General features: G+C 45.9%; 1 protein-coding gene across 1 annotated transcript; it reads left to right on the top strand.

The window, feature by feature from the left end:
- The first annotated feature begins 26,735 nt into the window (after positions 1 to 26,735).
- On the top strand, positions 26,736 to 56,655 carry LOC125551629. Its single transcript, XM_048714899.1, is given in 3 exon segments — positions 26,736 to 27,214; positions 55,964 to 56,382; positions 56,385 to 56,655. Coding segments are annotated over 3 exon segments (948 nt in total). The 5' UTR covers positions 26,736 to 26,759; the 3' UTR covers positions 56,459 to 56,655.
- Positions 56,656 to 72,089: the final 15,434 nt, after the last annotated feature.

Below are 72,089 nucleotides of genomic sequence, written 5' to 3'. Positions count from 1 at the left end.
CCACCAGCTCCAGCTACATCAACAAAAGCTTTCGTCCTTGGAGTCATCTCCACACCACCTCCCAAAGATCAAGCCTAAGAGACATTTAGCACTATGCATTTTTGTACTTTTTGGTAACTTGTTGCCAAAGGGGGAGAAAAATTGTATAGATCATAGGCTTCGAGAGAGAGTGTTGCTTTTTATCTCTCTTGTTTTGGTTTGGTTGAACTTCTTTATTGTGTGCTTGTGAGAGATACTTTATGTTCTTGTGAGATACTTGTTTGATCATGTGTTTGATCATATGCTACCCTTAATGCTTGCTGGATGATATTATCTCTTATATCCTTATATGATCATTCACTTGCTTGGTGATGAGTGCATGCTTTTAATTTCTATCATTTTGAGCGCTCCATCAAGATGTATTTGACATGGAAGAGTAACCCATGATCCTAATCGATTGTGCATTTGCATTCAAAAGCAAATTTTAAATAATGTACAAATTTGGGGGGAGCTCTTGCTTATGACATACTTCTCAAAGGGACGATGTTTCTCAATCTTATTATCATTTCTCGAAGCTTTGATCTATATGTTGTCATCAATTACCAAAAAGGGGGAGATTGAAAGTGCAACTATCCCTGGGTGGTTTTGGTAATCCCTAACAACATGTAGCTCATTGAGCTAATGCTATTTCAAGATAAATATTCAGGAAAGCTCAATGATTGGCATGGCATGGATTAGAAAGTGGACCCCTCACAATGCTAAGGACAAAAGGATTGGCTCGACCTCAAAGCACAAGACTCTACATTTCTCATTTTAGTGATTCAAGATCACATTGAGTCCATAGGAAAAGTCAATACTATCAAGAGGGGGTGGGGTGTTGCTTAATGAGTTTCTTGCTCAAAATGCTTAGTGATATGCTCCAAAGCCTTCAACTACTTTCTCATATCCACATATGTCCCAAACCAAAAGTTAAACTCGGCCCCACCGAAATTCTCTATCCGGCACCACCGAGTTCTCTTGACATAGCCACTGCCAGAAACCCTAGTCTTTTCGGTCTCACCGATAAGGATCTCGGGCTCACCGAGATGGGATTGTAATCTCTCTGTTTGCCTTCGTAACGTTTCGGTCAAACCGAGATGAGCGATCGGTCCCACCAAGATTGCAATGCAAACTCTCTATTTCCCTTTCGTAACGTTTCGGTCCTACCGAAAGAGTGAATCGGTCCCACCGAGATTGCCTGACCAACTCTTTGTTTGTCTACTACCAAAATCGGTCCTGCCGAGTTTATGTAATAGGTCTCACCGAGATTACGTTATGCCCTAATCCTAATGACATCGGTCCCACCGAGTTGACGTGTCGGTCCCATTGAAAATCCTAACGTTCACATTTTATACTAAATCGGTCCGACCGAGTTTCATGATTCGGTCCCACCGAGTTTGGTAAATTGTGTGTAACGGTTAGATTTTCTGTGGAGGCTATATATACCCCTCCACCCACTCTTCATTCATGGAGAGAGCCATCAGAACATGCCTACACTTCCAACTTACATTTTCTGAGAGAGAACCACCTACACTTGTGTTGAGGTCAAGGTATTCCATTCCTACCACATAAATCTTGATCTCTAGCCTTCCCCAAGTTGCTTTCCACTCAAATCTTCTTTCCACCAAATCCAATCCTATGAGAGAAGAGTTGAGTGTTGGAGAGACTATCATTTGAAGCACAAGAGCAAGGAGTTCATCATCAACACACCATTTGTTACCTCTTAGAGAGTGGTGTCTCCTAGATTGGCTAGGTGTCACTTGGGAGCCTCCGTCAAGATTGTGGAGTTGAACCAAGGAGTTTTTAAGGGCAAGGAGATCGCCTACTTCGTGAAGATCTACCCGAGTGAGGCAATTCCTTTGTGGGTGATGGCCATGGTGGGATAGACAAGGTTGCTTCCTCGTGGACCCTTCGTGGGTGGAGCCCTCCGTGGACTCGCGCAACTGTTACCCTTTGTGGGTTGAAGTCTCCATCAACGTGGATGTATGATAGCACCACCTATCGGAACCACGCCAAAAATCTCTGTGTCTACATTGCGTTTTCTCCCTCCAAACTCCTCCCTTTACCTTCATATGCAATTGTTTTACTTTCCGCTGCTATACTCTTAGAATTGCATGTGTAGGTTGATTGCTTGACTTGTGCAAAGTTGCTAAAAATCTACCAAGAACTAAAATTGGGAAAAGGCTAGATTTCTATTTGGTCAAGTAGTCTAATCAACCCCCTCTAGACATACTTTCGATTCTACAACAGGTCAACATCATTGCCCTATTCATATGAGTACAAGATCTATATAGTTCAAAGTCACCAGAAAAGAGTATGTTTATTGTCCAACTATATCTACCAGGGCTTTGTCCCACTATATCTACCGGTGCTTGCAAATGTCATTTTCAAAGTTTGTTTGATATGCTTTGTCCAACTATATATGGAGATGCCTATTGCCGCCAAAATTTACAAAACGGTAACATAGTAGCTTGTATTATTGCTCAATCGCTTGCCTATTGTTGTTGTTTGAAACTTGTATTATGTGAACTCAGATTTGTGTGGTTATAGTACAGATCATTTTGGCATGCATGAGACAGAGTAGTTGGAGATTGGAAAAACTAGAACAACTAATGTTATTTATTGGTACAAAATGCTGGGTTATGTAACTGAACAAGTTAACTCAAACTCCAAATGGAAACTTGTGCAACCCAAATTGGCAGCGATAACCATATGAAGTTAGTATTATTTATGTCTTTGCTCTATCAGTTGTAGCCCATGAATACGTGGAACAAAAACATCAAATTAAAAGGCTATGTTGGCCTTAATCCAGAACTGCTAATTTTTAACTATCTAACTTATTGTAAACGAATGTACTGCAATATCATGATGGAGTGCTAAGCTACAGGAGTGACTATCCCCTCGTGGGGTTCTAGGTCAGGGTGACTTGAGTCTCGAACCTCTGGATAAGGTCACTGTCTCCCAGGAAGTTACTACCAGCCACCGCTCATCACCATAGGACATTACTCTATGGAAGTCAATGCACTTATAGCTCAATGGAAGCCTTATAAAAACCCTGACCTTACTGAACTAGTAATTTTTTGCTATAAACTGTGCAAGATGCAACAGTTCGGGACTTTCTATTTGGGAAAAAACTCAATAAGGCAGTGCTTTGTCCATTCAGACTTAACCCTCAATTATAGGTTTGGCAATGGTGCAGACGACATGGAGGCGTACCTTACCCGTCTCATGGATGAGAATGCCACCCCTTACAACATGTTTGACAATGAGTATTATTTGTTTACTGGTGAAGGTATGTCTACCCACTTGCACAATATCCACACTTACCCCTTAAGATGCGCATCTCGAGGTAACACACAATTTTGATGATACACTACTGGAATCTGGCAATTTGCTGTCTGCCGGCTGACGGCAAAGAGCCTCTTTGTCGTCCGATCCCACAAAGCGGACGACAAAGAAAGTGCGGATGGCAAAAAGGCTATTTATCGTCTGCTGCTTCTTTGCCGTCAGCCAGCTGACCGCAAAGAGCTAGAAGGCGGACGGCAAAGGGCCAGGTGGGCCCCACAGGGCACGGCGTGGCTAGGTTAGGTTCTTTGCCGTCCGCCGACGGACAATAAAGAGGAGACATGGGCCAGCCCTAAACGGCCGCCCTCTTTGCCGTCTGCTAGCAGACGGCAAAGAAGGCCCACTTAACGGGCCGAGCCGTCTCCCCCCTCTCTCTCTTTCTCTGTCTCCCTCCCGCGCGCCCGCCTCTCTCCTTCCCCCCCGCCGCCGCCCGCCAGCCCCGCCACCCGGACCCAGCCCCCACCGCCATCCAGCCCTCCCCCCCGCGCCCCGTCGCCCCGCCACGCCCCGTCGCCCCGCCGCACCCCGTCGCCGGAGAGGCCTGCTGTAGCGCCCCGAGACCGATGTGCCTGGTGTCTTCCAGTTATTCGCTGTTGTTGCCTTGTCATTTCTTGCATGTCATGCATCTCATATCATGTCATCATGTGCATCGCATTTGCATACATGTTCGTCTCATGCATCCGAGCATTTTCCCCGTTGTCCGTTTTGCAATCCGGCGCTCCTATGTCACCCGGTGTCCCTTTCTACCTCTTTTCATGTGCGGGTGTTAAACGTTCTCGGATTGGACCGAGACTTGCCATGCGGCCTTGGTTTACTACCGGTAGACTGCTTGTCAAGTTTCGTGCCATTTGGACTTCGTTTGATACTTCAACGGTTAACCGAGGGACCGATAAGGCCTCGTGTGTGTTGCAGCCCAACACCCTTCCAAAGTGGACCAAAACCCACCTAAACCTCCTCCATCATCTCAGTCATTCGATCACGACCGCGTGGCCAAAAACCGCACCTCGTTTGGACACTCCTAGCTCCCTCTACCTATATATATGTCATTTCCCTCGAAAATCTCGCGGATGAAACCCTAGCTCCTCCTACCTCGCGCCACCGGACAAATTCTCCCACACTGGACATGTCCGCGCCGGCCTCCACAGCCAACCACACGCTGCCACCTCACCACCGCCGCCCTCTCTCTCCTCCCACCGCCGCCGCGGCCCGCGGAGCCCATCCGGGGCACGCGCGAGCCCGTCTGCGCTGCCGCCCGGCCCGCGTGCACCCGCGCCCCGCGCCGTCCGACCGCGCGTTCACCGCCGCTGTCTCGCCTGCTCCGGTCGCTGTCAGCCCCATCACTGGCGACCGGACTTCATCGCCTCGGCTGCCGAATCTCCCCGAGCCACCCGCCGGCGCGCCTGCGAACCCTGCACCCGAGCCCCTTTCTCCGCGCCTCCTCATCCGCTCGCGGAGCGCCGCCGCACTCCGTCGCCATCGCCGACGACCTTCATCGCCGGAGCTGCCGCCCATCGCCGGCGCCGACCTCTGGAGCGCGCCCGCCACCCCTGCCATGGCCGCCCCGCTCGCGTCCGACGCCGGATCCGGGATCCCCGTCCCGGCCGACCCCGGTCTCCTTCGCCTTCTCCGGCGACCGGACGGCCTCCCAGCTCGCCGGAGCCACGTCTCCGGCCATCTTCCCCGTCAACCCCGGCAAGGAATCCCGGTGAACCTCGTAGATCGCGTGAAACCCTAGATCTGGGCGAGGTGAAAATCACTAAGTCCCTTTTCTACAATATTTTGAAGCTCTATTCATCATGTCATAACTCTGCATCCGTGGCTCCGATTCGTGCGTGTAGCATATCAAAATGTTCGCCTCGACGAGTACATCATTTCATCTCATTGTATCATTTTCATTTGAGCTCATCTTGGTGCCCAAAATGCTGTTGGAAGAGGGCTATGTGATGATTATGTCAGATCTGTTTCAGCAAATGGCCTTTTGTCATTTTTGCCATGATTAATGTGTGCATGCTATGATCCTGAGCTCTACATGTGTTTTGATGTATGCCATGCCATCTTTACAGGGGTGTATGCCATGTATTTTTGTGATCTTTGTGGTGACTAGCATAAGCATGCAAAGTAGCCTACTCAATGTTGCTAATTTCGGGGACTTCGAATTTCACTAAGTCCTTGTCCTGTTATTGTTTTGATGCCATATGTTCATGTTGTTTCTGATGAGGACATCAATACCATTGTTACACCCACAACCCCTGCTGCTATACATACTGGACCAATTACTAGAGCTCGCGCACGCCAATCGAGTTATCAGGTACTTTCGTTTCTTGGTAACAATTCTAATGTTCATGAGAATATGATGCTGCCTAAATTGGATACATTTGTCTTGCTTACAAATGAAGGGCCTAGCTTGGACAAGAAAGATGAACCTTGGAACAAGTTCAAGCATGGAGATGATGGCATGCACAAGGGGATCCAGAACGGAGTTACAAGTGATGATTTCAGGACTTTGAAGCCACCATAAGGAGTGCATGAAGCCTTGGACAAAATATATAAGATTCCACTTCATAAATTTCGTCCAGAGGCTATTTTAGGTGCTGCGTCACCTTATTATTGGGCCAGGCCCATGTATTTTCGAAATACTTAAGTATAGGCTGTTTTTAGAGTCCGTATGTGTGGGGAAACAAGAGTTAGGGTTGGTTTCGGACCCCTCCTCCAAGGGCCACAAAATTCCCCCCTCTTCCTCAATATATACAACCCTTAGGGCGTCGTTTAGACTTTGGGATTTGTTTAGATTAAAAGTTCGTCGTAGCTGCAACTTCACGTACTTCGTTTGTGGCCAACGACCAGACCAAGACGTCACAGAACCCCACCTTGATCAATAAAGCTTTCATCTTATATTCGCAATATCCCGATTGCAATCTCAGTTTCTTGCTTGTTCTTCATTTGCTCGCAGGAAACATGCCCTCGTGGTCAGGTTGATCATGCTCCGACGTGGTCAATAACCCCTCGGAGTTGGTTTAGCGATTTCTAAGGAGCGACGTCCTCGCACGTTCGTAGTCGGATCGTCAAAGTCGACTTCCTCTAAAATAATAGCCACTATCTCATCGAAAGACGGGACACCTTTGCCTATATCAAGTGGTATCAGATTTCCAGGTTGCTCGGTGAGATTTTACAGTTTTTCGCAGTTTAGGTCGAGTCTGTTTTTCATACCTATAGTCCACGAAAAAGCCAAAAAAATAATTTTAGGGTTAGGTCATCATATCCGAACCAATCTGAGCCTTTGCATAGTCTTTTTAGAGTTTTGCTTTGTTGAATTTGCGGTTGCATCGTCGTGTCGAGTTGCTGGTCTTAGCGTCTAGTCCCTTAGAGTTTCAAGTTCCGTTCATAGGTTGTCACGCCGCCGCCGCCGCACCATCGTCATCGGCATTACCATATACCACCACCCCACCATATACATCGCCGCTGCCATATACAACCACCAATCGGAGTCCACATATACCATCGCCATATACCACCATCAATCCAAGTCCAGATATACCATCGCCATATACCACCACCAATCCGAGTCCAGATATACCACCACAGTCCGAGTTCCACCAGATTCATCTCCGCCACCAGTCCTAGTCCGAGTCCAGTATTTGTTGCTTTGTTTTCGAGTTCCAAATCATGCCATACTCCGAGTCTGGAAAATTCTGGCTAGGCAGTTTTTAGACCATTTGTAGACTTTTTCGAAAAAAATTTGTTGCGGAGCAAAAAAAAAAGAGGAAAAAAGTGCAAAAAAAGTGAAAAAAAAATTCAGAGTGTGCTCCTCCTTTGTTTACGTGCAGTGCCGTGATTTTGTTAGTTTTCTAGGCTCGCGTCTCTAGCACGGTCAAGCCTAGGACCAGCACAGTACCGTCGTTGAGCGTTTATTCAACTTTGCATATATGAATTGATTATTGCTGACCCTTTTTGCTACCATATTATAAGCCTTCCCAGCTCCACATACATCTATGTCATGCGTTTGACTCTCCCTGGTAATCGCTCTATCCAAGCTTTGAGAGTTTTGACTATGACGGTTGCCGATCACCGCCTGCTGCTGGGTAAGAACTGGTAAGGATTTGAGATTTGCTTGACGGATTTGTGACACCACCACCACCTCTTGTTAGTAGTCTGTAGGATCATATTCTTGTGTGTTTCTATTGTTGCTAACCATGGTAGGATCAAAAGCCGACGAGACTGACTGGGAGAACATGATGAATAAGGAGTTGCATGATAAATTTCAGCAAATGATGAGTGGACAGGTGCAAGATGTGCTAAACAGATTTGAAGAGGCCATGGATAAGATAGATGGCATGGAGAAGACGTTCGAAACAAAGCTCGATAACAGGTTTAATGAATTGCTCGCGCGTCTTCCACCACCACCACCGGCTGCACCTAACACACCTCTACAACAACAACAACAACGACTACCTCCACATCGTGAAATAGCCCTCCGCCGAGCGAGCCGTCTCCCTCTTGCACCTGGCCAAACTGTTGGTGCTGCTGTTGATACTTTTGTGGCTCCTGCTGCTGATGCGGAGGAGGATGATTTTGCGGGAGATTATGAGGATGAGGTTGATCAAAATCAAAACTACGTGCCACCACCAGCACAGCAACCACCAGGTCGTCCACATGCAAATACTGGCAATGGTAGGGCTCACCTTCAGGTACGAGATCATGACCATCTCCGTAAACTAAAATTGAATATTCCACCATTTGAGGGTAGATATGTTCCTGATATATATCTTACTTGGGAGTTAGAAACTGAACAACGATTTACATGTTTACAATATCCCGAGGAGAGACGTGTTCCTGCTGCTGTTTGTGCATTCACTAGTTTTGCATGTGTTTGGTGGTCTGAGCATTGTAGATTATATCCTATTCCAGCTACTTGGGCTGCTTTGAAAACTGCTATGCGTACTCGTTGGGTTCCACCATATTATCAACATGAATTACTTCAAAAATTGCAGCGTTTAAGACAAGGAAAAAATTCTGTAGAAGAATATTATCAGGAATTACAAACTGGCATGATTAGATGTGGTATTGTTGAGGAGAATGAAGTTATGCTTGCACGTTTTATGGGTGGATTAAGTAGAGAGATTCAGACCATTCTAGAGTATAAGGAGTATACTAATATCACTCGTTTATTCCATCTTGCTTGTAAAGCTGAACGTGAAGTGCAGGATCGACAGGCATTGGCGCGAACTAACTTTTCTGCAGGTCGATCTTCATCATGGACACCACGTGCACCAGCACCTCCATCAGGTGCCACCTCTAGCCGTGATTCAAGAAAGCAGGCACAACCACCACCATCTGCCAAGAGCACACCTTCTGGGCCTGCAAAGAGCTCTTCTTCATCCATGGCATCAACAGGGCAAACACATGATATTATTTGTCGTCGTTATAAGGGAAGAGGACATTTTGCAAGAGAATGCAACTCTCAGCGTGTGATGATTGCTACTGAGGTTGGTGGGTATGAGTCCGCTAGTGACTATGATGAGGAGACTTTGGCTCTTATTACACGTGAAGAACACGATGGAGTTGATTCTGATCATGAGACGCAATACATGGCTCCTGAAGATGCTGACAGGTATGAATGTTTAGTTACTCAACGTGTTTTGAGTGTGCAGGTCACACAAGCTGAGCAAAATCAAAGGCATAATTTGTTCCATACAAAGGGAGTTGTGAAGGAACGCTCTGTTCGTGTCATCATAGATGGAGGGAGCTGCAATAACTTGGTTATCATGGAGATGGTGGAGAAGCTATCACTCACCACAAGACAACATCCACATCCTTACTACATCCAATGGTTCAACAACAGTGGCAAGGTTAAGGTAACATGTACTGTTCGTGTGCATTTTAGTATCTCTACATATGCTGATTATGTTGATTGTGATGTGGTACCTATGCAAGCATGTTCCTTATTACTTGGTAGACCATGGCAATTTAATAAAAATTTTCTATACACCATGTAGAAACAATCAGGTATACTCTTGTCATAAGATAAAAATATTACTTTGCTTTCCTATGACTCCTGATTCCATTTTGAAAGATGATATTTAAATAGAGCTAATAAGCAAAACAGGGAGAAAAATAAAGTGAATCAGATTGTGGCAAAAGACTTTGAGCAACAAATGCAGCCTAATAATAAACCATCTAGTGTTGCTTCTGAAATTAAATTGAAAAGTGCATGTTTAATTGCCACCAAATCTGATATTGATGATTTAGATTTTAGCAAATCTGTTTGCTATGCTTTTGTGTGCAAAGAGGCATTATTTTCATTCGAGGACGTGCCTTCCTCTTTGCCTCCTGCTGTCACTAACATTTTGCAGGAGTTCGCTGACGTCTTTCCACAAGACGTGCCACCGGGATTACCACCTATTCGAGGGATTGAGCATCAAATTGACTTAATTCCCGGTGCATCATTACCCAACCGTGCACCATACCGTACCAATCCAGAGGAGACGAAGGAGATTATGCGTCAAGTACAAGAACTGCTCGACAAAGGTTATATACGGCGAATCCCTTAGTCCTTGTGCTGTTCCTATCATTTTAGTGCCGAAAAAGGATGGTACGTCGCGTATGTGCGTTGATTGTAGAGGCATTAATAATATTACTATTCGTTATCGTCATCCTATTCCTAGGCTAGATGATATGCTTGATGAATTGAGTGGCTCTACAATATTCTCCAAAGTTGATTTGCGTAGTGGATACCATCAAATTCGTATGAAATTGGGAGATGAATGGAAAACGCATTTAAAACTAAGTTTGGATTTATATGAGTGGTTAGTCATGCCTTTTGGGTTAACTAATGCACCTAGTACTTTCATGAGGTTAATGAACGAAGTTTTACGTTCTTTCATTGGACGATTTGTGGTAGTTTACTTTGATGACATATTGATTTATAGCAAATCTTTGGAGGAACATTTGGAACATTTACGTGCTGTTTTTATTGCTCTACGTGATGCACGTTTGTTTGGTAACCTTGGAAAGTGCACCTTTTGCACCGACCGAGTATCTTTTCTTGGCTATGTTGTTACTCCATAGGGAATTGAAGTTGATAAAGCCAAGATTGAAGCTATTGAGAGTTGGCCGCAGCCCAAAACGGTCACACAAGTGAGGAGTTTCCTTGGCCTCGCTGGTTTCTATAGGCGTTTTGTGAGAGATTTCAGCACCATTGCTGCACCTCTCAACGAGCTTACAAAGAAGGATGTGCCTTTTGTTTGGGGTACCGCACAGGAAGAAGCCTTCACGGTATTGAAAGATAAGTTGACACATGCTCCTTTACTCCAACTTCCTGATTTTAATAAGACTTTTGAGCTTGAATGTGATGCTAGTGGAATTGGATTAGGAGGTGTGTTATTACAAGATGGCAAACCTGTTGCATACTTTTCTGAAAAATTGAGTGGGCCTAGTCTGAACTATTCTACTTATGATAAAGAATTATATGCTCTTGTTCGGACCTTAGAAACATGGCAACATTATTTATGGCCCAAGGAATTTGTTATACATTCTGATCATGAATCTTTGAAACACATTAAAAGTCAAGCAAAACTGAACCGTAGACATGCTAAATGGGTTGAATTCATTGAGACTTTCCCTTATGTCATTAAACACAAGAAGGGTAAAGAAAATGTTATTGCTGATGCATTGTCTCGTCGTTATACTATGCTTTCACAACTTGACTTTAAAATATTTGGTTTGGAGACCATCAAAGATCAATATGTGCATGATGCTGAATTTAAAGATGTATTGCAGAATTGTAAGGAAGGGAGAACTTGGAACAAGTTCGTTCTTAACGATGGATTTGTGTTTCGTGCTAACAAGCTATGCATTCCAGCTAGCTCTGTTCGTCTTTTGTTGTTGCAGGAGGCGCATGGAGGAGGATTAATGGGACACTTTGGCGTCAAGAAGACGGAGGATATACTTGCTACACATTTCTTTTGGCCAAAGATGAGACGGGATGTTGAGCGTTTTGTTGCTCGCTGCACTACATGTCAAAAAGCTAAGTCACGACTCAATCCTCATGGTTTATATATGCCTTTGCCTGTACCTAGTGTTCCTTGGGAGGATATATCTATGGACTTTGTTTTAGGTTTACCTCGAACAAAGAAGGGGAGGGATAGCATATTTGTTGTCGTGGATAGGTTCTCGAAAATGGCACACTTTATACCATGTCATAAAAGCGATGATGCTGTTAATGTTGCTGATTTGTTCTTTCGTGAAATTATTCGCTTGCATGGTGTGCCAAATACTATTGTTTCAGATCGTGATACTAAATTTCTTAGCCACTTTTGGAGATGTTTATGGGCTAAGTTGGGGACTAAGCTGCTTTTTAGTACTACTTGTCACCCCAAACTGATGGACAAACTGAAGTAGTCAATAGAACATTGTCTACTATGCTTAGGGCTGTTTTGAAGAATAACAAGAAAATGTGGGAAGAATGCTTGCCTCATATTGAATTTGCTTATAATCGTTCATTGCATTCTACTACTAAGATGTGCCCTTTTGAAATTGTGTATGGTTTCCTACCTCGTGCACCTATTGATTTGTTGCCTCTTCCATCTTCGGAGAAGGTTAATTTTGATGCTAAAGAACGTGCTGAATTGATTTTAAAAATGTATGAGTTAACTAAGGAAAACATTGAGCGTATGAATGCTAAATATAAACTTGCTGGAGATAAGGGTAGAAAACATGTTGTGTTTGCACCTGGAGATCTTGTTTGGTTACATTTGCGTAAGGATAGATTTCCTAATTTGCGCAAATCAAAGCTAATGCCACGTGCTGATGGTCCTTTTAAGGTGTTAGAGAAAATAAATGATAATGCATATAAACTTGAGCTGCCTGCAGATTTTGGGGTTAGTCCCACTTTTAACATTGCAGATTTGAAGCCTTATTTGGGTGAGGACGATGAACTTTCGTCGAGGACGACTTTATTTCAAGAAGGGGAGGATGATGAGGACATCAATACCATTGTTACACCCACAGCCCCTGCTGCTATACATACTGGACCAATTACTAGAGCTCGCGCACGCCAATTGAATTATCAGGTACTTTCGTTTCTTGGTAACAATTCTAATTTTCATGAGAATATGATGCTGCCTAAATTGGATACATTTGTCTTGCTTACAAATGAAGGGCCTAGCTTGGAGAAGAAAGATGAACCTTGGAACAATTTCAAGCATGGAGATGATGGCATGCGCAATGACATCCAAAACGGAGTTACAAGTGATGATTTCAGGACTTTGAAGCCACCATAAGGAGTGCATGAAGCCTTGGATGAAATATACAAGATGCCACTTCATAAATTTCGTCCAGAGGCTATTTTAGGTGCTGCGTCACCTTATTATTGGGCCAGGCCCATGTATTTTCGAAATACATAAGTATAGGCTGTTTTTAGAGTCCGTATGTGTGGGGAAACAAGAGTTAGGGTTGGTTTTGGACCCCTCCTCCAAGGGCCACGAAATTCCCCCTCTTCCTCCATATATACAGCCCTTAGGGCGTCATTTAGACTTTGGGTTTTGTTTAGATTAAAAGTTCGCCGTAGCTGCAACTTCACATACTTCGTTTGTGTCCAACGACCAGACCAAGACGTCACAGAACCCCACCTTGATCAATAAAGCTTTCATCTTATATTCGCAATATCCCGATTACAATCTCAGTTTCTTGCTTGTTCTTCGCTTGCTCGCAGGAAACAGGCCCTCGTGGTCAGGTTGATCGTGCTCCGGCGTGGTCAATAACCCCTCGGAGTTGGTTTAGCGATTGCTAAGGCGCGACGTCCTCGCACGTTCGTAGTCGGATCGTCAAAGTCGACTTCCTCTGAAACGATAGCCACTATCTCATCGAAAGACGGGACACCTTTGCCTCTATCAGTTTCCTAGTGATCCGTCCCTCTTTTGAGGATGATCAATAAGGATGTTTTGTTAATATTGTGGTGCTCTATCCATCCATGTCTTTGTTTGAATTTATGGAGCACCCTAGCTTGAGTCAATCAAGCTCTACTTTTGCTATAAAATGTTCCTGGCAGATTGTTAACATGTTTAGCGACTTTGCCGAGCTTGTTGTTATTGATCCGTGCATGCTATGTTGTTGTTCTTGCCATGTCTAGCTTCTATGCCATGTCTTCTTGATGGGTGTATGCTTAGATTGTCATGCCATGCTTTGTAGTGAGTGCATCGAGCTAGTAAACATGCCTACTCGTTAACTGTTTTGCATGCTCCAGTTTTTCACCAAGTCTGAATCTGTTTATGTTTTTGCTATGTTCACATGCTTGCAATTGTATTTTCTGATCCCTTTTGGCTTATGGTCACTAAGGGACTTTTGTTATATGCTTTGAGTAGCTTCATGCCATGCCTTGATTTTCCATGATATGTTCCTGTAGTATATAGTTATCATGCTCTAAACATTGCTTCCTGATGGTAAATTCCTGACTTGTTGCTTATTTCACTAAGTCTGTAACCTGTTATCATTTGCACTTTTGCCATGCTTGTTTGAGCCTGTTAACGAGTGAATTAGCCGTAGCTTAGTGTTCATCTTTTGTCAAGATTCATGAGTAGATCCCTGCCATGTATTTTGTTGCCATGTTAGAGTGCTGTAGCTTATTTATCTTAATGCATTTAGATGGCTACTTGCTGTTTATCGCAGACCGGTGCCATATTTGTTTTGCTTGCCATTTCCAAACCGTGCATCCGATTCCGGTGATCTTTATATCGATTTTGACCGAAATCACCTCACCTTTACAGTGGCACTCTTGGATTTCCAAGTTGAGGCCAGGTTCAATAATTCCTTTTCAAATCATGCATATGCATCACATACCACATCCCGCATATCATGCCATGTTCATGTGGTGGTTGTTTACTATGTTGTGCGCTTCTTTCCGGTGTTGCTTCTTCGGGTTGGTTCCGTTAACGTTGCATTTGTGAGGACCCGTTCGACTTCGTCCGCTTGTCTTCTTCATGGACTCGTTCTTCTTCCTTGCGGGATTTCAGACAAGATGACCATACCCTCGAAATCACTTCTATCTTTGCTTGCCAGTTGCTCGCTCTTTTGATATGCCTATGCTGTGATACCTACCACTTGCTTTATCATGCCTCCCATATTGTTAAACCAAGCCTCTAACCCACCTTGTCCTAGCAAACCGTTGTTTGGCTATGTTACCGCTTTGCTCAGCCCCTCTTATAGCGTTGTTAGTTGCAGGTGAAGATTGGAGTTTGTTCCATGTTTGGAACATGGATATTTTGTTGGATATCACAATATCTCTTATTTAATTAATGCATCTATATACTTGGTAAAGGGTGGAAGGCTTGGCCTTATGCCTGGTGTTTTGTTCCACTCTTGCCGCCCTAGTTTCCGTCATATCGGTGTTATGTTCCCGGATTTTGTGTTCATTACACGGTTGGGTTATAATGGGAACCCCTTGACAGTTCGCCTTGAATAAAACTCCTCCAGCAAGGCCCAACATTGGTTTTACCATTCGCCACCTTGCCTTTTCTTTCCCTTGGGTAGGCCCGCCCAAGGGTCATCTTTATTTTAACCCCCCGGGCCAGTGCTTGTCTAAGTGTTGGTCCAAACTGAGCGATGTCCGGAGCTACCAGGGGCAACTCTGGGCTGGCCCACCCGACGTCTTGCTCATCCGGTGTGCCCTGAGAACGAGATATGTGTAGCTCCTATCGGGATTGGTCGGCACATCTGGGTGGCTTTGCTGGACTTGTTTTACCATTGTCGAGGATGTCTTGTAACCGGGAAGCCGAGTCTGATCGGATTGTCTTGGGAGAAGGAATATCCTTCGTTAACCATGAGAGCTTGTGATGGGCTAAGTTGAGACACCCCTGCAGGGATTTGAACTTTCGAAAGCCGTGCCCGCGGTTATGGGCAGATGGGAATTTGTTAATGTCCGGTTGTAGAAAACCTAAAGATTATCTCTATTAAAATGCATCAACCGCGTGTGGAACCGTGATGGTCTCTTCTCGGCAGAGTCCGGGAAGTGAACACGGTGTTGGAGTTATGCTTGACGTAGGTTGTTCTTGGGTCACTTCTTGATCATAGTTCTTCGACCTTGCTTTGCCTTCTCTTCTCGCTCTCATTTGCGTATGTTAGCCACCATATATGCTAGTCGCTTGCTGCAGCTCCACCTCATACCTTTTACCCTTCCTATAAGCTTAAATAGTCTTGATCGCGAGGGTGTGAGATTGTTGAGTCCCCGTGACTCATAGATACTTCCAAAACCAGTTTGCAGGTGCCGATGTTATCGAGTAGGTGACGCAACCAAGCTCAAGGAGGAGCTCGATGAAGATCTCGTTCATTATGTTGTTTCATTCCAGTTGATCAGTAGTGGAGCCCAGTTGGGGTCGATCGGGGATCTGTGTAGCATTTGGGGTAGTCTTCTTTTATTTTGGTTCCGTAGTCGGACCTTGATTGTATCTGGATGATGTAATGCTTTATTCATGTATTGTGTGAAGTGGCGATTGTAAGCCAACTATGTATCTCTTTCCCTTATGTATTACATGGGTTGTGTGAAGATTACCTCATTTGAAACATTGCTTTCAATGCGGTTATGCCTCTAAGTCGTGCTTCGACACGTGGGAGATATAGCCGCATCGAGGGCGTTACAAGTTGGTAATCAGAGCCTTCCCCGACTTTAGGAGCCCCCTGCTTGATCGAATCATTAGCGTTGTTGAGTCTAGAAAATGTTTTGAGTCTTTTAGGATTATATAGGGCGGGAGTTCGGGAGTATTGCCATTCTCGTATAACGGATGCTTTTCGAAGGTTGAGGTTAATGATTTCCGAAGGTTTCTTGGTTATGTGTTGAAGGATGGATGTAGCTGGATGTAGGAATTGCTAGTTTGAGTGAGATATTATGCTTCCCCTGTATCCCCAACACCTGATTGCATAACCAGAAAGTTTCGTGAGTTTATAAGTGGGAATTCAAGTAGCCCTTAGGATATCTTTCCGACAGATGCATGATATGAGATTGGGGTTCGACGTCTAGTGGTCCGCCTATCCACGGTTGGTTTTAAAGTGGTCTCGTTGTGTCTTAAAGAGTCCTTGGCTATGCTGACTCGGGGACGCTTCGTATGTCATGTGCACTGCCTTGTACATGATGGTGTTGTACTATCGAGCCCGTGTGGGCCCACCATGAAAACTTCGGACGAAATCTCTATCATATGTTTGTTCCGGCTTTTTCTGCAAGCCAATCCTTTGTTTTATTTTGAGTTGTGGTATTCGAGTTGCTTCAATGTCAAGTGTTGATTCCATACCTTCCCTAAGCGGTGTTCTCATATTTCTATGTGAATACTAATCCTTCTTGATCATCGAGGTTGTCATCTCAATTCTATCTACCAATCGGTGTCTTCTCTTCAAGTGGATCTGATCATTTCAACATCCGCAAGATCACCTCTCGGTTTTCCCAACATTGTTCATTTCATCTGTCCCCAAGTTGCATTTGTTTTCCAGCCCTCCCACCCTTTTTTCTACAAGGACTCATATATCTTAATCTAGTATCCATTTTTATTGCTATGAAGTCTCTCCATTCTTTTCCGTCAATATTCTTATCCGGTGTTTCTTATGAAGATACTAACAGAGCTTCAAGTTCATCATTCGTCATTCTTTTCTTCTCCGGTGGATTCAATTCAAGCTTTTAGTGTTGATCATATTCCTTTCCTCGTTTCAAATGCTTTCTCATGCCGGTGCACCTCTTAATCATTCCCCGCTTGCTATTCAATTGTTCCGGAGTGCTGAAGATATCTCAGAAGGCTCGTCTTGTCATTCAAGATCCATTCAAGTTATTTCGAGGTCTTATCTTACTCAAGCCATTTAATTCAACCGGTGCGATCTCTTTTCAAAATAATTCCAAAGGTGTTTCTTTTGAGTGGGCTCTAACCCACAGGTCTTTTTCCAGGATCTTACCTGACTCTTCTTATTTTCCCGAGGCTATCCTCAAATTTCTTTTCGAAATTTGACGTAAGAATGAGTTATCATCAGTCAAATGCCTTTCTCCAAGATCTGTCAAATTCTTATCACCGTTGGCTCAACCTTTAAATTCGTCATCCCGGAGTATCTCAACAATTCATGGTGGTGTTTCTCATCGTCATTCTCAGATTTTGAAGACCGAAGAAGAGTTTTCCCTTAAATCTTGTTCCGTTCTATCAAAGATTTGTGGTTCTAGCTTGATGCCATCCTCTCATAAATTTTTTTCGATTGTGAGAATTCCTCCATCCATCCGGAGCATTTCATGAGTTGTTTTCATTTCTTTCCTCCGAAGGTCATCAGTTCAGAAGTATTACTCATTCTCAGCTTTCAGCTCTCATTCTCCAAATCTTACCGGTGCTTCATTCAAATATCCTCTAATCAGCTCGTGGTCTCTTCGTTCTCTTGTATCTAAATTCCCTCAAGTATCTTCATTCGTTCTCTAATTCTTACCGGTGATTCATCCCTTTACTTCGTTCATTTTCAATTCTTATGGTGGTTCGTTCAAGATCTCTCTTCCTTCGTTATCATATCAATTCATTTGTTCTTTCCAATCATACCGGCGGTTCGTTGAAGACCTTCTCAAGTTTGCACTATATCTATCTTAATCCTTTCTACAAGAATAAGTTGTATGCAGTCTGTTGCTTGTCATCAATTTAATTGGTGAAGGATAAGCATAATGTAATTCTTATTCTTGTTTCATCGAGTAAATTCAATTTCTTCTTTCTAGAGTGGTTCATCATATCACATTCTCGGTTCGAGATGCTTTATCTTTTCTTTTCAAAGAGTTCCAAGCTCTCACAATTATATCACCACGGAGATTCATCTAAATCATTGCAAGGATTCACCTTATATTCTCAACTTCTCTTTCGTTTGATCTTCTTTTTGTTATCGGAGTTCTTCATGGAGGCTCTACATGATGGTTCATCAAGGATTTAATTCCTTCTCGAAGTGTTCATTGAGATTCTTTTCAGAGGAGCTCAAGTTTTCTTCTTCTTGTAATCCGGAGTGCAATTGTTCTCCCTTATCTTTTGAGGTGGTAATATATCATTCTTCATTCACAGGAATGAGGTATTTAAACCCATCACTTTCTTCCATGGAGTTATCTTGGTATACATTTCACCTAAAGCCTTCCCTAAGGATTGTTGCTATTTATGGTGCTCATAAATGACCCAAGTTCTTCTTTTATCCTCCCGGTGAAATAAGCTTCTCATCTCCTTGTTGATATCAATCCAATCTATTATTTTTTGTTAGTGGCAGAATTTCATCTCATAATTTTGAGATGTCTTCCATAAGCCCACATCAAGTTTATCCTTTCATTGTTGATAATCCAACGAATCTATTCTAGCATTTGTTGTAAGCGTGCTCTCTCAAGATCTTGTTTCCTTCCGTCCATTCCATTCCATTCTTTCATTTCTTCCGGAGGCATTGTGATGTTGCTCTTTTCTCTCATCATCTCAAATGGTGAGGATCGTGTTCTTTCCTTTGCTTATCCATTCAACCAGACTGTTGTGTCATTCCTTCAATCTCTTTTCATCTTATCAAGTTTTCCTTCTTTTTTGTACGGGAGTGTTGTCCAAATTATATTATTCTTATTCTTTCTCTATCTTGTTTTAACCAGAGTGTTGTGTCTATCATTCCTCTTCTAACCGGACTCTCATCCAAGTGCTTTCTTTTTGCCAAGCTCATATTCCTTACCTTTCATTTTCTAACCGGAGTGTTGTCGTAATTGATCTTTATCGTTCCTTGTACATCTCATTTCAACCGGAGTGCTTGCATATACTTCTTGTCCATTGCAACCCTTTTCTTACGTCCTTCAACCTACAAAGGTTCTCATTATGTTCCTTGTTCCCCTTTTCTAATGGAGAGTTATAAACTTTGTTCATCTTCGTCGTATTCCTTCTTTCAAGTTGTTCAACCTCTCAAGGTTCTTGGATTCACTCGTTTGTCAAAGAAGCAACTTAGTTTTACCTCTTATCTTCCTCTTCCGTTTTCCCTCCGGTGCCATCCTAGATCTCGGGACGAGATCCTCTCATAGTGGTGGAGTGTTGTAACGCCCCGAGACCGTTGCGCCAGGTGTCTTCCAGTTATTCGATGTTGTTGCCTTGTCATTTGTTTGCGTGTCATGCATTTCATATCATGTCATCATGTGCATCTCATTTGCATACGTGTTCGTCTCATGCATCCGAGCATTTTCCCCATTGTCCGTTTTGCAATCCGACACTCCTATGTCCTCCGGCGCCCCCTTTTGCCTCTTTTCGTGTGCGGGTGTTAAAATTTCTCGGATTGGACCGAGATTTTCCAAGCGGCCTTGGTACACCACCGGTAGACCGCCTGTCAAGTTTCGTGCCATTTGAAGTCCGTTTGATACTCAGACGGTTAATCGAGGAACCGTATAGGCCTCGTGTGTGTTGCAGTCCAACACCCCTCTAAAGTGGCCCAATAACCCATCCAAACCCTCTCCATCTTCTCGGCCGTTCGATCATGATCGCGTGGCCGAAAACCGCACCTCATTTGGACATTCCTACCTCCCTCTACCTATAAATATGTCTCTCCCTCAGAAATTTCGGGTCCAAACCCTAGATCCGACCTTCCCCTCCGTGCCGGACGCATCCAACTCCGCCGGACATGTCCACCACTGCGCACCGCCCCGCCGCCTCTTCGTTCCGCCGCTCCCTGCCGCTGCTCCGGTCGCCGCCGCCTGCGAGCGCCGCCCCGCCTCCATCGTCGTCCGCCGCGGTCTTCACCCGGCGCCGCGCGCCTCCACCGACGCCCGCCGGACCTGCTCCGGCCACCTCCTCTGGTCGTCGGTGAACCGTGCCTCCCCGCGCGCCACGCCCTCGCCCGGATACGGCAAGCTGCCGCCGGATCCGCCCGTCCCTGACGCCGCCTCGACTTCCGCGCCTCGCCGGAGACGAAACTGGACCAGATCCACCGGGATCTCAACTAAACGCGTCGCCCGCACCTCAGATTTCTCCGTCCTGGAACCACCTCGTCCCGCGTTGACTTTCGCGGAGGTGAAAATTCCACCAAGTCCCAGATTTGTGCAATTTTATGCCTCTGTTCATCATGCCATAACTTTGTGCTCGCTACTCCGTTTTGCATGCATTAGATATCAAAATGTTCATCTGGATGTGTTCTTTATTTTGTTCCATTACACCATGCTTGTTTGAGTCCATCTTGATGCCCAAATAGTTGATGCAAGAGTGCTATAAAATGTTAGGTGTTGATTCTTATCAGTTTATGAGCATTTGTCATTTTTGCCATGATTATTGTGTGCTGCATATGAGCATGAGCTCTACATGTGTTTTGGGATATGCCATGCCATATTTACAGGGGTGTATGCCATGTATTTTTGTGATCAATGTGGTGACTACCACAAGCATGCAAAGTAGCTCTCGTGTTATTACTGATTTCAAGGACTTAGAATTTAACTAAGTCTTTGCTCTGCTGTTATTTTTATGCCATGTATTCATGTTGCTAGAGTGAGATCCATGCCTCTTTTGAGTATGTTCAGTAAGGATGATTTGTACATATGGTTATGCTCTATCCATCCATGCCCCTGTTTGCATTTATGGAGGGCCCTAGCATGACTCAATGCTCTACTTTTGCTAAAAAATGTTCCTGGCAGATTGTTTACGTGTTAATCAATTTTGCCAAGGTCGTTGTAGTTGATCCATGCATGCTATGAATTGTTATTGCCATGGTTAGCTTCTTGATCATGTCTTCTTGCTATTTCTATGCTTATCTTGTCATGCAATGCATTGTGTTGAGTGAATCGAGCTCGCAAACGTGCCTTCATAATTCTGTTTATGCCATGTCCAGTTTTCTGCTAAGTCTGAATGTGTTAACGAAACTTGCTATGTTTACATGGGTGCCATCATATTTTCTGTGCCCTTTTTGCTTTTGGTCAGTAAGGGACTTTTGTTATATGCTTTGAGTAGATTCATGCCATGCCTTTGTTTGCTATGTTATGTTCCTGTAGCATGTTGTTATCTTGCTCTAAGCATTGCTTCCTGATGTTAGTTCCTGACATGTTAGTATTTTCACCAAGTCTGTGATGCTGATATCTTTTGCACTTTTTCCATGCTTGTTTGAACCTTCTCTTGTGTGATTTAGCCGTAGCTCAGTGTTCATCTTTTGTCAAGCATCTTGAGTAGATCACTGCCATGTGCTTTGTTGCTATGCTGGGGCGCAGTAGCTTAGTTTCTTGTTGCATTCTAGATGGCATCGTACTGTTAATCGCAGAATTGTGCCATTCTTGTTTTGCTTGCCATTTGCAAACCGTGCATCCGATTCCGGTGATCTTTATATCGATTTCGACCAAAATCAACTCATCTTTCCAGTGGCACTCTTGGTTTGCCAATTTGAGGCCTGGTTCAATCTTTTCCTTCCGGAGCTCGCATATGCATTGCATATCACATCCCGCATATCATGCCATGTTTTGCATCATGTTGCTTGCGCATTGCACCGTGGTTGATTGTGGTTTCCTTTGCTTGTGTTCTTGCCTTGGGTAGAGACGGGAGACGAGTTCATGATCGAGGAACCCGTTGAGTACGCTTACGAGGATCAAGCTTTCGTCTTCTCTGAGAACATTGCAGGCAAGATGATCATACCCTCGAAATCACTTCTATCTTTGATTGCTAGTTGCTCGCTCTATTGCTATGCCGTGATACCTACCACTTGCTATATCATGCCTCCCATATTGCCATGTCAAGCCTCTAACCCACCTTGTCCTAGCAAACCGTTGTTTGGCTATGTTACTGCTTTGCTCAGCCCCTCTTATAGTGTTGTTAGTTGCACGTGAAGATGAAGTTTGTTCCATGTTGGAACATGGATATGTTGGGATATCACAATATCTCTTATTTAATTAATGCATCTATATACTTGGTAAAGGGTGGAAGGCTCGGCCTTATGCCTGGTGTTCTGTTCCACTCTTGCCGCCCTAGTTTCCGTCATACCGGTGTTATGTTCCTTGATTTTGCGTTCCTTACGCGGTTGGGTGTTATGGGAACCCCTTGACAGTTCGCTTTGAATAAAACTCCTCTAGCAAGGCCCAACCTTGGTTTTACATTTTCCTAACAACCTATTACCCTTCCCTTGGGTCGGCCAACCCAAGGGTCATCTTTATTTTAACCCCCCTGGTCTAGTGCTTGTCTAAGTGTTGGTCCGAATCGGGCAGCCTGCGGGGCCACCTCGGGGCAACTCGAGGGTTGGTTTTACTCGTAGCTTGACCTATCCGGTGTGCCCTGAGAATGAGATATGTGCAGCTCCTATCGGGATTTGTCGGCACATCTGGGTGGCTTTGCTGGTCTTGTTTTACCATTGTCGAAATGTCTTGTAACCGGGATTCCGAGCCTGATCGGGTCTTCCTAGGAGAAGGAATATCGTTCATTGACCGTGAGAGCTTGTGATGGGCTAAGTTGGGACACCCCTGCAGGGTTTTGAACTTTCGAAAGCCGTGCCCGCGGTTATGGGCAGATGGGAATTTGTTAATATCTGGTTGTAGAGAACTTGACACTTAACTTAATTAAAATGAATCAACCGCGCGTGTAGCTGTGATGGTCTCTTTCCGGCGGAGTCCGGGAAGTGAACATAGTTCTTGTGTTATGCTTGAACGTAAGTAGTTTCAGGATCACTTCTTGATCACTTCTAGTTCACGACCGTGCTTTGCTTCTCTTCTCGCTCTCATTTGCGTAAGTTAGCCACCATATATGCTTAGTGCTTGCTGCAGCTCCACCTCACTACCTTTTCCTACCCATAAGCTTAAATAGTCTTGATCGCGAGGGCATGAGATTGCTGAGTCCCCGTGACTCATAGATTACTTCCAAAACCAGTTGCAGGTGCCGATGATTACCAGTGCAGGTGACGCAGCCCAGCTTAGATGTGAGCTCGATGAAGATCTTGTTCTTTGTGTTGTTTCGTTTCCAGTTGATCGGTAATGGAGCCCAGTCGGGGCGATCGGGGATCTATTGCATTAGGGGTTGTCTTTCTTTATTTGGTTCCGTAGTCAGACCTTGATTGTGTTCTGGATGATATAATGCTATATTTTATATATTGTGTGAAGTGGCGATTGTAAGCCAACTCTTTACCCCTTTCATATTCAGTACATGAGATGTGTTAAGATTACCCCTCTTGCGACATGCCTACTATGCGGTTATGCCTCTAAGTCGTGCTCCGACACGTTGGAGATATAGCCGCATCGTGGGTGTTACAGCAACACCTCACCCCCTCTTGATAGTATTGGCTTTTCCTATGGACTCAATGTGATATTGGTTCACTAAAATGAGAAATGTAGAGTCTTGTGCTTTGAGCTTGAGCCAATCCTTTTGTCCTTAGCATTGTGAGGGGTCCACTTTCTAATCCATGGCAATCATTGAGCTTTCCTGAAATATTTATCTTGAAATAGCATTAGCTCAATGAGCTATATGTTGTTAGGAATTACCAAAACCACCCACGGATAGTTGCACTTTCACATGTGGCTTCACCTCCCATGGAAAACTCTGGCTCGCCGGGAGGGGTCGTCGCTTCCAGAGATTGTCGCCCAATCATGTCGTCGCTTCCAGAGATCGTTGCCCGACCCTATCATTGTTTGTAGGGATGGGGATGCCATCACCAAATGAGGCGAAATCTGGCTCGCAAATACGGGACGTCCATTGGGAAGGTTTTGGCAGTATACATGGAAAGACTACAACTTGATATGTGGAAGGTCTAGGCTGTATACGCAGAAAGACTACAACTTGATCATGAATTATGATATGATTTCTGCTATACATGGAATACATGTTATGTAAAAAAGGAAAAGAATCCGATCTTATGTAAAGAAGGAAAATAATTCGATTTCCTTCTTTTGGTTGAATAAAAACCAATGGGCTACCGATTTTTTAAGGAGTAGAAAAAATCAGGCATGTGGGGGAGGGGCGTTCGGTGGGCGGGGGGAGGGGGATCGAGGGGAGTCCTAACGATGCTACGTACAAACTCCCCAATTAGGAGTAGATATAACTCCTTGTCATAAATGGGATAATTAAGTTGCGCTCCGGAAAGTTCTCGCTAAAGTATGTGATTGGGTGCTTCTCTTGCATTAACACGCCGCCTATGCTGTTACTGAAGGAAATATGCCATAGAGGCAATAATAAAGAAGTTATTTATATTTCCTTATATCATGATAAATGTTTACTATTCATGCTAGAATTGTATTAACCGAAAACTTAGTACATGTGTGAATACATAGACAAAACAGAGTGTCCCTAGTATGCCTCTACTTGACTAGCTCGTTAATAAAAGATGGTTAAGTTTCCTAACCATAGACATGTGTTGTCATGTGATGAACGGGATCACATCATTAGGAGAATGAACGGTACTTGTTGAGTTGGCGTATTTCGAGATTAGGATTTGTCACTCCGAGTATCCGAGAGGTATCTCTAGGCCCTCTCAGTAATGCACATCACTATAAGCCTTGCAAGCAATATGACTAATGAGTTAGTTACGGGATGATGCATTACAGAACGAGTAAAGAGACTTGCCGGTAACGAGAACGAACTAGGTATGATGATACCGACAATCGAATCTCTGGCAAGTAACATACCCATGACAAAGGGAATAACGTATGTTGTTATTGCGGTTTGACCGATAAAGATCTTCGTAGAATTTGTAGGAACCAATATGAGCATCCAGGTTCCACTATTGGTTATTGACCGGAGATGTGTCTCGGTCATGTCTACATAGTTCTCGAACCCGTAGGGTCCGCATGCTTAACGTTCGATGACGATTTGTATTATGAGTTATGTGTTTTTGGTGACCGAAGTTTGTTCGGATTCCCGAATGAGATCACGAACATGACGAGGAGTCTCGAAATGGTTGAGAGGTAAAGATTGATATATTGGAAGGTAGTATTCGAACACCAGAAGGGTTACAGAGTGTATCGGGTACATACTGGAGTACCGGAGGGGTTACCGGAACCCCTCGGGGAAAGATATGGGCCATATGGGCCATAGGAGGGAGGCTAACCAGCCCACAAGCGGTTGGTGGACTCCCCACAAGGGATGAGGCCGAATTGGACTAGGGAAGGGGGCACCACCCCCTTTCCTTCTCCTACTCCCTCTCCTTTCCCCCTTTTCCCTCCATGAGAAGGAAAAGAAGGGGGGCCGAATCCTACTAGGATTGGGAGTCCTAGTAGGACTCCCACCTTATGGTGCGCCGCCTTGGGCAGGCCTCCTCCCTCTCCCTCCTTTATATACGTGGGCAGGGCACCCCTTGGAGACGCAACAATTGTTCCAAGCCGTGTGCGGCGTCTCTCTTCACAGCGTCGTAGTGCTTAGGCGAAGCCCTGCGCGGATCACATCACCATCACCGTCACCACGCCGTCGTGCTGACGAAACTCTCCCTCGACCCTCTGCTGGATCAAGAGTTTGAGGTACGTCATCGAGCTGAACGTGTGCAGAACACGGAGGTGCCGTACGTTCGGTACTAAGATCGGTTGGATCGCGAAGACGTTCGACTACATCAATCGCGTTAACCTAATGCTTCCGCTTTCGGTCTACGAGGGTACGTGGACACACTCTCCCCCTCTCGTTGATATGCATCTCCTAGATAGATCTTGCATGATCGTAGGAATTTTTTTGAAATTGCATGCTACGTTCCCCAACAGTTACCACTAGCGTCACAATGCACTTCAAAAGTTTTATTAAAGATAGGGCCATGGGGATGACCGTAGGATGCTTCGCATCACATGGTGGGCGGTTGCGACCATGTTCCGACATCATCTCGCAAGGGCCTGTCATCGCTAATGATCCTCGCCGCTTGGTGGCTTTGGAAGCATTGCAATGGATGCATATTCGACGACGACCGACCTTCGGTCACCCACATCTTCATCATCATCAAAGACGAGGTGCGCCTATGGGCTAAGGCTGGCGCCACCGGACCCCGACACTTAGTTGTTGGGGGGCTGAGCAACCCCCCATTCTTTTTTCTGCTCTTTCGCTTGCCACCATGCCTACTTGCGCACATGGCTTTGTAAGTGTTTGTAACCCCATGCTACAACTCTCCTTCTATCAATGAAAAAAAGGTGATTGGTGTTGCTCTTATTCTATTTGTTTGATGGCATATGACATGTAAAATGGTGCTATCTTAGAAGTGCCACGTAGGATACACGATGAGATGGAAGAGAGAGGAATCATAAGAAAATGTTTGTGTTCTCTTATTTAAGAGATGATTTTTTAACACAATATGTCTCACCACGGTTTTAAAAATAACTACTATTGAACATAAGGCTAAAAGATGATCATGACAAAACTTAAGATACGTTAAGTTTTTTTGTCATCTCTAAATTACATGCAAAAACTTAAGATATATTTTATCAACCATGTCCATGCCTCTAGCGGGATCCAAACCGTGAGATTCCGATCTGACCGTCCATGGCGGCCAAACAACGTCACCAGCGGCTACGGCAGTGCCCCATTTTAGTTGCTTTCTCGCCGCACGCCTTCGCCGTCGCGGCGTTTCACAGACACAGCAAACGCTGCTCCAAGCAGCGGCTTCACCACCGACCGGCAGCAATGGCGAGGACGACCAACGGGTGGGCACGAGGGTTGCTGGCGTTCGCGGCGGTGGCAGTCGCGGTGTCAGCGGGGCGGCGGTACAGTTGGGACGTGGAGGCGGCGGTCGCGGTGTTCAGGCGCGGGAGGGGCGCGCTGGGGCCCTGGGCGGCACCCGCTTACGTCGCGGCCCACGCGCTCACGCTCGCGCTATGCCCACCCTACGCCATCTTCTTCGAGGGCGCCGCTGCGCTCTTCTTCGGGTTCCTCCCTGGCGTTGTTTGCGTCTTCTGCGCCAAAATCCTTGGCGCGTCGCTCTCCTTCTGGATCGGCAGGTCGAGACACGCCTCCTTCGTTTTACTACATCCCTGCCTTTTTGTTGTGTTAGATCAAGTGTTTTGGGCTGTGCATGGGAGTCGAGATCTATCACCGCTACCTGTGTGTGTGTGATCTCAAATTTTGAGGCTTTTTGTCACCGATCGTGGTGCCCAGGTCAATAATGTTGAGAAGAACGATGTTCCTTGCTTGCTTACGTCTTGGAGTTGGAACGTTACATGATTCCTTGCTTCATGTTGAATCGCTGCAACCTTGACTCATATGGTCATGCAAATATCATAAGGTTGGTTCACATAGGCACAGGATCAAGAGGGATTGTGACGCCAAAAATATCCATTCTGTTATGAATTTAATAAATTGTAAAAGGGGTTATCCACAGAGGAAAGTTTGGGTTGTGATGAAATAGAGAATCCCCAGTTGCATTGACGTAGCACCTTCCCATTGTCCCTTGCCGCTCTGACGCAGCTAATTCCACAACCCCCAAGCTCTACTTCTTGCGCCTAGAAACCACCATCGCCGTCGCCGCCACCGCCGCCACAACATCGACACATCATCCACCCGCCGGCGAAGAGACACCTACTTGCTGCTTCATTGCTCCGATGACGAACTTCTCGGTGCGCCCCTTTGAGTTTGCTCTGGTGGGCTCTCACTATGAGAGAGGGCCTGATCTTCGCGTCTGGAGGCACATCATGGTGGTCAACGACCATCCTGTCAACCATGATAGCTGGTGACAGTCAACCCTCCTGTTGACGTATAAATGTATTGCCTAGTCTCTTCCATCAGTCTTTTGGTTGCATTGGAGCATGCACTTCTACATGGTATCAGAGCCAAGAGCTCTTGAGTTCAAAACCCGGTTGGCGCAATTAAATTGGCCCACTTTCGGTCCACGTTTAGGCCTGAGGGAGCCACACGTGAGGGGGAGTGTTAACGTATAAATGTATTGCCTAGTCTCTTCCTTTAGATTGGTCTTTTGGTTGCATTGTCTAGAGCATGCACTTCTACACCCCCATCAGAAGGGTTTTTCGGTTTTAGGCTTGCTGAGGTGTGCCACATTATTAGGGATGGTTTTGAGTTTGCAGTTCTTGATGATTTTGTTTATCCGTTTGGAATCGGTTGTATTGCACTTGAGGATGTCAATATCCGTTATAATCTGATCAGAGAGAGCCCCCACCCATTCACTGAAGATTCATCGCTTTCTTTACTCCCGCATGATCAAGGACTGGAATGAGAACACCTGCTTTTGAGTATGAGGCTTGGATTGTGTTTCTGGCATTCCCGTTTGACTATTAGACAGATCACTACGTTCACAAAGCAGTGTCAAAATTTGGGAAACTTTGGCTTCGCCGTAGGCATAATAAGTCTATGCCCCCATAGTCTGCTGCTCACTTGTGTGGGGTTTGCTTCCTGGATTGGGGAGATCTTGGCATGTTCCTGTGTATGTCCTTAATGGCAAGAACATCACACCGGGCGTGGTTGACAATGAAGATGTCCCCCCACTGCTAAACGCATCACCTCATCCGTATGAATTACCATATTGCATGCCCATGCAGTAGGCTAGGATTGATGCAACGGAGGCACAAATAATTCAGGCAGAGGCAGCCTGGAATGCTGTTCCATGGGATCATGAGGGTGTGCAGGACAATGGCTGTTTTTTTGCCAGTAATCCCCCTTAGTATACTGGTTTTAGCTTTAGAAGGTTCTTTGGATATTATAGGTACAACATTCAGGACAATCTTTCTGATGTCTGGTCTGAATATGCTGAGGTGGAAGATGCAACTGACAATTTTATTAATGGTGTGTACAATGCGCAGTTAGTTTTTGTCAGGGCTGGAGGTGCATCCTCAACACTCATGATTCTGTTTGATGTACCTCTGTTGGGTTGGATTGGCTGTATGATAAAATTAATCTACACTCCTCTTATCACAGCCGCACCTGTTCTGGGGGAGCATGTTTCCTTCTCAACCCATTTGCCCTTATCAGAACACAGGTTGATAGTGTTTGCTTGGCTATTATTAACAACATTCGTCCTGAGAACCATAGCTTTGGTTTCTGCTTTGGCACTCGCTTGGTTGATGGATTTGTGCTGGATTTTGATGTTTGGCGGTCTGCTACTCATTACTTGGAGTTCTTGCCGGCTCATGGAGGCAACACTTTCAATTTGAACTGTCCTGGGCCTCTCAACGCCAGTGGTCGTTTTTAATGGACTTTAGATCAAGGGGCTTCTACAAAGGGGACTGGTCTTGTTGGGCCTCTTGATAGCCCAAGTAAGCGAAGGGAAGAAGTTTTGGTCCAACTGTCAAACCTAAACTCTCCCACACATGTCTCTGAACATGTGGTTGAGCGTGCTGTTGGTGTTCAGACCTCTGAGCCTGTCGTGGTTGCTCCTCTTTGGACTGCACTGCAGAATGCGGAACACAATGAGCAGCTCCATGTTGACACGACATACCTTAGGCGCAGCTCTAGTTCGACCAGATATGATGGCTTCAAGGTCAACCAGCTGACTCATAAGGAAGTAACTGCTTCCAAGGTCAAGGACAAGAACGTGTCGGCTGCTAGGCCACCTGCCAAGGCCAAGACTGCCCTACTTGGCTCAACTGGTGTTCAGTCTGCCGTTCGTGATTGGATTCCTCCTACCACCATTGTCACTATGCAGAATGTTGGCACCAGGATGTGTGATGTCCCTCCCGAGGAGCTCTCCCTGAAGAAGCTGCTAGCCAGTCTTCAGGATGGCTCATCTTTGTCCTCCCCCAAGTAGTTCCATGCCAAGATTCAAGAACTGGAACGTCCTTTGCTGGAACGTTCGGGGAATGAACTCTGACGATAAGCAACTAGCTACCTGAAATGCTATTGATATAAGCGGTTGTGCTATCGTTTGTTTGCAAGAAACTAAGCGCTAGTCTTTTGATCGATCGTTTATTAAGTAGTCATGTCCTAAGAGATTTGATCAGTTTATCTCCTCTGCTGAATAGTGTTGTTTTCGATGGGGTTAGTGTGTTTACTGAATCCTTTGCGCTGGGTGTGCATTTTACCTCTACACAATCAAACACTTCCTTGAAACTGGTGAATATCTATGGCCCTTGTGGTGGCTTGGATAGGGAGCTTTTTACCTCAGGCTTTTTGATCTTGATATCCCAGATAATGAGGACTGACTGCTCCTAGGTGATTTTAATTTCATCCTTAGCCCTGAAAATCGTAATAAACCTGGAGGTAATGCCAATGATATGCTTTTGTTTCATGATTTCATCCGCACCCAATCCCTTATGGAATTGCCTATCAACGGTAGATCGTTTACATGGACATGCAGAACTTGCCCCCTCTTGAGCAACTGGACTGGTATTTTACCTCTGTTAATTGGACCTCTAGTTATCCTAATACAATAGTGTTGCCATAGTGCAAACCAGTTTCAGATCACGTGCCTTTTGTAGTCTATTGAATCTGCAGTGCCAAAAAGCAAAGTTTTTAGGTTCGGAAACTTCTGGGTGGATCATCATGGCTTTCATGAAGTGGGGCATTCCTCCTGGTCCAAACCTTGCTTTGGAAAAAATTAGCTGCCTTGCTCATAAAAACCTAGTGAGATTGAGATATACTCTCAAACATTGGAGTAGAGGTATTTCCCATTTATAGTTGCTTATTGAAAACACCAATTGCTTATTGAAAACACCAATTGGGCTCTGCTGGAAATTGATGACCTAGAAGAGAGAAGGGAACTCACCACACCTGAATGTAACTTCAGGGCTATTATGAAAAATCATCTGTAAGATTGCTGAACTAGAAGCAGCCATAGGAAAAAACGTTGTATGGTGCGACACTTTCAGTTCAGAGATGGTAATACAATTTTCTCATGCAATAGCAACTGAACGACATCGTTCTGATTCCATTGCTTCTCTGCAGCTACCTGACAACACTGTAGTGACAGACCATGTTGGAAAGGAGGCTATTCTGTTTCAGGCTTTCAAGGAAAGACTTGGTCAGTCTGATCCGGTTAATATGCTGTTTGATTTGGTTTCGGTCATGACAAGAGTGGATGGGCTTTGAGGACCTCTCTATTCCATTCATGCATGAGGAAATTGACAATGTTATGAAGGAGATGCCCTCGGATAGAGCATCGGGCCTAGATGGATTCAATGGGTGTTTTCAGAAATCTTGCTGGCACCTCATTGAGCAAGACTTCTATCAGCTTTGCATGGATTTTCATGCTGGCATCTTGACCTTGAGTGCCTAATGCCGAGCTTATTACTCTTGATTCCCAAGACCCATTCATCAGAAACTGCTAGCGACTTTCGTCCTATTACATTGCTTAACTGTTGTATGAAGATTATCACGAGGCTTCTTGCTAACCGTCTTCAGAAAGTGATCTTACGCATTGTTCATAGGAACCCATATGGCCTCCTTAAAGGCCGCACGATCCAAGACTATCTGGCATGGGCGTTCAAATTTATTCATCAATGTCTGAGAGAGATTATTATTCTTAAGTTGGATTTTGCCGAAGCGATTGACATGATTGAGCATGAACCAATGATTGACATTATGAAGCACATGGGGTTTTATGAGAAGTGGTTAGGCAGGATCAAGTGTATATTCCTATGTTTTTAAGGCGATGCCTTACCGCCTTAGGGAGGGGGGGCGCTTTGGTGCCTAGGCGACGCCTAGGCGGGCGCTTTGGACGCCTAGGCGCCCAAAGCGGTCGATTTTCCAAAGCGGAGGGGGAGCGCTTTGACGCCTAGGCGTCGCCTTAGGGACGCTTTAAAAACATAGGTATATTCTCCTCTAGCAAGTCATCTGTTTTATTGAATGGCACCCCTAGCAGACAGTTTGTTTGCAATGGTGGAGTGCGACAGGGTGATCCTCTCTGGCCGTTGATCTTTGTGCTTGCGGCTGATCTCTTGCAGACGGTGATCAAGAGTTGATGAATGACTGGATCAAATTACTCATTCCATCGGCTGATGCTAATTCCTAGTGACTCAGTATGTCGATGATATGATTATGGTGATGTTGGTGTAGCTGTGCCTTGTTCAAGCTAGCCGTATGAAATAGATCTTGGTAAAATATGCAACATCCATTGGTCTCCACATCAACTTCCAGAAATCCACTCCGATCCCTTTGAATGTGGTGCCAGGCTAGAGTTATCTAGCCAGTATCTTTGGATGTGTGCTTGGCTCGATCTAGTTTACTTATCTGGGTTTACCCATGGGCACTACTCGACCCACTGTTTCTAATATTATGCCGTTGGTAGCTTCCATGGAGAGAAGGCTCGCCACCATGACGTGTCTGCTCTTCTATGGGGCCAAGCTCACTTTGATGAACTCGGTGCTTACCTCCTTGGCCATTTATGCGATGTGTACTCTCAGTACAACCAAGAATAGTTGAGCATTTGGACAAGTTGATGCCTCTAGAGAAAGAAAACTGGTGATGGAATGAAATGTAAGTCTCTTGCTGCCTGGGATGTGGTGTGTCAACCCAAAGATAACGATAGTCTAGGGAGTTATCAACATCAAAATACAGAATCAGGGGTTGTTGCTCAAATACCTACATAAATTCTACTCCCTCCATTCTGAATTACTTGTCACAGGTATGGATGTATCTAGATGTATTTTAGTTCTAGATACATCCATTTTTACGACGAGTAATTTGGAACGGAGGGAGTATAACAGAGAGGACGTGCCTTGGCTGCAACTCATCTGGGCAACGTATTACGAGGATAAAATACCACATGCTAGCTCGTCTTGGTGGAGAGATGTGTCTTAATTACCTGATGACTATAGAGGAGTCACTAAAGTGGATGTTGGCAATGGTTATATTGTCCTTTTCTGGAAAGACTTGTGGCAAGATGATATGCTTCTGACTCACACCCCAGAGCCTACTCTTTTGCTAGGGCTGAGGATATATTTGTTCTGGACATGCTCTCAGCAAACACTGTAAGTGAGATTTTTCACCTACCTCTTTCCTTGCAGGCCCCTCTTTTCCTGCAGGCCAGGCAAGAGGTTCAGCATCTTCAGGACCTGAGTGCACAGGTCAACCCTAGCAGTGAGAATCATGATGTCTAGATATGCATTTGGGGAAAATCATTTTCTTCTACAAGGTTGTACTCCTGTTGCTTCAATGGTGCTCAGGCAGATTAAGGGTGTGTTTGGTAGGGTGCATGGAGGGTGCATGAGGGCAAAAGTTCCCAATCCGACCCACTTTTGCTTGTTTGGTAGGGTGCATGGGCTCATCTGAGCTATGCTCATCTGATGCATAAAAGTGCCCTCAGCCATGCTCATCTCATGCACCCCAGACAGGGTGCATCGAGGCAGCTATGCTGGCCCTGACACTCGTCCCCACCGACCAGACCACGTCCAGATATGTTTATTTTTTCAAAAAGAATCATAATTTCAAAATTTGTTTAAATTTTCGAAAAACCTTAGAATTTCAGAAAAAATGAAAAGTTTGAATTTCAAAATTGTTTAAATTTTCAAAAAAAAATCATAATTTCAAAATTTGTTTGAATTTTCAATAAATATTTGAAATTTCAATTTTTCTAAAAAAATTGTAAATGTTCGGAATTTCAAAAGGAAATCAAAATTTGTTTGAATTTTGAAAAAAATAGAATTTTATTTTTTTATAAAATTTTCAAAAAAAACTCGTAATTTCAAATATGTTCAAATTAAAAAAAGAATTTCAAAATTTATTTTAATTTTCCAAAAAAGTTTAGAATATCAAATTTTATTTAAATTTTCAAAATATGTTTAAATTTGTGTTGAGATTTTTTCGATTTTGTTCATCATTCAAAAAATATATTCAGAATTTGAAATTGTTCAGCATGTCTAAACACATGCAGGCTACCAAACAAAATCTCAGCTCAGCATGTCTCAACGCATACATCACTGCCAAACAACAGCAACTGCATGGACTCAGCATGTCTACACTCAGCATGTATGACATGAGAACAACTAGGCTAGGTCCATACATGCTACCAAACACACCCTAAGTGTTCCTATGGATTTGGAAGTCCAGCTGAAATATGAAGTGGAAAGTTTTTGTGTGGCTTTTGATGGTTGATAGGCTGAATACCAGGAATATGCTGAAACACATACATTACAGAATAATTGAGGATAATTTTAACTGCTTGATGTGCACTCCACCCCGAAGGAAACTCTAATGCATCATTTCTTCCACTTTGATGCGGGGCTAACCTGATCTAGGTCGATCTTTCACGAATGGAGGGGATTCCCACGACGAACACGAGGGGAACGAGAGGAAACACTCAAATCAACAAGATACGATCACACATGTGCTAGATCCGTACACACAAGAGGTCACAAAGATCCAAAGACAACAAAGGAAAGATACACGGTAACTAGTTCATCCCCTTAGAAGGAGGTCTTGAAGGTCTTCCCGTGAGGGGTCTTGAATCCACTTGGGGATCTTCGTAGAGGCCGTGGTCTCCGATGGAGAAAGTGTCAAGTGGATGAGCACAACTCTATCTCACAAAATGAGATAAACCAATGCTAACCCTAAAATGGTGGAGGTGGAGAAGTATATATAGTGTAGAGTCACGAAGGGGTAAGTGAGGGGCGAAACGGGTACATGGGCCTCGAGTCAGAAGTTGTGCGCAGACAGGCGTCGGACGTCCGACGGGTGTCGGTCGTCCGGTCGCTTGCGAGGGTCCAGTCTTTCGGAGGAGGCCGGACTTTCGACGTTTTGGCTCTGGTCCGGTAGCGCCGGATTTCCGGTCGGGGTCGGTCGTCCGGGCGTTGATGAGTGTCGGACGTCCAGGCGCTGATGAGTGTCGGACGTCCGGTGTTTGGTGGTCGTTCGGGCGCTGTAGACTTGGCCTTCGGCTGTAGTTGTTCTGGCTGGTGAAGTCTCCAGGCGTCGGACGTTCGGAGATCGTAGGCCGTCTGGTGATCGTCGGACGTCTGAGAGCTGTAGCTTTCTGGCAGCTCCTTCTCTTGCTCCGATTTCTCGCCTTCTCGTACAATGCTCCTAGCTGCTTCATGGTCTTTCTCTAGGTTCCCGATCATGCATAGCACATACATTTGAGGTAGTAGCCATGTCTCACATGTGGAAAGTGAAGGTTCGGAGAGGAGCGAGTTAACCTTGTGTCCAATGGCGTATGCTTGAGGTCTCGTCTTATGTCTCCCTGGGTCATGGGGAGTAGTCGTAGTGTACATGGGGATGACCATAGGATGGTTCGCATCATCTCCCCCCCCCCCTCCCGGGAAAGATCCGACTAAGTGGCATAAGTGGTGGTCTGGTGGTGCATCCACTAAGTCCGGGCACGCCTCAACTTGAAGATCCAAAGGGTTCATCTCCAATGTCGGTCCTCCATCCAATAGATGTATCATGTAGACAAGGAGACAACAATGAAAGAATGATCCATCCAATATGCGTATTTGAGGATGGCTCAAAGTGAAGGAGTTCACCTTTAGTAGCTTCTTGAAAATGTTGGTGTCGCACATCATGTACGCCTTCACATAACCAATATGTCTTGTGATGGTACTATCTTGCGAATTCTCCAAAACGAAAGAACATGACAAACACTCAAAAAAACAAATGAGGTTAGCGGAAATGCAAAACCTACATTCGATTGGTGAAATACCCAACAAGTGTTTTCATCATTCTTATCATAAGAAAGTACAAGATGTGGCATGGTATGAAAGCATATGATGTGACTACAACAGAAGACATTAGGCTCAATTAAACAAGCATGCTTCACAAATAAGGTGTCCAAGTCTCCAATATCAATAAGCATGTTATTGTTGCACTCACTACAAGTGGATATGAGAGAGACAACTAATGGAGACAAGAGACAATGATCAAGATAAATCAAGTGAGAGGCATGTATATATACGCTATCAACCCAATGCAATGAGCACTTATGTATAATGGGTGATGCGACAAAGCAAGTGATCATATTAAACAAGTCATGCAAGCTAGTAGTGCCAAGATGTAACATACTAGAAGGAATCATGGCGAACATGTCATGCGTGCAAATAGCGGGCATACATAATGCACATGACATGGCACAAGTATGAAAGCAAGATATGAGTAAAGTATCATCATTGTATTGACAAGAAGTCCTATGTAAATAGCAATGGAACATCATGACTCTTCCAACACAAGAATCAACAATAGCATGTGGCACATGGTAAACATGGCAATAGCAACAAGGATCTTCATCAAGCATGCAAATACACATAGAAGTAGTATAATGGTGAATCATGGTAAAATGCAAGTAAGGGTCACAATTGCATGTCAAAAGCATATAAAAGAGGCATAACATGCAAAGTGAACATGGTATGATGTACATAAAGTAGCAAGTGATATATAGCCCATAGCCGTGTGAGCGCCAAGTAAAAGAGATGCGCGTAGTCCTTGCGCGAAGGGAACGGTGTGAAGTGTTAAGCTTTATGCACTAGCCAACACAACCAAAAGTCCGAACTAATGGAAAGGACTAGTGCAATCCACATATACTGTAACACCCCCTCTCACGTGTGACGGGGAAGACAAGTCAACACGTGCAACCGGAAGAGAGCGCCGGCGCGCGAAACTCACGTATGACTCAAGAGGCCTCTACGTGGACACAAAGGGGGGCTACCAGCAATTTTTAATAAATTGCAAAAGCCAGGACCTTAGCTCCGATACCATGTTAAGCTTCATGCACTAGCCAACACAACCAAAAGTCCGAACTGATGGAAAGGACTAGTGCAATCCACATATACATTTAACATGAAGGACAATTCACAGGATCTCAAATTATTGTTGCTCTCAAGAGCTCGTTTCGTCAACTTATGGGATTGTGAGGTTGACGAGTGTTCATAAGTACCTACACAAAACAAAGACAAAGGAAAAATTGTGTGTGCGTGGTATACGTACACATCATCCATTATGATGCGCATGTGCATGTGTTGGTTAGAACAAAATATTCAATGCTCAAATAAATGACATGCATGAGGAGAGGTTTGTTATTATGTATAGCATAATGGAGACTCAAATTGTGTAATGCATCAGGAGAAATATGTAGAGCATTTTTATTCATGGAATGCATATGGTGTACACTATCATGGGAATCATGCAAAGTATGGAATGTATCAAAATCTTCTAATATGTATGAGGAAACTATGGGGTCTCCTCATGAGCATTAATGAAAACATCACATGGAGAATATTGACAACATCCGAAACAAAACATATTTGGTTCTATGTGATCATGGCATGGTTATAGTAGATGAATTGCGCAAATCATGTAAAGGAAGCATGGCAATATCATCGCATGAAAAACAAAAGCTAATGACCATTATCTCGTCATCTATGCCATAAGTGCAAATATGTTTGATTTTATTGGGGCATGCATAGTTACTATGTTGAGATTGAAATACAATATGGGAGATCTCACTCATAGCATTTGACAAGTTTAAAGGATTATCAAACATAATGTGACCAATAGAATTTTACATGATATCCTATGGAGCATAGCATCACAGCAAGTCAAGTCAACATGCTCATCACCATATTCATCATAAATGGGTGGTATATCGAAACAAGACATAGTATGCGATGAATCCATAAGGTGGTCATCATCATGCAAGCAATCATTTGCAAGATAGTCCACTAGTGGGACAAGAGAAGTACCATCACCTATGTTACCTTGAGAGCTCCACTCATGTGTTGTAGGCGAGGTTGCAAAAATTGACACTTGGTCAATAGCTTCATCAACTTGATGGTACCATGTGGGGGGGTGCAATATCGTCCATCATAGCTCCAAAGATTTGCGACTCGCTCGCCGCCGCCTTGAAGATGATGAAGGGGAAGAAGACATGTAGTCGGACAACATTTGTCGGATTTCCTCCATGTGTTTGTCCATCCTTTTCTTGTGGTAGTCGAACGTGTCGGCGAAGTAGTCCCTTCTCCTTGCTTTGGAATGTCGTAAGTCGGTGGCGATGTTCTTGATGCCTTGCATTGCTCGTTGTAGTCCGAAGTGGCTAGTGTTGGTGTTGGAGTTGTTCGTGCCGTAGATGTCGTCGAAGACTGGAGATGAAATGCTCCGCCTATCCATCACAAGACTCAAGCAAATGTGAGTGGAAGAAAGAGAAGAACTAGGCCAATGTACCTTACCCGATGTTGAAGATGAATCAATGATCACTCAATAATGTATCAAGGAAATAGCACAATTGGTACCGGATCTTGTCAATTCTCACACCTACACAAGTAAAGCTTTTGGTGGAGCTTGGTGAGGATAGTGACACAACAATTTGATACAAAATGTTAGCAAGAGTCAATAATGTTGAAAGAGATTCATAAATTCGCAAGTGAAACAAGTAGACCAATAGCAATATGTGGCACACGGAAACACACACACGGATAGATAAATGGGGTCGTGCAACCAAGGAATGAGCTCAAATGTGGAATACACGGAAAATGTTCTTGTTGCACAACTCTAGAGAGACGCTAGCACGATTGCTCAATAGGCGGATATGACACTTGTGCACAACCTATAAGAGACAAAAATGCAACGACTTCTTTTTTTTGTATGGCCACTATGCGCATTGCACAAACCAAGATAGCAATTGTGTATATGCGGGAACAATCTTGTGACACAATAAATGATACAATGAGATATGCACGCAATGGGAGATGCGTCTCGATGATCAAAGTGCACAAGTAGCGTGGCCCGACAATACTCAAATGGCTAGTCTCCATAGAAAAGTTACGCAAAGATGGCTTGGGGTTAACAATGCAATTGCAAGGAGAATGTACAATGATGTCGTCGAGGTTACCGTTCGTGGCGATGATGAGTGGCGGTGTTCTTGATGTAGAACCGTTTCTAATTAGCCGAAACACCTTAGGAAACGAAAAAACTGTGAACTCAAAATCTAAAGGCAAAAGTCAAATGGTGGTAGCGGAAAGCGGTGGTGGTGTTCGGAAGCTCAAAGGGATTGCGGAAATGCAATGATGGGTTATGCGAGTCGGAGTTGAAGTCACCGTCCCTAAGTAGCCGAAACACCTTAGGAGACACGAACCACAATGCAAAGAAAATTGGGTGAAGTTGGGGAAGTGTATGATGGGCGAGGTTATGAGGAAGTTATGGTGGTGGTTGATGAAGAAGTCACCGTCCCCAAGTAGCCGAAACACCTTAGGAGACTCGAATCACTACACAAGCAACCACAAATGCAATGGGGATAAAAAAGGGTTAGGTTGCAGAAGTCGGTGGTGGTATAGCGGATGATGTGGTGGAGGCCCTAGGCAAAGATGCCAAAGTTCCAAAAATTTGATGGAGTCAAATGATGGAGGTAGTATTTTTGTGGGAAGGATGATGTCAAGAGCTTCAAAACGAGCTAAAGAACGTCAAAATCCGAATTCGGATGAATTAGTTATGGCCGAAAAAATAATCAGCCGAAGTCAATATCTACAGAGTCCGGTAAGTGTCGGATGTCCGGTGGACGGACGTCCGGAAGCTCTGAAAATTCGGTACTTCCTTTTTGTTGGGTGGCACCGGTCGTCCGGAAAGTTTCGGATGTCCGGTGGTTCAGGAGGCTCTGGACGTCCGGTAGATGTCGGTCGTCCGGTGGGTCGGGGTCAACTCGAGATCCGAGATTCGGGACGCGATTTTGGGCGGAAATTGATGATTTTGAGGGCAAAATTGAGGAGATTTCGTGGATGAAAAGTGGGGCAAATCCATGGATCAAAATCAACAAAACTTCACCAAACCAACAAATAACAAAAAAATTTGAGGCTATTTTTGGTGGGGATTCTCGAAATTAGGCAAGAACAAAGCAAAATTAGGCTAGAAAATGTTAGGCCTAGCTAATCTGGCTGCCTTTTCTTTCTTTGTGTTTTCTATTAGAATAAGTGGCACATGCGGTCTGATGTGACCCATGCATGCACGTAGAGTAGGAGAAGTGCTCATTGCACGTTCTCTCTTGGATCCTCCTGGTTAGTAGCTGTTGTGGACGTGGCCGTGGGATGGCGCGGCCGTCTCGGATCACATACCAGCTGACCAAGAGTTAGTTAGCCCCTTTATCGTTGTACTTTGATAAAACAGAAGCAATCAACAGAAAACGCTGCGCAGTTGGTGGCAGCACAAAACTGACTCTCTCTCTCGTTCGTGTTCATCGCTCTCTTTTTGATCTTCGTTGCTCGATCGCGTGTCTCGACAACGACAATTGGCATCAGAGCTACGTGGTGTTTGATCCACTCTCCGGTGGCTGGCGGTGTCCGATCTGCGGCGTACCATGCCTGACACCGATTCTGAGGAGAAGAACAAGAGCGGGACGAAGTCGTCGCCGAAGACGCCACTATCCACAGCACCCGTGGCGCGCCGACAGCGACGAGCTCCGCATCGTCGAGCGGGTTGTGCGGGAGAGCGAGACCTCTTCGTCATCCATGGTCCTCACCCGCACAAACTACATGGAGTGGTCTCTTGTCATGCAAGTCAAGCTGCAGGTCGCCCGTGTCTGGTCCGCGGTGACCGAGGACGCCGCTGACGAGCACGACGACCGGCGCGCGTGCAGATCATCCTCACCGGCATGCCACCGAAGATGATCCAAGTGCTGGCCGCCAAGGACACGGCCAAGAAGGCCTGGGAGACAATCAAGACTCTCCGGATGGGCAACCAGCACGCGCGAGGCCAAGGACTAGGTGCGCCGCCGGGAGTTTGAAGAGCTCCGTTTCAAGGACGGTGAGTCCGTCGAAGACTTCGCGCTGCGGCTCTCCGGCCTCGTCTCCGATCTCGAGCTGTATGGCGACCCGGTGACGGAGCACAAGGCCGTCCAAAAGTTCCTCCACGTCGTGCCGCGCAAGTACCGGCAGATGGCGATGGCGATCGAGGCCCTCATCGACCTCAAAACCATGTCGATTGAAGAGCTCACCGGGCGCTTGTCGGCGTGTGAAGATCACTGCGATCTGGACGACACAGCGCAGTCTGGCGCGCGCCTCATGTACTCCTCCGTTGAGTGGGACGCACGCGAGCGGCAGCTCGGCTCCGGCGGGTCATCATCCGGCGGCAACAGCAAGAACAAGTCGCCGGGGAAGAACAAGTCTCAAGACGGTGGCAAGCCTGTGCCGGGGAACGCGGGCGCGGGTGGCTCCGGCGGGAAGAAAAAGGGCAAGTGCCACTATTGCAACAAGCCTGGGCATTGGAAAAAGGAGTGCAGGACTCGGCTCAAGGACGAGGACCAGAAGGGCAAGCAGGAGCATGCCAACCTTGTACAAGCTGGCGCCGAGCATGATCAGGGGCTTTACATGGCCGTGGTCACCCGCGTTGACTCGACACAGCTAGTGGCGCCTCAAGAGGTGTATCTCAATGAGAAGGTCATGCCAGTCCCCTCGCCGGATGGGGTGTGGTTCTTCGACATCGGGGTCAGTAACCACATGACGGGTGACAGACACATCTTCTCGTCGCTCGATGAAACCGTACACGGCTTGGTGAAGTTCGGCGATGGCTCTGTCGTGGCCATACGGGGCGCGGCAGTGTGGTATTTCGCTGCCAGGGCGGCGGTCAGCGCGCACTCACCGACGTCTTCTACATCCCAAGTTTGCGCACCAACTGTTAGGAATATGCAACTTGTATTCCCATGAGGCCATAGGCCGATATATATACATGTACATATGTGAAACATATGCAGGAAACCCCTTATATAACGGGATAAATACAAAGGGGTACATGACTTATAATATAACTCTTAACACCCCCCCTCAAACTCACGAGATAAAAGCCATGTTGTGCTCTAGTCTGGGCCTTCGTCAGGAAATCCGCCAACTGTAACTCGGAAGGCACATACTGAAGAGCAATAACCTGATCCTGCACACCAACGCGTACATAGAAAGCATCAACACCAATATGCTTGGTGAGCTCATGCTTCACAGGATCACGCGCAATGCTAATAGCACCCGTACTGTCAGATAAGAGCGGAGTCGGTGTAGTGACAGAAACACCAAAATCCTGAAGTAACCACCGTAACCAAGTCACCTCTGCCGTCAAAAGAGCCATTGCTCGCAACTCAGCCTCGGCACTCGAACGGGAAACTGCAATCTGTTTCTTCGTCTTCCAGGCAATGAGAGAACCACCAAGAAAAACACAGTAAGCAGAAAGTGAACGGCGATCTGAAGGATCACTAGCCCACGTAGCATCCGAATAAGCCTGAAGCTGTAAAGAACCGGAGCGAGGAAAGAATAGACGGTGAGAGATTGTGCCCCGAAGATATCGGAGAACACGAAGGAGATGACTATAGTGGACCGATGTGGGAGCGGAGACGAACTGACTCAGAATATGAACCGGATAAGAGATATCCGGACGAGTGACGGCTAGATAGACAAGACTGCCAACAAGATGACGATAACGCGTCGGGTCAGGGAGGGGATCACCATCAGTAGCACGGAGGTGAACATTGAGCTCCATAGGAGTCTCAACAATGCGTTCGTCAATAAGAGCAGCACGAGCAAGAAGATCCTGGATATACTTTTCCTGGGATATAAAAAAGCCATCAGAGGTAGAAGAGACTTCAATCCCAAGAAAGTAGCAAAGAGGGCCAAGATCAGACATAAGAAACTGCTCACTAAGACGGGCCTTTACAAAGGCAATATACTCGGGGTCATCCCCAGTGATGACCATGTCATCAACATAGAGAAGAAGAAGAGTCCGACCACGAGGAGAAAGGTGAATAAACAATGCTGGATCATGAGCACTTGCTGAAAAACCAGCAGCAGTGACCACAGAGGCAAAACGCTCAAACCAGGCACGGGGGGCTTGCTTAAGGCCATAGAGAGAGCGACGAAGACGACAGACCATGCCATCAGGAACAGAATACCCAGGTGGTGGCTGCATGTCCACCTCCTCACGCAGCTCACCATTAAGAAAAGCATTCTTAACATCAAGCTGAGATATAGACCAGTGGCGTGCAGAGGCAACGGCAAGAAGTGTACGAACAGTGGTCATATGTGCCACAGGAGCAAAAGTCTCGTCATAATCACGACCATGCTCCTGCTGAAAACCACGAGCCACAAGACGAGCTTTGTGACGCTCAAGAGAACCATCGGAGCGAGTCTTAACCTTGTAGACCCACTTACAAGTGATGTGACGGACTCCGGGAGGAAGGGAAACAAGATCCCAGGTACCAGTGCGTTCAAGAGCAGCAATCTCCTCTGCCATCGCAAACTGCCATTCAGGATGAACAACAGCCTGACGATAAGAAGTCGGCTCAAGAACAGCAGCACTAGCGGTGGGAAATCCAAAGCGATCAACAGGCGGACGAGGACGAGAACGCAAGCCATAAGTAGGCTGAGAGGAAGATGACGACACATCCATGGAGGCATCCACAGGACGTGAACGACGAGTGTAATACTGAGGAAAAGATGGAACAATAGAAGGAGGAATCGCCAAGGTAGAATCGAGGGGTGGCGACGAAGAAGTCACCGGAGATGAAGGTGTAGAATCCGGTGACATGCTAGACGAGGAGACCGTGGAAGATGGTGGCATCAAATCGACTAGAGGTGGAGAAGCAGAGGGAGCGGAACGAATAGGCACAGGCTCGACGGGGGTGATAGGTGAGTCAGGAAAAGTGAGGAAAGAGATATCCTCCACTGAAAAGGTCGAGGAAGATGGGCGTGGGTAGAAGGGACGAGACTCATCAAAAGTCACGTCTCGAGATATACGCATCCGACGACCGATAGGATCCCAACAACGATAGCCCTTATGCTCATCACTGTAGCCTAAAAAGACACACTCAACAGACTGAGCGGTCAATTTGGTGCGTTCGCGAGGGGCAAGAAGAACATAGCAAACACAACCAAACAAGCGAAGCATCGAATAATCGGGAGAACGATCAAAAAGACGCTCGAAAGGAACACCACCCTGTAGAGCAGCGGAAGGCTGGAGATTGATAAGATAGGTGGAGGTGGAGACGGCCTCAGCCCAAAAATGAGGCGGGAGAGAGGCAGTAATCAGCAATGCACGAGCCGTCTCAAGAAGATGACGATGCTTTCGCTCAGCCACACCATTCTGAGCATGAGCACCAGGACAAGAGAATTAAGAGAGAGTGCCTTCCTCAGCAAGAACACCACGCAACATCTTAGAGATATACTCGCCAGCAGAGTCAGCACGAAGAACACGAATGGGTGAAGAGAACTGAGTATGAACCATGGCAGCAAAACGCTTATAAATAGACAACACCTCACTACGAGAAGTCATGAAATAAAGCCATGTGTAACGAGAGAAGTCATCTATGAAAATAATATAGTATTTATGACCACCTTTGGAAGCGAAAGGAGCCGGACCCCATACATCAGAATGGACTAAATCAAAAGGACGCTTAGACACTGACTCACTATGTGAATATGGTAACTGAATCTGCTTGCCAAGACGACAACCCTGACACTCTAAAGAGACATCTCCTGAGACAGACCCCAGAAGGCCTCGACGAACTAAAGACGACAACCGAGAACCACACAGATGACCAAGTCGATGATGCCACTGCTTGAAGGAACCAGTAACAGAGGCGACTGAAGCGGAGGAACTGGCGATAGTGGTGGCAGCAGAAGGAACATGAAGCCAGTCCAACTCCCAAAGACCCTGAGAATCACGGCGGCGAGGGCCAGCCCCAACAAGAGTGTGCGTGCGACGGTCTTGGACAGAACAAGAGTCAACGTCAAGGATGACGCGACAACCAGAATCAGTAAGTTGACCAGCAGAAAACAGATTCATGGTGAGTCGAGGAACATGAGCAACATCAGGAACAGAGTAAGGAGTGGTAAGAGTGCCTCTACTAACGACAGAAAGTGGAGTACCATCAGCAGTGAGGACATGAACAGGAGAATCCAGCGAGCGAAGAGAGGACAAAATGGAAGAATGAGAAGACATGAAAAGAAGCTCCAGAGTCCAGAACCCATGGGGATGTACCTGACTGTGTAGAGGGTGATTGCTCAGTGCGGGAAGCATCAGTCACAGAACCAGCAGTACCCGTCGAGGAAGAACCTGAAGCCGCGAGCAGACGCTTAAGTCTTAGAATATCCTGCTCAGTCAAAGTAATGGCTGAAGCTGTCGAGGTAGATGACGAAGTCCCTGAAGATGATGATCGCGCCTTGCGAAGGTGTTTCTTCTTCGTGTAGCACTGAGACTCAAGATGACCATCATTGTTGCAGTAGTCGCAATGTGGACGGGGGCGACCTGAGCCTCCAGAAGGAGTGGGCAAGAGCGGCGGAGCACTCGAGCGAGAAGGGGTCGGTGCAACAGGTGGCGTAGGAGCACGAGTAGCGAGCACAGAGGGAACCTCCAGCAAACCAGCACCACGTAAGCGAGTCTCCTCAGCACGAATCTCAGAAAGCGCCTCCATGAGAGAAATACGGCCACGAGCAAACAACTGAGCACGCCGGGGCTCAAACTCCTTACGGAGCCGAGACAGGAACTCATAGACGTGATGAAACTCCAAATTGGCCTGGACAGCCTGGCAACAGGGGCAGGTACGACAACCAGCACTGCGGAGAGAATCAAGCTGGCGCCAGATAGCAGAACTCTGTGCATAGAAGTCATCAACAGTAGAGTCACCCTGCTGAAGAGCATGCTCCTGACGGACCACAGAAAGGTATAAGGCATCACCAGAGGGCTGATAGCGCTGACGAAGACGGGTCCACATCTCAAAGACAGTAGGAAGACCCAGAAACTCAGAAGCAAACTGAGGCAGAACACTAGCAGTGAGAACAGCAGCAGCACGAGCATCATCGTCAAGCCACTGGGTGTAAGCAGACAAAGCACCATGATAAATCTGAAGAGCCTCCTCATAAGCCAAAACCTTCTCATCATAAGCACGATCAGCAGCCACTGGGTGTAAGCAGACAGAGCACCATGATAAATCTGAAGAGCCTCCTCATAAGCCAAAACCTTCTCATCATAAGCACGATCAGCAGCCTCATCAGCAAGCTTAGCCGCATCCTTGGCGGCCTGATTAGCATCCGGAGCAAGAACCAGTGGAGTCGGCAGAGTAGGGGCCATCGGAGGAACCGGACGTGGCGGACAGCAGACCTTGCCAGAAAGAACACCCCAGAGACGAATGCCACACATGTGAATGCGCATAAAGCCAGTGAACTCGGTGTAGTTAGTACCATCGAAAATCACCGGACAGCGAGGGACAGCAATATAGCCTGATGCAGCAGACATATCTTTTTTTTTCTTTTCTTTCTTTTTTTTGTTTTTTTAGCAGAGATCCAAAATCAGCAGAATCCGACGAGAGCAGCAGGGACGAGACCACCAGCTTCCAATCGGCAACAGGACGGGATCGGGGGAGCAGCAGGCGGTCGATCCAGACCAAGGGGTGGCTGGCAGCTGGAGGCAGCGGCGGGATCTAGCAGGGCCTGTGCGAGTCGGAACAAGGGCGAGCTCGAGCGGGAGCGTCCTTCTCGATCGGGGGAGGGGCTGCGAGCGATCGATCGGGGGAGGGGCTGCGAGCGATCCTTATAGGATCGAGAACGGGAGAGGAGGCCCGATCCGATCCAGGACGGGATCCGAGCGGGACAAGGAGATCGAGGCTGCGGCCTCTATCGGGAGGAGAGACGGATCAATCGCACGAGTTGCAGCGTGCAAAAAAAGTTAACCTAGCTCTAATACCATGTTAGGAATATGCAACTTGTATTCCCATGAGGCCATAGGCCGATATATATACATGTACAGATGTGAAACATATGCAGGAAACCCCTTATATAACGGGATAAATACAAAGGGGTACATGACTTATAATATAACTCTAACACCAACATCGTGTTCGTGGGGCAGCTAGACGAGGCGGGCTGCATCATAAGCATCGCTGACGGCGTCATGGCAGGCTATACACCGGCGCGCTCACCATCGACGCGCCAGCGTGCTTGATGGCACAAGGGGATGACGCGCCCTGGAGGTGGCACGTGCGCATGGGGCATCTGCACTTCCGCGCGCTTCGAACCATGTCCTCCAAGCAGCTCGTGCGCGGCATGCCCGTGATCGATCGGGTTGAGGAGTACTGCGATGGTTGCGCTCTTGGGAAGCAACACCGAGCGCCGTTTCCACAGACCACGGCGTACCGAGCCGAACGCGGCCTGGAGCTCGTGCACACAGACTTGTGCAGGCCGATCACACCGACGACTCCAGGAGGTAACAAGTATTACTTGCTTGTGGTTGATGATCATAGTCGCTACATGTGGCTAGAACTACTGAAGTCCAAGGACGAGGCGTACCCACGCTTCAAAAGGATCCATGCCTTGGTCGAAGCTGACGGAAAATGCAAGCTGCGTGCATTTAGATCGGACCACGGCGGCGAGTTCAACTCCACAGAGTTCAGTGAGTACTGCGATCAGAACGGCATCAAGCACTTCAGCACTGCACCATACTCACCGCAGCAAAACGGAGTCGTCGAACGCCGCAATCACACTGTAGTGGAGATGGCCCGATGCCTGATGAAGAGCATGGGCATGCCGGCGTTCTTCTGGGCAGAGGCAGCGAGGACGACCGTCTATCTGCTGAACCACGCGCCGACCTGGAGCCTAGAGGATGTCACGCCCTACGAGGCGTGGCACGGCCGTAAACCCAACGTGCAGCAGTTGCGCACTTTTGGGTGCACGGTTCACATCAAGCGCGTCGGCCCCGACATCACCAAATTGAGCGACCGGTTGACGACGATGGTGTTCGTTGGCTATGAGAAGGGCTCCAAGGCGTACCGAGCGTATGATCCAGCAACGAAGAAAGTCCAGGTAACTCGTGACATTGTTTTTGAGGAGAGCAGGCCATGGGCTTGGAGCACCCCGGGCACGAGCGCAGTCACCGTGGCGCTGGCGACATTTACCGTGGTATACACCATGGACAACGGTGTCCAGGAGATTGACAGTGGGTCGACAACCCCGCCGGTCACTCCTCGAAGCGCGGCGACACCCTCTACACCAGCCTTGGGGACACTGCGGTCACCTGCAGTCGCCACGCCATCGACGGACACGCCCGAGTCGTCGCAGTCCGAGCCGGTGACACCCACGGACTCGCCGAGGGCCGGCTGGGACATGCCTCAGTCCCACGACTACAGGTGCGATGTGCCAACCGGGCAGCCGGTTCGTTACCGGCGTTTCACGAGTGTGCTGGAGGAGACCGAGGACCAGGCGGTGCGCAAACAGTTCGAGCGCTGACTGCTAGTGCGCTGTCTCTTCAGCGCCAAGGAGCCACGAGGCGTGGACGAAGCGCTTGCAAGCAAGGCATGGAAGGGTGCCATGGATGTTGAGATGCAGTCGATCATCGACAACAAAACTTGGGAGCTAGCTAAGCTCCAGGCCGGACACAAGGCGATCGGGCTGAAGTGGGTATACCGCGTCAAGCGTGATCCGGCGGGCAACATCATCAAGCATAAAGCCCGCCTCGTCGCCAAGGGATATGTCCATCGCCAGGGGTTGGATTTTGAGGAGGTTTTTGCTCCCGTAGCTCGCATGGAAACAATACGGCACACTCCGGCTGGGAGGTCCATCATATGGACGTGAAATCTGCCTTTCTGAATGGTGATCTCCGTGAAGAGGTATACGTCGCTCAGCCACCGGGGTACAAGGTCGCCGGCAAGGAGGATAGTGTACTGCGACTCCACAAGGCGCTGTACGGATTGCATCAGGCTCCGCGCGATTGGTACGTGAAGCTGGACGAGTCGCTGGCTGCTCTCGGCTTCACACGCAGTCCGCTGGAACACGCCGTCTACCGACGTGGTGACGCGCACTCGTATCTGCTGGTGGGTGTTTATGTGGATGATTTGATCATAACTGGCACAAATGCAGCAGCCATAAACTCTTTCAAGATCCAGATGCAACAACTATTCAAAATGAGTGATCTTGGACTGCTAAGCTACTACTCCCTCTGTTCACTTTTATAAGACCTTGAAGACATTTCAGACAATGTACAAAACAGCCCATTTTGAGTTGTCTGAAATGACTTACAAAAGTGAATGGAGGGAGTACTTAGGAATTGAAGTGGAGCAGAACAGCAGCGGCATCATGCTCAGTCAGAAGAGCTATGCTGGGAAGATCTTAGAGATGGCAAACATGGCAAGTTGCAATGGGTGTCACACTCCGATGGAGTGCCATCTCAAACTGAAGAAAGAAGACAGCGGAGAGCCATTTGACGCCACTCTGTATTGCAAAGTGATCGGAAGCCTGCGTTATCTTGTGAACACATGGCTTGACATAGCACACTCGGTGGGTATGGTCAGCCGTTTCATGGAGAAACCTAGCACACACCATTGTGCGGCAGTCAAACAAATTCTGAGGTACATCAAAGGCACCATGCACCATGGATGCAACTACAAGAGAGGTCGGGACAGTGCCAAGTTGCTTGGGTTCAGTGATAGTGATCACGCCGGCGACACCGGCGATCACAAGAGCACCTCTGGACATGTCTTCTTTCTTGGCAAGAACCTGATCACTTGGAGTTCTCAGAAGCAGAAAATTGTTGTCCTTTCTTCTTGTGAGGCGGAGTATGTGGCCATAGCTGTTGCGACATGCCAGGGGTTGTGGCTAAGCCGGGCGCTGGAAGATATGACAGGGGTCTCACCAGCAAAATTCAGACTGTTGGTGGACAATAAATCAGCGATTGCTTTGAGCAAGAACCCAGTCCATCATGATAGAAGCAAACATATACTCCCTCCGTTCCAAATTACTCATCACAGAAATGGATGTATCTAGAACTAAAATACATCTAGATACATCCTTACTTGCGACAAGTAATTTGGAACGGAGGGAGTAGATGTGAAGTTCCATTTTGTCAGAGATTGCATGGAGAAGGGACAAGTGGAGATCGATCATGTGGGGACTCAAGACCAACTAGCTGATGCATCGACCAAGGCACTCGGGCGTGTTCGTTTCATTGAGATGAGGCAGAGGCTTGGGGTGATCAGCATTGGGACATGAGGTTAAGGGGGTGAAATGTTAGGCCTAGCTAATCTCATGGCTGCCTTTTCTTTCTTTGTGTTTTCTGTTAGAATAAGTGGCACATCCGATCTGATGTGACCCATGCATGCACGTAGAGTAGGAGAAGTGCTCATTGCACGTTCTCTCTTGGATCCTCCTGGTTAGCAGCGGTTGTGGACGTGGCCGTGGGATGGCGCGGCTGTCTCGGATCACATACCAGCTGACCAGGAGTTAGTTAGCTCTTTTATCGTTGTACTTTGATAAAACAGAAGCAATCAACAGAAAACGCTGCGCAGTTGGTGGCAGCACAAAACTGACTCTCTCTCGTTCGTGTTCATCGCTCTCTCTAATCTTCCTCGCTCGATCGCGTGTCTCGACAACGCAGAAAACGGGGGTAGGGGATCCAAATTTGTGATCAACCATGGCTCATGATACCATATGATGCGGGGCTAACCCGATCTAGGCCGATCTTCACGAATGGAGGGGATTCCCACGACGAACACGAAGAACATGAGGAGGAAAACACGAGGGGAACGAGAGGAAACACTCAAATCAACAAGATACGATCACACATGTGCTGGATCCATACACACACGAGGTCACAAAGATCCAAAGACAACAAAGGAAAGATACAGTAACTAGTTCATCCCCTTAGAAGGAGGTCTTGAAGGTCTTCCCGTGAGGGGTCTTGAATCCACTTGGGGATCTTCTCCGTAAGGCCGTGGTCTTCGATGGAGAAAGTGTCAAGTGGATGAGCACAACTCTATCTCACAAAATGAGCTAAACCAATGCTCACCCTAAAATGGTGGAGGTTGAGGAGTATATATAGTCTAGAGCCACGAAGGGTTAAGTGAGGGGCGAAACGGGTACATGGGCCTCGGGCCTGAAGCTGTGCGCAGATAGGCGTCCGACGGGTATCGGTCGTCCGGTCGCTCGCGAGTGTCCGGTCGTCCGGAGGAGGCCGGACTTTCGACGTTTTGGCTCTGGTCCGGTAGCGTCGGATTTCCGGTCGGGGTCGGTCGTTCGGGCGCTGTAGACTTGGCCTTTGTCTGTAGTTGTTCTGGCTGGTGAAGTCTGCAGGCGTTGGACGTCCGGAGATCGTCGGCCGTCCGGTGATCGTCGGACGTCCGAGAGCTGTAGCTTTCTGGCAGCTCCTTCTCTTGCTCCGGTTCCTCGCCTTCTCGTCCAATGTTCCTAGCTGCTTCATGGTCTTCCTCTTGGTTTGTGATCATGCATAGCACATACATTTGAGGTAGTAGCCATGTCTCGTATGTGGAAAGTGAAGGTTCGGAGAGGAGCGAGTTAACCTTGTGTCCAATGGCGCATGCTTGAGGTCTCGTCTTATGTCTCCTTGGGTCATGGGGAGTAGTCGTAGTGTACATGGGGATGACCATAGGATGCTCCGCGTCACACTTTGAGTTTGCCTTTGCTTGTTGCTGACACGCTAGCCATGTTTTGGCCAAACACATACGATCTGAATTGATGCATTAAGGGCGAAGAGCATGGCACAAACCTATGTTTATGGAGGTGTTTTCGATGACAGCTTGGAATATTTGGAAAGAAAGGAATGATAAGTTGTTCAGAGGGGTGCAACCTTCACACAATTTGTGGCTGGCCAGATTAAGGGGGATTTTGCGTTGCTGAAGCATAGGGCTAACAAGAGGGTACATCCCTTTATTTCTTCCTTTCTTGAGTCTATTCATTGACATATTTGTAACCCTTAAAGCTCTGCCACTTTAGATCTAAGGTTCGGTTTCTTAGATGATTGGCAAGGTTTTCTAGAGTTAGGTGCGAGCAAAATTACACATTTACTTAGAAATCTCAGCCTTTCTGTGTGCTTCTGGACTAGTTTGGATTTATTTATTTATCACAAATTAGGAGTTGTTGTACAAGAGGGAAAGAAAGTAACAAGGGATCCGAAATACACACACATGTCCCCTCGTCATCCCTGCAGGCGACTCGGGTGGCCACCCCGCCTAGTCTCCCTCTGCCTGCCCTGTCCTTCGCTGCAGCGAGCTGGAGTCGCCAGGGTAAAGTCCCTCATGGTGACTAGGGCGGTGGGAGCCCACCCGCGTGTGTGTGCTCCTCCCTCCCCGCTTGTCTCATGCCAACGCCCATGCCTGGCCTGTGCTGTCAGAGCTGGTCCTGGCCTCCTCTGGTTTGCATCGTTGCCTCTTCTTGCGGCGTGGCCATGGCTGCCTTGGCTAGCGTGAGCTCCATGACGGCTACCACCGGCGTGCGCGCGATCCCCGTGCGCCCTTCAGTGTTCTGGTCATTGATCCGGCGGCTTCCGACCTCCGGCATGTGTCATGGCCAAGGCTTTCTCTGATCCGGCAGCTAGGCTCGGCCGGCGCTACACACGGGTGCTCAGGGCGGCTGCTCTAGTGCGTGGCATTGGGCGTTGGCTGCCGGCCGTCGAGCGCTTTGGTGGAGGTGGGCCAGGGGCCATGGGTGCTGTGCGTAGGCGGGTGGTGGCCCTCTGGTTCTTGGCGAGCGGCAAGTGGACAGATCTGCGTTTCGTGCTCCTGTCCGGTAATGTCGGCCCTTGGGAAGAGCTCTCTCCGGTTAGGTGGCAGTCAACGGTGAGGTGCTCCGCCGTCAGTGTTGGTCCATGCGGTGACCACTTCCGCCTGCGATGGCGGCCTAGCTTTGGATTGCGATCGCCACCGAAAGGTCATTGCGAGGGTTAGTCTATAGATTTGGTAGATTCCTTTGATGGTGAGATGCAATCTATGGACGATGGCTTGACCCAGAGGGTATGGTTGTGCAACAGTGACGGTCGGTTTTCTAGCCCAGCGCTTGTAGTTGCTATGTTCGCGTGGAAGTGGTGGCGATAACACATGATTGACTTTGATGGTGGTACTTCTTGAGTACTTGGTCTCGAGCTCCGGGGTGAATACCTAGGTCTGATTTGAGTTGGTTATACCTAGCAATGGCGATATTTTTGCGTTGTTACCTTGTTGAAGGCATTGCTAGGATATGCTCAGACTGGTTCTTTAGGGCCAAAACCTAAACTCTGGCCTTGGTAGTTTGATCCGGTGACGGCGGCGCTCGAGTGTCGCTCCCTTCGTGAAGGCGTTACTGTTGAAGATCCTCGTATTCTTTGTGGTGTCAAGAAATGGTTGGTGCGGATATGGTCATTGCTATAGTTTGTCGATCGCAGTTTTGATCTCTTCGGAGTTTTTCTTTTTTCTCGCTTAGGCATAGCTTTGGTCTTATATGACTGCTATTTGCCGGCAGATTTTGTGTGTGTGCATTGGTGTTGGCTGTGTGCATCCTAGTTATGCAGAAGCCGGGTGTCTGCTCACTAAGTTTGCACTTGATGCTTCATTTTGAGTTAAATAAAATCCACCCTTTGTTAAAAATCTGAAATTCTGCTCAACAATTTTACGCCACAATGGGTGCCCTAACAGAGTGGTGGTAAAAGGACGTAAGCTGGGCTTACCCAATATAGGACATTTGGATGAGTGTGCGAACACTTTTGTATTATTGGTTTATCACCTAAATGTCTCGTAGTATTTAAACAGGTTTACTTTGAAGCTGCAGATTCTTAGAAGGCTAGAACTCACTTTACCAATCACCAGGTTGTATCTATGGTTTATTTCATCATTTGAGTGTCTCAGTAAGGTGCTGAGCAGGGTTTTTTTGTAGTTACTAATTGCACCCGGACCATTACACTTTCTAGATTCTAGTCATACTCAGTGGCGGAGCCAGCCCATTCTGCAAGTCTGGGAAAGAGTCAAGTGTGGCCACTTGATCGGAATTTGCCCAAAGGAACTCTTAGCTGAATTAACATTTTCTGCTATGAAGCAATGGTGATTCGTCGCCGGAGCCTGGGCAGGCCCCCGGGCTCGCCGGGTGCTAACTCTGCCATTGGCCATACTCTATATACAGTTCACCTTAGACTTCTTAATGCAAAAACTAAAACTGATATTGCTAGTAACAGATGATATAAAGACGGCAATGACCCAATTTTCCAGGAAGGTTGGGAAAGAAGCATAGCTATTTAGAGTAAAGGACAATATACGCGATTTTAGGTGCCGCGTATATAGTGTTGGAGGTTAAATCTTTTTTCAAACTTACCAATATATTTGTAGATTAATGATGCAGTGTATGCAGTGAATACCAGCTGAAATTTGATTTTGCTACCTATAAAGCTATACTCCACGGTCGACATCATATGCACCTGTACATGGAGAACAAACCTGGCTAGCTGAAGGCTAGACATTCGCTTCCTTGCCAGTCAGGTGGGAAACTTGTGCTGCTTAGGCAGTGCCTTTTAGAACACTCCAAATGTGTTGTGCATTGGTGGTTGCTATAGTGTTTAGCCGCCACCGCTACTTTGATTCCTGGGCAACAAATTCAGTCATACCCACATTATGCAAAATATTTAAATACACGTGTTAACTCATGTTGTTCATAAAGTATACAGTATGACACCTCAACAGCAAAGTTGATCGAACTTGAAGATTCTTATGCGGCCTTAAGATAGCTCAAAAAGGCTGATCAGCGAACACATTACAGTGAATCCAGGCGGACATTTCTCTGGGGAAGGAAAATGACCTCTTTAGGCCCCGCTTGGCAACTCTGTAAAACAGGGCACACGAATAAGTTTACAACGGTATTTTACTAGCCATCAGTGAGGAACCACCAGAAATCCTCTCCCTTGTACAAGGCTGTTTGGGAGCACATCCATCTCCAAGAGCACCAAAAGCACTAATCGTTCTGGCCATCGTCGTGTACGCCATCGACAGGTGCCCCGTCACGGCAAGCTTGATGCCGGCGCCACCGTTACTGACGAGAACGATGAAGCCAGTGGCTGCGTGGACAGAAATGAGTAAGGCGAGTGTCATTGTTTTGTTGTAGATGAGCCGGCGGTGGCACCCTTGCGAGGACCGCTGGTCCTCCCAGCCACCGACGAGCTCTGTTACATGGTGTCGCGCTGAGGATCTGCAGCAAGGTGCTGTTCCCAAGGCTGCCGCGATCGTAATAGTAGGTGGCTGGGCTCAAGGCCCTCTCGCCGACATCGTTCCATAGGGTTGCCGTGGCTCTACACTGCCGCCATGTCTGACCTTGTGGTGCTCACTGCTGCAGCCACACCCTACGCATAGCTCTCGCAATTGCTGGCCGACGGCGGATCTTCTGGCCATGGTCGTTTCCATACGTAGGCGGGGCGGTGCCCTTGGCAGGGAAGCACCGGGGTTTGAGGGTGGAGGGCTCGAAAGGCAGGAGCAGCAGGGAAGCAGCCGGACTGAAAGGTGGCCGCGGCCTGGCCTTGCCCTGATGCCTCTGGAGATTGAGCAAACACGGAAAAGAAAGCAGAGGTCAAAAGGAGAGTTATATATTTTACGGTTGTACACCTCTCTTCAGTATGTATAAGACGTTTTGGCAGTTCTATTGACAGTTCAAATTGAAACTGCCAAAACGTCTTACATTTGTGGACAGAGGTATTATTTGGCAAACCGTGTGGTTTTTATGGGGCTAATATGACAAGGAATGGCAATCGGTTTTGGAAATGATGAATTTTTGTGGGTGCCTGTAATTTACACCCGAATTGACCAAAAAAACGTCCATGCAAGCTGGCCCTTAGCCTTTACTGTACCCTCGGTGAAGTCACTTCACACGTTAGATGGATCCAGTGTTGGTCACTCTCTATTTTGATGTGCAACTGGCAGATTGATGTCCTGAAACGCGTTTTATGCCTTATCAGCTTCTGCAGCCATGGCTACATGTTGTAATCATTTGCTCTATCTGCCATTGATGTTGAATTTTTTTCAGAGATTTTTGCCTTCTGCAGTTTGTGCACACAAGTAGATTCATTGCTTGTAATTTGGTTCCAGTCCTTTTTTCTCATGGTTCTTTCCCGAATTTTCCCAGGGCAATTTTCAAATATTTTACTTCAGCAATGGAATGGTTACAAAGAAATAAGTACTTCCATGTTGTGGTTAAAGGTGTTGAGAAGGATGGCTGGAAATTTGTGTTACTCGCTAGATTCTCTCCTCTGCCTTCGTACATCATCAACTACGCTCTATCTGCCACAGATGTTGGATTTTTTGGAGATTTTCTCCTTCCTACAATTGTTGGCTGTTTACCAATGATCCTACAGAATGTTTCCATTGTAAGCCTTGCTGATGCAGCGGTGGCCTCCACTACAGGATCTAAGAAATCTCATGTCTATTCTTATTTGTTCCCAATACTTGGAATTGTGTCCAGCATTCTCATTTCTTTGAGGATTAAGCAATACTCTTCTGCCCTTGCAATTCCGGAAGAGCTTACAAACCCACCCACTAATGGAACATCAATGAGGATTCCAAGCTGACTCTGGCACAATCTGAAGATACCTCTTCTGAGAAAACCACGAAAAGAAGATGATTGTTCAAAGCAGTAGTCAAATTTGAGCCTTTGTTTTTTTCCTGAGAATTATTGTAAGGTAAGACTTGATGGAAGCTACTGTAGATGTTAAACCGGAGTTAGAGGTTGTGGTGGTTCGCGGTTGTCTTGTTGAAGTGTATCCACTTGTACTGAATCTGACACCATATTGTAAAATTTAGACATGCTCTCTAGATCAACCTTGTTTGCTGTTGTAAGTAGAACATTCTGTGGCATTCTCTATGAGAGTTACTTGCATCCACAATCCAAAGCAAATTCTTAAGTGAACTCCAAGAAATCATTTGGCTTTGGTTGCACTCCCCATCACATTATTTAAACCCATGATATTTTCCTCCATCTCTCTGTCCAAGAGGATCTTCCTTGGCCTCTCTATACACCAGCGAGCCAATCATATAGTCCATCTATTCAAGGTGTGTGAAGGAAGCTGTCCATGAACGGTTTCCTCCGCAAGCACCCAAGATATGGTCACCAGCTCATCGGTGAACATCATCACTATGTTTTTGGGGAAAACTTTTGATCTATTCATAAACTGTAAGGTAGTATAAAGAACATTGGAAGTAAAAAAATAAAATACATCTAGGTCCGTAGACCACCCATCAACGACTACAAGAGGACTAGAGTGAGCGAAGGCGCACCACCATCACCGCCTCTTCCTCATCGGAGCTGGACAAACCTTATTGTAGTAGATAGTTGGAAAGTTGTCATGCTAAGGCCTCGTAGGATCAGTGCACCAGAACAACAACCACCGTCGATAAGCAGACGCGTAGATTGGAAGGGTCTAACATGTAGACATACGAACAAAGACGAATAAAGACCAGATCTGTGTGGATCCATTGAAGACAAACGCTGACCGAATCCCATAAGATCCACCATAGACAAATCTCCACATGCCTCCGATGATACTAGAAGCACCACATGAATGGGGGCTAGATGGGGAGAATTTTATTTCATCTTGAAAGAGTCACCGCTTTATTTCTCTAAGCAAGACACAAACCCTAACAAAAAACACCTAAAAACGGAGCCCCACTGTCGGCAAGAGCCAAGATCCACCACACCTCCATGGCCTTAGACCATAGGAGACGAGGTAGACCTTGGCGGCTCCTACGGCGCCGGAAACCCTAAGCGAGTGGGTGCCTTTGGGTACAAGCGAAGGGGTACGAGCTTGAGGCACCGTGCGTGTCACCATCATCACTATTTTATTGTCCCATAGGATTAAATCTCAATGATGCTCAACGGTCAGAGCCCTGGTATGGTTGGCAACAATCGGAACGATCTCCATACTATCTTCCTACTTGTACTTTGGGAGCTGTGGAAGCATAGGAATGCGATTGTCTTCGAGGGGGCATCGCCTTCTATTATTGGACTTATTGGTAGGATTAGGGCGGAGGGAAGGTTATGGTTGCAAGCCGGCAAGTTCAAAGGGAATGTAGACCCTTTCTTCCTTCGGCTAGAGTGGTGGGCGACGAATGAGTAGTCCATTGTAATGAAACTCTTGTAATCTCGGTGGAGGCATGCTTTTGCCTTTCTTCTTTAATATATAATATGCACACTCGTGCATATTCGAGAAAAAAGGATTGCATGCCTTTGTCAATAAGGAAGAAGTAGCACTACCGTTTAAGCCACTCGACAATACAAGTATCAGCAAGGGCAACTCCACACGTAAAAAGATTAAGTTTCATCTCGATTTGACACACTCAGCCTAGCTAATAACCATAGATGAAATCCAGCCTTGATGCGGCTGACAACAGAAGCCATAGGGGAAGAGACACTCTAAAAAACAAGGCTATTGCACTTAGTTTAGATAAACTTAAGGGAGATGGTTGGAGGTTAGTTTTGAATGCTAAGAGAGAGGTGGGCAAACCTAGGTAGGTTATCCAAAAGGGGCGGATTAGGTAGCCCAAAACATCAATGAATGAGGAAAGGACCACAATACCGCAATCGACAAGTGAGATGGAGCGCTTCCCAAGATTACTGTGTAGGTCTTGGGTGGCACACAATGCACAGAGTAGAGTGAGGGCAGTGGAGGCCTTAGAGGTGACAGGCCGAAGGAGGAGGACCACATCATCAACGAAAATCAAAAGGCGATAACGAACATCCACTAATCAAACGAAGAAGAGAAGCCACATTCTCCCCTCTTCTTTGAAGATGGCGTTGAGGACGTCCATCACAGTGATGAACATAAGGGGAGATGTGGGATACCCATGCCATAACGACAGCCATACCAGAAACATTCGTCGGCGTTCCCATTAACCAGCAGCTTCGTGCTAGCAGTGGAGAACTTGAGTGAGATTCTAGTGAGCCATCTGGGACAGACGATGCTGCAGAACCTCAAGGAGGAAGAGCCACGTGACATAATCGAAAGCTTTGGCAATGTCAAGCTTGAGCATGATGGATGAGACATTGTAGCGGTGGAGTAGTCTGATGGACTATTGGACAAACATTAAGTTTTCCTAATTGGAGCGCCCACCTATGAATGCGCTCTAGTTGAGTCCGCAAGAATAGGGAAGGAAGGGCACACGACTAATCGAAGGAAATGATGAGAGAGAGGGAGGGGGAGGGGGAGAGAGAGGGAGGGGGAGGGGGAGAGAGAGGGATCCCATCTTGTAAGAGCATCTCCAACAGAAGATGTAGATGCAAAAACAACTACCTTTTGCATCTCTGAGGCCCAAAAACACTACTCCAACATACATCTCCCGGAGATGTAAACTATAACACCCCGTGGTGCAAATTTACATCTCCACCTACAGGAGATGTAAAAACGTGTCCGTCCGCCAACCGCCCAACTGCCATTTCCTTCCCCTTTCATGCGACTCTGTCACCGGCCAAATCCGCACCAAATCGACACCGTCCCCCTCGCCCAACTGCCGCCGCGCCCGCCGCGACTTCGCCCGCCCGTCCCCTATCGTCTGCCACGTCGACGCGCTGCCCGCAGCCGCTGATTCATTTTCGGCCTTCGCTGAATCAAAGCTTCTCCGGCAGCTACGGTTGGACTAAACGCCTTCTTTGGCGGCCGCCGGGTGATGTGGACCAGATCATGACCAAGGCATCCAAGAGTGAGGTTAATGCTAGCACAAATGCTGAACCATTAGAGCATCCAAAGGAAGACAAGGGCAAAACCATTATCTTAGTTGGGAAGCTTCCGGTCCCTATTTTGGAAGAAATGACATCAGATTTCCAGCTGCAACTTCCCACCTAAACCTAATTAATTCTGGAAGTCTCTAGCACTTTATAGAGGCCGGAAAAGATGATCTTTGAAGTCAGCTTTCATTCAAAAAAACGGTGCATCTTTTGAGGTCTCGAGTCAAAAGTTGTGCAAGTTTCGATGCAAGCTGTCCAGGAATTTATTACAGCGCGAGGCTCAACAAGTTTGCTCTTGCTACAGCTTGGGGCTCAAGAATTTACCCTTCATTTTGAGTTGTTTTCACACCTAACTAGTGGGTGCTTCTAGTATAAATACTCCACAGCTGTTCCATGTGAAGGGGGGCATGAGATTTCTGAGTTTATGTTTGTAGACAGCCGGTGAGGTTGTGTTGTGCTGTGAGCACTAGTATCGTTGAGTGTTAGCTCGTGTGTGTGGATTGGAGGGCTTGTCCTCAATTCATATAGGATCCTTGTGGTTCCCTCTTGTGATTCTTCATAGGTTCACAAGCTTCATGTTTTGGGTTGCATCCTTGTAAATCAAGTTAGTTATCCGCTGCAATTTATCTGAGAGTGTTTCCTCTTGTTCTTGCCACTTGAGAGAAACAAAGTTTGTTGAAACAAGTTTCGAGTGAGTTTGTTGCTGCTCCTTGTGAGTTCTTTGGCACCGTGAAAGATCATTTCCAAGGCGTCCCGTATCACCGGGCCTGCCGTGACTTCGCCCTTGTCCCCCGCCGCCTGCCCCATCGGCCTGCCGCCAGCAGTCGCTGATTCACTTTCGGCCATCACCGAATTGAAGCTTCTTCGGTGGCTGCGGCTGGCCTAAATGCCTTTCCGGCGGCCGCCGGGGCCGTCGCGACTTCGCTCCCATCCCCATTGCCTGCCTCACCAGCCCGCCACCAGCCCGATCCTTTTTCCGCCGCCGTCGTCATCGGCCGATTACAGGCAGCTCCGGCGCCGCCCCGTGATGCCGCAACCGGTTTGGCTTCCTCTTGACCTCTCCTACCCATTCCTCTCCACCGCTGGCCGATTCCGGCCATCCCCACCGCCCCCGGCGAGCAACAACAGGAGTGCACGAGATTTGACAGTTTCGACAGTAGGTTTAGTGCACTAGTTTTACATCTTCAAATACTTCATCTATCGGAGTTGGAATTTTACATCATCTGTTGGAGTCGGCTCTTTTTTAGAGATGTAAAAAAGCACTTTTTGGTGATGTAAATATACAACACCTAGTTTTACATCTCCAAATTTTGATCATCTATTGGAGATGCTCTAAAGATTAAGGGTTTCAAACTTGGTTTCATAATTTGACTATGAGATAGAGAATAATCATTCATCTTGTCGTGCCAACTGCAATATTATTCTGTCATGCCAAGAACTGAACCATGAAGTTTGTGTTTCGTATCCATCTCTCACGTGCGAGCAGTCCAGCTTGTGATAGAGGCTAAGGTGTCCCGATGTTTCGATGAGATGGTGGCTATCGTTTTCTGTGGGAGTCGACCTTGACGATCCGACTACGAACGTGCGAGACGTCGCGCCTTAGCAATCGCTAAACCAACTTCCGAGGGTTATTGACCACGCCGGAGCACGATCAACCTGACCACGAGGGTCTGTTTCCTGCGAGCAAACGAAGAACAAGCAAGAAACTGAGATTGCAATGGGGGTATTGCGAATATAAGATGAAAGCTTTATTGATCAAGGTGGGGTTCTGTGACGTCTTGGTCTGGTCATTGGACACAAACGAAGTACGCGAAGTTGTAGCTATGGCGAACTTTTAATCTAAACAAAACCCAAAGTCTAAACGACGCCCTAAGGGCTGTATATATGGAGGAAGAGGGGGGAATTTCGTGGCCCTTGAGGATGGGGTCCGAAACCAACCCTAACTCTTGTTTCCCCACACATACGGACTCTAAAAATAGCCTATACTTAAGTATTTCGAAATTACATGGTCCTGGCCCATTAATAAGGTGACGTAGCACCTAGAATAGCCTATGGACGAATATTATGAAGTGGCATCTTGTATATTTCGTCCAAGGCTTCATGCACTCCTTATGGCGGCTTCAAAGTCCTGAAATCATCACTTGTAACTCCGTTCTTGACCCCCTTGCGCATGCCATCAACTCCATGCGTGTTCTTGCTCCAATGTTCATCCTTCTCCAAGCTAGGCCCTTCATTTGTAAGCAAAACAAATGTATCCAATTTAGGCAGCATCATAATCTCATGAACATTAGAATCATTACCAAGAAACGAAAGTACCTGGTAATTTAATTGGCGTGCGCGAGCTCTAGTAATTGGTCCAGTATATGTAACAGTAGGGTCTGTGGGTGTAACAATGGTATTGATGTCCTCATCATCCTCCCCTTCTTGAAATGAAGTCGTCCTCGACGGAAGCGCATCTTCCTCACCCAAATAAGGCTTCAAATCTGCAATGTTAAAAGTGGGACTAACCCCAAAATCTACAGGTAGCTCAAGTTTATATGCATTATCATTTCTTTTATCTAACACCTTAAAAGGACCATCAGCACGTGGCATTAGCTTTGATTTGCGCAGATTAGGAAATCTATCTTTACGCAAATGTAACCAAACAAGATCTCCAGGCGCAAACACAACATGTTTTCTACCCTTATCTCCAGCAAGTTTATATTTAGCATTCATACGCTCAATGTTTTCCTTAGTTAACTCATGCATTTTTAAAATCAATTCAGAACGTTCTTTAGCATCAAAATTAACCTTCTCTGAAGATGTAAGAGGCAACAAATCAATAGGTGCACGAGGTAGGAAACCATACACAATTTCAAAAGGGCACATCTTAGTAGTAGAATGCAATGAACGATTATAAGCAAATTCAATATGAGGCAAGCATTCTTCCCACATTTTCTTGTTATTCTTCAAAACAGCCCTAAGCATAGTAGACAATGTTCTATTGACTACTTCAGTTTGTCCATCAGTTTGGGGGTGACAAGTAGTACTAAAAAGCAGCTTAGTCCCCAACTTAGCCCATAAACATCTCCAAAAGTGGCTAAGAAATTTAGTATCACGATCTGAAACAATAGTATTTGGCACACCATGCAAGCGAATAATTTCACGAAAGAACAAATCAGCAACATTAACAGCATCATCGCTTTTATGACATGGTATAAAGTGTGCCATTTTCGAGAACCTATCCACGACAACAAATATGCTACCCCCCCCCTTCTTTGTTCGAGGTAAACCTAAAACAAAGTCCATAGATATATCCTCCCAAGGAACACTAGGTACAGGCAAAGGCATATATAAACCATGAGGATTGAGTCGTGATTTAGCTTTTTGACATGTAGTGCAGCGAGCAACAAAACGCTCAACATCCCGTCTCATCTTTGGCCAAAAGAAATGTGTAGCAAGTATATCCTCTGTCTTCTTAACGCCAAAGTGTCCCATTAATCCTCCTCCATGCGCCTCCTGCAACAACAAAAGACGAACAGAGCTAGCTGGAATGCATAGCTTGTTAGCACGAAACACAAATCCATCATTAAGAACGAAGTTGTTCCAAGTTCTACCTTCCTTACAATTCTGCAATACATCTTTAAATTCAGCATCATGCACATATTGATCTTTGATGGTCTCCAAACCAAATATTTTAAAGTCAAGTTGTGAAAGCATAGTATAACGACGAGACAATGCATCAGCAATAACATTTTCTTTACCCTTCTTGTGTTTAATGACATAAGGAAAAGTATCAATGAATTCAACCCATTTAGCATGTCTACGGTTTAGTTTTGCTTGACTTTTAATGTGTTTCAAAGATTCATGATCAGAATGTATAACAAATTCCTTGGGCCATAAATAATGTTGCCATGTTTCTAAGGTCCGAACAAGAGCATATAATTCTTTGTCATAAGTAGAATAGTTGAGACTAGGCCCACTCAATTTTTCAGAAAAGTATGCAACAGGTTTGCCATCTTGTAATAACACACCTCCTAATCCAATTCCACTAGCATCACATTCAAGCTCAAAAGTCTTATTAAAATCAGGAAGTTGGAGTAAAGGAGCATGTGTCAACTTATCTTTCAATACCGTGAAGGCTTCTTCATGTGCGGTACCCCAAACAAAAGGCACATCCTTCGTTGTAAGCTCATTGAGAGGTGCAGCAATGGTGCTGAAATCTCTCACAAAACGCCTATAGAAACCAGCGAGGCCAAGGAAACTCCTCACTTGTGTGACCGTTTTGGGCTGCGGCCAACTCTCGATAGCTTCAATCTTGGCTTTATCAACTTCAATTCCCTATGGAGTAACAACATAGCCAAGAAAAGATACTCGGTCGGTGCAAAAGGTGCACTTTCCAAGGTTACCAAACAAACGTGCATCACATAGAGCAATAAAAACAGCACGTAAATGTTCCAAATGTTCCTCCAAAGATTTGCTATAAATCAATATGTCATCAAAGTAAACTACCACAAATCGCCCAATGAAAGAACGTAAAACTTCGTTCATTAACCTCATGAAAGTACTAGGTGCATTAGTTAACCCAAAAGGCATGACTAACCACTCATATAATCCAAACTTAGTTTTAAATGTTGTTTTCCATTCATCTCCCAATTTCATACGAATTTGATGGTATCCACTACGCAAATCAACTTTGGAGAATATTATAGAGCCACTCAATTCATCAAGCATATCATCTAGCCTAGGAGTAGGATGTTGATAATGAATAGTAATATTATTAATGCCTCTACAATCAACGCACATACGTGACGTACCATCCTTTTTCGGCACTAAAATGATAGGAACAGCACAAGGACTAAGGGATTCGCGTATACAACCTTTGTCGAGCAGTTCTTGTACTTGACGCATAATCTCCTTCGTCTCCTCTGGATTGGTACGGTATGGTGCACGGTTGGGTAATGATGCACCGGGAATTAAGTCAATTTGATGCTCAATCCCTCGAATAGGTGGTAATCCCGGTGGCACGTCTTGTGGAAAGACGTCAGCGAACTCCTGCAAAATGTTAGTGACAGCAGGAGGCAAAGAGGAAGGCACGTCCTCGAATGAAAATAATGCCTCTTTGCACACAATAGCATAGCAAACAGATTTGCTAAAATCTAAATCATCAATATCAGATTTGGTGGCAATTAAACATGCACTTTTTAATTTAATTTCATAAGCAACACTAGATGGTTTATTATTAGGCTGCATTTGTTGCTCAAAGTCTTTTGCCACAATCTGATTTTCACTTTTATTTTTCTCCTGTTTTGCTTTGTTAGCTCTATTAATATCATCTTTTAAAATGGAATTAGGAGTCATAGGAAGCAAAGTAATATTTTTATCCTTATGAACAAGAGTATACTGATTGTTTCTACCATGGTGTACAGAATTTTTATTAAATTGCCATGGTCCTACCAAGTAATAAGGAACATGCTTGCATAGGTACCACATCACAATCAACATAATCAGCATATGTAGAGATACTAAAATGCACACGAACAGTACGTGTTACCTTAACCTTGCCGCTGTTGTTGAACCATTGGATGTAGTAAGGATGTGGATGTGGTCTTGTGGTGAGAGATAGCTTCTCCACCATCTCCATGCTAGCCAAGTTATTGCAGCTCCCTCCATCTATGATCACGCGAACAAAACGTTCCTTCACAACTCCCTTTGTATGGAACAAATTATGCCTCTGATTTTGCTCAGCTTGTGTAACCTGCACACTCAAAACACGTTGAGCAACTAAACATTCATACCTGTCAGCATCTTCAGGAGCCATGTATTGCGTCTCATGATCAGAATCGTCTCCACCGTGTTCTTCACGTGTAATAAGAGCCAAAGTCTCCTCATCATAGTCACTAGCGGACTCATACCCACCATCCTCAGTAACAATCTCGCATAATGACCTCCACCCTTGCAACGTCGACAAATAATATCATGTGTTTGCCCTGTTGATGCCATGGATGAAGAAGAGCTCTTTGCAGGCCCAGAAGGTGTGCTCTTGGCAGATAGTGGTGATTGTGCCTGCTTTATTGTATCACGGTTGGAGGTGGCAGCCGACGAAGGCGCCGGTGTAGCAGAACGTGTGGAAGTAGATGATGCACGTGGTGTCCATGATGAAGGTCGACCTGCAGAAAAGTTAGTCCGCGCCAATGCCTGTCGATCCTGCACTTCACGTTCAGCTTTACAAGCAAGATGGAATAAACGAGTGATATTAGTATACTCCTTATGCTCTAGAATCGTCTGAATCTCTCTATTTAATCCACCCATAAAACGTGCAAGCATAGCTTCATTCTCCTCAACAATACCACATCTAATCATGCCAGTTTGTAATTCCTGATAATATTCTTCTACAGAATTTTTTCCCTGTCTTAAGCGCTGCAATTTTTGAAGTAATTCACGTTGATAATATGGTGGAACCCAACGAGTACGCATAGCAGTTTTCAAAGCTGCCCAAGTAGCTGGAATAGGATATAATCTACAATGCTCAGACCACCAAACACATGCAAAACTAGTGAATGCACAAACAACAACAGGAACACGTCTCTCCTCGGGATATTGTAAACATGTAAATCGTTGTTCAGTTTCTAACTCCCAAGTAAGATATATATCAGGAACATATCTACCCTCAAATGGTGGAATATTCAATTTTAGTTTAGGGAGATGGTCATGATCTCGTACCTGAGGGTGAGCCCTACCATTGCCATTATTTGCATGTGGACGACCTGGTGGTTGCTGTACTGGTGGTGGCAAGTAGTTCTGATTTTGATCAACCTCATCCTCATAATCTCCCACATAATCATCCTCCTCCACATCAGCAGTAGGAGCCATAGAAGTATCAACAGCAGGACCAGCAGTTTGGCCCGACTGAAGAGGGACACGGCTCGCTCGGCGGAGGGCTGTTTCCCGACGTGGAGGTAGTCGATGTTGTTGCTGTTGTTGCAGAGGTGCAGCAGGAGCAGCCGGTGGTGGTGGTGGAAAACGTGAAAGCAATTCAGCAAACTTGTTATCGAGCTTTGTTTCGAACGTCTTCTCCATGCCATCTATCTTCTCCATGGCCTCTTCAAATCTGTTTATCACATCTTGCACCTGTCCACTCATCATTTGCTGAAACGTATCATGAAGCTCCTTGTTCGTCAAGTTCTCCCAGTTAGTCTCGTCGACTTGTGATCCTGGCATGGTTAGCAGCAATAGAAACACACAAGAATATGATCCTACAGACTACTAACAAGTGGTGGTGGTGGCGGGTGTCACAAATCCGTCAAGCAAATCTCAAATTCTTACCAGTTCTTACCCAGCAGCAGGCGGTGATCGGCAACCGTTGTAGTCAAAACTCTTAAAAGCTTGGATAGAGCGATTGCCAGGGAGAGTCAAACGCACGACGTAGATGTATGTGGAGCTGGGAAGGCTTATAGTATGGTAGCAAAAAGGGTCAGCAATAATCAATTCAGAGATGCAAAGTTGAATAAACGCTCAACGACGGTACTGTGCTGGTCCTAGGCTAGACCGTGCTAGAGACGCGAGCCTAGAACACTAACAAAATCACGGCGCTGCACGTAAATAAGGGAAAAGCACACTCTGGAACTCTTTTTTCGCTCTTTTTTTGTGCTCCTTTTTTTTGCGAAAAATCACTATAATGGCGAGTGTCTCAAAACTCTTCCCTCGTCAAATTGATAGGATGGGCATGAAATTTTTTTTTCACTTTTTTTTTCAGAAATCAGGGCAGCGACGATGAAAAAGTGCGACAAAAAATCACTATGATGGCACGTGGCTCAAAAGACTCAGAAAAGCCTAAAAATAGGACAGGGAAAAAAATTTTGCCCGTGAAAATTTTGGCCTAAAAACTGCCCGGGGGTCTCCAGACTTTTTTTTTCGAGACCTACGCAGGCAAGGAAACACGAATCAGAATTTAGATTGATCTCAAGAACAAACCTAATATGAGAAGAACTCGGATTGGTGGTGGATATATGGTTGTGGTATATGGCAGCGGTGGTGGTATATGGATACAGATTGGTGGTGGTATATGGATACGGATTGGTGGTGGTATATGGATATGGATTCAGAGCGGTGGCGGAGAAGCAAAAGTGGTAGATGGGCGATGATGATGGTGCGGCGGCGGCGTGACAACTTATGACCAGAACTCGAAACTCTAAAAGACTAGACTCTAAGACCAGCAGCTTGACACGACGATGCAACCGCAAATTCAACAAAGCAAAAACCCTAAAAAGATTATGCAAAGGCTCAGATTGGTTCGGATATGATGAACTAACCCTAATTTTTTTTGTGTGGCTTTTTCGTGGACTGTAGGTATGAAGAACATACTCGATCTAATCTACGAAAAACTGTAAAATCTCACCGAGCAACCTGGATATCTGATACCACTTGATAGAGGCTAAGGTGTCCCGATGTTTCGATGAGATGGTGGCTATCGTTTTCTGTGGGAGTCGACCTTGACGATCCGACTACAAACGTGCGAGACGTCGCGCCTTAGCAATCGCTAAACCAACTTCCGAGGGTTATTGACCACGCCGGAGCACGATCAACCTGACCACGAGGGTCTGTTTCCTGCGAGCAAACGAAGAACAAGCAAGAAACTGAGATTGCAATCGGGATATTGCGAATATAAGATGAAAGCTTTATTGATCAAGGTGGGGTTCTGTGACGTCTTGGTCTGGTCGTTGGACACAAATGAAGTACGCGAAGTTGCAGCTATGGCGAACTTTTAATCTAAACAAAACCCAAAGTCTAAACGACGCCCTAAGGGCTGTATATATGGAGGAAGAGGGGGGAATTTCGTGGCCCTTGAGGGTGGGGTCCGAAACCAACCCTAACTCTTGTTTCCCCACACATACGGACTCTAAAAATAGCCTATACTTAAGTATTTCGAAATTACATGGGCCTAGCCCATTAATAAGGTGACGTAGCACCTAGAATAGCCTATGGACGAATATTATGAAGTGGCATCTTGTATATTTCGTCCAAGGCTTGATGCACTCCTTATGGCGGCTTCAAAGTCCTGAAATCATCACTTGTAACTCCGTTCTTGATCCCCTTGCGCATGCCATCAACTCCATGCGTGTTCTTGCTCCAATGTTCATCCTTCTCCAAGCTAGGCCCTTCATTTGTAAGCAAAACAAATGTATCCAATTTAGGCAGCATCATAATCTCATGAACATTAGAATCATTACCAAGAAACGAAAGTACCTGGTAATTTAATTGGCGTGCACGAGCTCTAGTAATTGGTCCAGTATATGTAACAGTAGGGGCTGTGGGTGTAACAATGGTATTGATGTCCTCATCAGCTTGGCGTAAGAGACTTGCACTTGGGCGCCGGAGATGTAGAGGATTGGTAAGATGTGATAATGCCTAGCACTTATGTGCGTTTCTTTGCAAGATTTTTGAGATGTTGTTTATGATCCTACAAAATGTTTGTTATCTAATTTATGGGTCAAAAAACTCGATTTGTAGACCTACTTGGGAAGGCATGTATCGGATAACAACTCAACGACCTCCACATGACATGTGTTGGCATCAACGACGAGTGAATCGATATGGGGAGCATGGGGAGAGACATCACCTAAAGCATTAGTCCAAATATCAATCATAATTGCCGAGCCAACCATTGCTGATGATAACAGGAGGTAGGACAACAGAGTCAAACAAGCCCACCAAGAGGAGTTTGGCCATTTAAGGGTGACTTGCCTACCGCATATCGAAGACAAGGGTAGACAAGACACCTTTTACTATTTACCGTGAACCGCACCTTCCCGCGCATAACAGATTCACTACATGAAACACCGTTATTTAGTCCTTGTACTTTACTTTTATCGCATCCTACTTAATCTGGAAAAATGTTATCTATTTGAGTCACCATCTCAAGTCACTTGAGCCAAGTGACACGTCAAGTGCGACCGTAACATCCGCAACAACCCGAGTGAGAGGGGGGGGGGAGGGAGTGAGAGAGACACACGCAAATAGATAGATAGAGAGAGGTCCCATCTTGTAAAGGTTTGTTTATGTCTGCTTATTTGCAAGATTGTTTGAGAGGTTGTTTATCCATGGCATACATAATGCTTACTATGTACATCTATAGACCTACTTGAGCAAACATGTATCAAACAATGACTCAATGACCTTCATGTGACATGTGTCTGCATCAATGAGGAGTGCAAACGATATGAGGAGCATGGGAGGCACATCACCTAAAGCGTTAATTTCTTGGACTAATCTGTATGAGTTTTTGTTGTACATGATTCTAGTTAATCGCAGTGAATCTACGAGCTCTAGGAAAACATATCTACCACCATACCTTGAATGGTTCCCAAAGGAAACACTTTAAGAAATTATTGTGAAACTTGATAAGTCTTTTGATACGGTTGAACTTAACACACTTTTTGCATGGATGCCCTCGAATGAATCTAAAATGGAGAAAACTTTGAGGGAACCTAGAGCTCCATCCACGCCAATTCTTATTCCTAAATCACTACCAAAGATTTTGCTCTTGATGTTGAATTTGTCTATGTAGTGCAGAGTCATGCTTTTTCAGAAGCGCAAGACAACCTGTACAAGCATCTCATGAAATTTCATATCCTTTGTGGTACTTTCAAGAAGAAAGATGTGCCATAAGATGTTTTAACTCAAACTCTTTAGATCACCCTTGAAGGATAAAGCAAAGGAATGATAAACTACCTCATCACTACTTATCCACTTGGCCTGAATGCATAAACTATTTTTTGCAGAAATTTTCTCCCAGTTCACCAATTGCAGTGCTACGCCAAATGATAGAAAATTACCATCAAGAACAAGGAGAGAGCTTATTGCAAGCTTGGAGGAGATTATCTAAGATTGTGCATAAGTTCCCAAGGCATGGCTTTTCCAATCATCTTATTATGCATAATTTTAGTATGAGCTTAATGAAGAATCTAAGGACATACTTGATTGTACTATATGAGTATCAGTGGCAAAACACTAAGATGAAGCTAAACACCTTATAGAAACCATCATGTCTAATAAGGAGCTTTGCTATAATGAAGAAACTCGTAGACATCAGATACCATCTTGGACTGAAAGATATGAAAGGATGTAAAAAGGTAATGGAAACACATGTCAAGGATTTTAAGACCATTCATGTTGAGCAAGTGGTCCTAATGTGTCCCACATTTATGAAGAATTCGAGTTGCGTGAAAGGTTACATAACTTCTAGTATTATCAGGAGGAAGCCAAAAAGGACCTCCAAAAGTGTTTTTTACTAGCATTGCAAACAAATAAGCATGATACATGAAGTGTTAAATGAAATGGACCGCGCCTTAAAAATTCTTGATAAGCATTTTCGCATAATTGAAAACTAATGTGAACAAATAGCTAGAATTTAATCTCTTTTCCTCGACCAAATAAGCAATGATGGTGAAAGTGCAACTAATCCTTGGGTGGTTTTGGTATTTCATAACAACATATAGCTCATTGAACTAATATCCATTCAAGTTAAATATTTCAGAAAGTTCAATGATTGGCATGGACTAGAGATGTGGACCCCTCAAAATGCTAAGGACAAAGATTGGCTAAAGCTTAAGACTCTTCATTTCTATTTTAGTGATGCAAGATCACATTGAGTCCATAGGAAAAGCCAATACTATTAAAAGGGGATGAGGTGTTGCTTAATGGTCTACTTGCTCAAAGTGCTTAGTGATATGCTCCAAAGCCCACAACCACTTTCTCATTTCTAAATATGTCCAAAACCCAAAGTCAAACTCGGCCCCACCGATTTGATCTATCCGGCGCCACCGAGTTCTTTTGACATAGCCATTGCCAGAAACCCTAATCAATTCGGTCTCACCAATCGGGATCTCGGTCTCACCGAGATGGCAATGCAAACTCTCTGTTTCCCTTCGTAACGTTACGGTCTTACCGAAATGAGCGATCGGTCCCACAGAGTTTGCCTGGCCAACTCTCTGCTTGCTCGTTGCTGAAATTGGTCTCACCGAGTTCATGCAATCGGTCACACCGAAATGAGGGTTTGCCCTAACCCTAGCACATCGGTCCCACCGAGTTGATCATGTCGGTCCCATCGAGATTCCTAACGTTCACATTTTGAACTAAACCAGTCTCATCGAGTTCTTCTATTCGGTCTGACCGAGTTGGGTCAAATGTGTGTAACGGTTGGATTTCGTGTGGAGGCTATATATACCCCTCCACCCCCTTGTCTATTTAAGAGAGAGCCATCAGAATGTGCATACACTTCCACTACTCATTTTCTGAGAGAGAACCACCTACTCATGTGTTGAGACTAAGACATTCCAATCCAAGCACACGAATCTTAATCTCTAGCCTTCCCCAAGTTGCTTTCCACTCAAATCATCTTTCCACCATAGCCAAATCTGAGAGAGAGATTTGAGTGTTGGGGAGACTACCATTTGAAACACAAGAGCAAGGAGTTCATCATCAACACACCATCTATTATCTTTTGGAGAGTGGTGTCTCCTAGATTGGTTAGGTGTCACTTGGGAGCCTCCGACAA

This window comes from Triticum urartu, chromosome 4, assembly GCF_003073215.2.
Source record: "Triticum urartu cultivar G1812 chromosome 4, Tu2.1, whole genome shotgun sequence".
In the NCBI taxonomy this organism is placed as follows: Eukaryota; Viridiplantae; Streptophyta; class Magnoliopsida; order Poales; family Poaceae; genus Triticum; species Triticum urartu.
Note: the sequence above shows the minus strand (reverse complement) of the source record. Positions and strands in the feature narration are given on the sequence as shown.